Raw genomic sequence first — 72089 nt, forward strand, 5'->3', positions numbered from 1 at the left:
ACATGGAGTAAAACAAACATACAGTCAATAATACAGTATAAACAAGTCTACATACGATGTGAGCAAATGAGGTGAGAAGGGAGGTAAAGGCAAAAAAAAGGCCATGGTGGCGAAGTAAATACAATATAGCAAGTCAAACACTGGAATGGTAGTTTTGCAGTGGAAGAATGTGCAAAGTAGAAATAAAAATAATGGGGTGCAAAGGAGCAAAATTAATGAATTAATTAAATACAGTAGGGAAAGAGGTAGTTGTTTGGGCTAAATTATAGGTGGGCTATGTACAGGTGCAGTAATCTGTGAGCTGCTCTGACAGTCGGTGCTTAAAGCTAGTGAGGGAGATAAGTGTTTCCAGTTTCAGAGATTTTTGTAGTTTGTTTCACTCATTGGCAGCAGAGAACTGGAAGGAGAGGCGGCCAAAGAAAGAATTGGTTTTGGGGGTGACTAGAGAGATATACCTGCTGGAGCGTGTGCTACAGGTGGGAGATGCTATGGTGACCAGCGAGCTGAGATAAGGGGGGACTTTACCTAGCAGGGTCTTGTAGATGACATGGAGCCAGTGGGTTTGGCGACGAGTATGAAGCGAGGGCCAGCCAACGAGAGCGTACAGGTCGCAATGGTGGGTGGTATATGGGGCTTTGGTGACAAAACGGATTGCACTGTGATAGACTGCATCCAATTTGTTGAGTAGGGTATTGGAGGCTATTTTGTAAATGACATCGCCAAAGTCGAGGATTGGTAGGATGGTCAGTTTTACAAGGGTATGTTTGGCAGCATGAGTGAAGGATGCTTTGTTGCGAAATAGGAAGCCAATTCTAGATTTAACTTTCGATTGGAGACGTTTGATATGGGTCTGGAAGGAGAGTTTACAGTCTAACCAGACACCTAAGTATTTGTAGTTGTCCACGTATTCTAAGTCAGAGCCGTCCAGAGTAGTGATGTTGGACAGGCGGGCAGGTGCAGGTAGCGATCGGTTGAAGAGCATGCATTTAGTTTTACTTGTATTTAAGAGCAATTGGAGGCCACAGAAGGAGAGTTGTATGGCATTGAAGCTTATCTGGAGGGTTGTTAACACTGTACTCTCTCCAAAGAAGGGCCAGAAGTATACAGAATGGTGTCGTCTGCGTAGAGGTGGATCAGAGACTCACCAGCAGCAAGAGCGACATCATTGATGTATACAGAGAAGAGAGTCAGATACATACAGATATATGCTATACTATACAGATAGATGCTATACTATACAGATATATGCTATACTATACAGATAGATGCTATACTACTATACAGATAGATGCTATACTACTATACAGATAGATGCTATACTACTATACAGATATATGCTATACTATACAGATAGATGCTATACTACTATACAGATAGATGCTATACTACTATACAGATAGATGCTATACTACTATACAGATAGATGCTATACTACTATACAGATAGATGCTATACTATACAGATAGATGCTATACTATACAGATATATGCTATACTATACAGATAGATGCTATACTACTATACAGATAGATGCTATACTACTATACAGATAGATGCTATACTATACAGATAGATGCTATACTATACAGATAGATGCTATACTACTATACAGATAGATGCTATACTACTATACAGATAGATGCTATACTACTATACAGATAGATGCTATACTATACAGATAGATGCTATACTACTATACAGATAGATGCTATACTATACAGATAGATGCTATACTACTATACAGATAGATGCTATACTACTATACAGATAGATGCTATACTACTATACAGATAGATGCTATACTATACAGATAGATGCTATACTACTATACAGATATATGCTATACTATACAGATAGATGCTATACTACTACACAGATAGATGCTATACTATACAGATAGATGCTATACTACTATACAGATAGATGCTATACTATACAGATAGATATATGCTATACTACTACAGATATATGCTATACTACTATACAGATAGATGCTATACTACTATACAGATAGATGCTATACTACTATACAGATAGATGCTATACTACTATACAGATAGATGCTATACTACTATACAGATAGATGCTATACTACTATACAGATAGATGCTATACAGATACTATACTATACAGATAGATGCTATACTATACAGATAGATGCTATACTACTATACAGATAGATGCTATACTACTATACAGATATATGCTATACTACTATACAGATATATGCTATACTATACAGATATATGCTATACTATACAGATATATGCTATACTATACAGATAGATGCTATACTACTATACAGATAGATGCTATACTACTATACAGATAGATGCTATACTATACAGATAGATGCTATACTACTATACAGATATATGCTATACTACTATACAGATAGATGCTATACTACTATACAGATAGATGCTATACTATACAGATAGATGCTATACTACTATACAGATAGATGCTATACTACTATACAGACATGTTGATGCATAAATTCACACTCTGATTATGGCTGTCATTGTTGTTCAAATATCAATCAATTAAAAAATACAGTCAATGGAAAATCGGCATGTTTATTTTTTTCGGACTAGATTGGCTTGGTTGGTCTGGGATGGTGATTGACGGGAAAAGGAGATTGTCTCTCGCCGTAGGTAGTGAGGTAGTTCACCTGTTTACCACATCAGCGTGTTGTCATGGCCAACAGCCGAGCCGTGATGTCATGTTTTACCGATGAGTTTTTGTGTTGATGTCTCAGTTATTTGGCAGTCAATGCAAAACTTTATCTCTTGGAAAGTGATGGACAAAAACAAGGTATTTTATCAACCGCTCTTTCTCATTCCACCCCTCTCTCTCTCTCTCTCTCTCTCTCTCTCTCTCTACTCTATCTCTCTACTCTCTCTCTCTGTATTCTCTCTCTCTCTCTCTCTCTCTCTCTCTCTCTCTCTCTCTCTCTCTCTCTCTCTCTCTCTCTCTCTCTCTCTCCCTCCTCTCTCTCTCTCTCTCTCTCTCTCTCTCTCTCTCTCTCTCTCTCTCTCTCTCTCTCTCTCTCTCTCTCTCTCTCTCTCTCTTTCTCCCTCCCTCTCTCTGTCTCTCTCTCTCAAATTCCCTCTAATTTACAGCATAAAATACAAAACTTAGTAAAATGAGTCGAAGTTATCTTATCAAGGTATTTAAAAAAAAAACATATTTTATCTTCCCCCCAAAAGGAACACATTTTCTCTCTCTCTTTCTATCTTTCTTTTTGTCTCTCTCTCTCTCTCTCTCTCTCTCTCTCTCTCTCTCTCTCTGTCTCTCTCTGTCTCTTGCTCTCTCTCTCTCTATCGCTCTCTCTCTCTCTCGCTCACAAAAGTTTCAAAGAATCAGAGACATTCCAAACGTTATACTATGATCAGTGTTGTATTACTAGAGACCAGTCTTGAGACCACATATCGAGTGTCTCGGTCTTGTCTTGGTCACATACATATGTACTAGGTTTCGGGCAGTGGAGTACTAGGTTTCAGACCAGCGGAGTTTAAAAAAAACTATAATTATCAGCTTCCATTAAGTCATAAAACCTATGCGTGTGCATGTGTGTGTTTCCCGGGACTCCTGGCCCGTGACAGTTACTAAGCACCCCTGGAATGTGGTGACATGATGACATCACTGTAAAGCACCTGCCAGAAGGCCTGTCTGCTCTACCTACTGGCATGCTTCAAAATAACTACTACTCTACATTACTGTACTCTACTGTACTGTACTGCACTGCACTGCACTGTACTCTACTGCACTGCACTGCACTGCACTGTACTGTACTGTACTGTACTGTACTGTACCCTACTGTACTGTACTGTACACTACTGTACTATACTGTACTGCACTGCACTGCACTGCACTTTACTCTACTGTACTGTACTGTACTGTACTGTACTGTACCCTACTGTACTGTACTGTACTCTACTCTACTGTACTCTACTCTACTCTACTCTACTCTACTCTACTCTACTGTACTGTACTGTACTGTACTATACTCTACTGTACTCTACTCTACTGTACTGTACTGTACTAAACTGCACTGCACTGCACTGTACTCTAGTCTACTCTACTGTACTCTACTGTACTGTACTGTACTCTACTCTACTCTACTGTACTGTACTGTACTGTACTAAACTGCACTCTTCTGCACTGCACTGTACTCTACTCTACTCTACTGTCCTCTACTCTACTATACTGTACTCTACTGTATTCTACTGTAATGTACTGTCCTGTACTATACTGTACTATACTCTACTGTACTCTACTGTACTGTACTGTACTGTACTGTACTGTACTGTACTGTACTCTGTACCGTACTGTACTGTACTCTACTGTACTGTACTCTACTGTAATGTACTATACTGTACTATACTGTACTCTCTACTCTACTCTACTTACTGTACTGTACTGTACTCTACTCTACTGTACTATACTGTACTGTACTCTACTGTACTGTACTGTACTATACTGTACTGTACTCTACTGTACTATACTGTACTGTACTGTACTATACTATACTGTACTCTACTCTACTGTACTCTACTGCAATGCACTATACTGTACAGTACTGTACTCTACTGTACTCTACTCTACTCTACTGTACTCTACTGTACTGTACTCTACTCTACTGTACTATACTGTACTCTACTCTACTGTACTGTACTCTGCTGTACTATACTCTACTCTACTGTACTATACTGTACTGTACTCTACTCTACTCTACTGTACTCTACTGTACTCTACTGTACTGTACTCTACTGTACTCTACTGTACTCTACTCTACTGTACTCTACTCTACTGTACTCTACTGTAATGTACTCTACTGTACTGCACTGCACTGTACTGTACTATACTATACTGTACTCTACTGTACTGCACTGCACTGCACTGCACTTTACTCTACTGTACTGTACTGTACTGTACTGTACTGTACCCTACTGTACTGTACTGTACTCTACTCTACTGTACTCTACTCTACTCTACTCTACTCTACTCTACTCTACTGTACTGTACTGTACTGTACTGTACTGTACTGTACTGTACTCTACTCTACCGTACTGTACTGTACTGTACTGTACTCTACTCTACTCTACTCTACTGTACTGTACTGTACTAAACTGCACTGCACTGCACTGTACTCTAGTCTACTCTACTGTACTCTACTGTACTGTACTGTACTCTACTCTACTCTACCGTACTGTACTGTACTGTACTGTACTGTACTGTACTGTACTAAACTGCACTCTACTGCACTGCACTGTACTCTACTCTACTCTACTGTCCTCTACTCTACTATACTGTACTCTACTGTATTCTACTGTAATGTACTATCCTGTACTATACTGCACTATACTCTACTGTACTCTACTGTACTGTACTGTACTGTACTCTACTCTACCGTACTGTACTGTACTCTACTGTACTGTACTCTACTGTAATGTACTATACTGTACTATACTGTACTCTACTCTACTCTACTTTACTCTACTGTAATGTACTCTACTCTACTGTACTATACTGTACTGTACTCTACTCTACTGTACTCTACTCTACTGTACTGTACTGTACTATACTGCACTGTACTCTACTGTACTGTACTGTACTATACTGTACTGTACTCTACTGTACTATACTGTACTGTACTGTACTATACTATACTGTACTCTACTCTACTGTACTCTACTGCAATGCACTATACTGTACTGTACTCTACTGTACTGTACTGTACTGTACTGTACTGTACTGTACTGTACTGTACTCTACTCTACTGTACTCTACTGTACTGTACTCTACTACTGTACTCTACTGTACTACTGTACTGTACTCTACTGTACTCTACTCTACTGTACTCTACTGTACTGTACTCTACTCTACTGTACTATACTGTACTGTACTCTGTACTCTACTATACTGTACTCTACTGTACTCTACTGTACTGTACTGTACTGTACTGTAATGTGCTGTGCTTTACTCTACTCTACTCCACTGTACTGTACTTTCTACTGTACTCTACTCTACTCTACTCTGAGACTCTACTGTACTGTACTCTACTGTACTGTAATGTGCTGTGCTTTACTCTACTGTGCTACTCCACTGTACTGTACTTTACTGTACTCTACTATACTCTACTCTACTGCACTGTACTCTACTGTACTGTACTCTACTTACTGACTCTTGAGACTCTACTGTACTCTACTCTGAGACTCTACTGTACTCTACCCTACTCTACTGCACTCTACTCTACTCTACTCTACTCTACTACTATACTGTAATCTACTCTACTCTACTGTACTCTACTCTACTCTACTGCTGCACTTTACTCTACTCTACTGTACTCTACTTTACTGTAATGTGCTGTACTCTACCCTACTCTACTGCTGTACTCTACTGTACTGTACTCTACTGTACTCTACTGTACTGTACTCTACTGTACTGTACTGTACTCTACTGTACACTGTACTCTACTGTACTGCACTGTACTCTACTGTACTGTACTCTACTGTACTCTACTGCACTGTACTGAACTCTACACTACTGTACTGTGCTCTACTGTACTGTACTGTACTGTACTGTACTCTACTGCACTCTTCTCTGTACTGTCTGTCTACTGTTCTCTGTACTGTACTGTACTCTCTGCTCTACTGCACTGTACTGCTCTACTGTACTGTACTCTACTGCACTGAACTCTGAACTCTACTGTACTGTGCTCTACTGTACTGTACTGTACTCTACTGTACTGTACTGTACTCTACTGTACTCTACTCTACTGCACTGAACTCTACACTACTGTACTCTACTGTACTCTACTGTACTGTACTGTACTGTACTCTACTCTACTGTACTGTACTGTACTGTACTGTACTGTACTCTACAATACTATACTCTACTCTACTCTGAGACTCTACTGTACTGTACTGAACTCTACTGTACTGAACTCTACTCTACTCTACTGTACTCTACTGTACTCTACTCTACTGTACTCTACTCTACTGTACTCTACTGTACTGTACTGTACTGTACTGTACTCTACTCTACTGTACTCTACTGTACTCTACTCTACTGTACTCTACTGTACTCTACTGTACTCTACTCTACTGTACTCTACTGTACTCTACTGTACTCTACTCTGCTACACTGCACTGCACTTTACTCTACTCTACTCTACTGTACTCTACTTTACTGTAATGCACTGTACTCTACTGTACTCTACTTTACTGTAATGTACTGTACTCTACTGTACTCTACTCTACTGCACTGTACTCTACTCTACTGTACTCTACTCTACTGCACTGAACTGAACTACACTACTGTGCTCTACTGTACTGTACTGTGTACTGTACTGCACTGTACTCAACTCTACTGTACTATACTGTACTGTAATGTACTCTACTCTACTCTGAGACTCTTCCGTACTGTACTGAACTCTACTCTACTCTACTGTACTCTACTGTACTGTACTGTACTGTGCTACTGCTTTACTCTACTCTACTCCACTGTACTGTACTTTACTGTACTCTACTATACTCTACTCTACTGCACTGTACTCTACTGTACTGTACTCTACTTTGAGACTCTACTGTACTCTACTCTGCTCTGAGACTCTACTGTACTCTACCCTACTCTACTGCACTCTACTCTACTCTACTCTACTCTACTATACTGTAATCTACTCTACTCTACTGTACTCTACTCTACTCTACTGCACTGCACTTAACTCTACTCTACTCTACTGTACTCTACTTTACTGTAATGTGCTGTACTCTACCCTACTCTACTGCACTGTACTGTACTACTGTACTGTACTATACTGTACTCTACTGTACTCTACTCTACTGCACTGTACTCTACTCTACTGCACTGTACTGTACTCTACTGTACTCTACTCTACTGTACGACTCTACTGCACTGAACTCTACACTACTGTGCTCTACTGTACTGTACTGTACTGTACTCTACTGCTGCTCTTACTCTACTGTCCTCTGCTGTTCTCTACTGTACTGTACTCTACTCTACTGCACTGTACTCTACTCTACTGCACTGTACTCTACTCTACTGCACTGAACTCTACACTACTGTGCTCTACTGTACTGTACTGTACTCTACTGTACTGTACTGTACTCTACTGTACTCTACTCTACTGTACTGCACTGAACTCTACACTACTGTACTCTACTGTACTCTACTGTACTGTACTGTACTGTACTGTACTGTACTCTACTCTACTGTACTGTACTGTACTGTACTACAATACTATACTCTACTCTACTCTGAGACTCTACTGTACTGTACTGAACTCTACTGTACTGAACTCTACTCTACTCTACTGTACTCTACTGTACTGTACTCTACTGTACTCTACTCTACTCTACTCTACTCTACTGTACTCTACTCTACTGTACTCTACTGTACTCTACTCTACTGTACTCTACTGTACTACTCTACTGTACTCTACTGTACTCTACTGTACTGTACTGTACTGCACTGCACTGCACTTTACTCTACTCTACTCTACTGTACTCTACTTTACTGTAATGCACTGTACTCTACTGTACTCTACTTTACTGTAATGTACTGTACTCTACTGTACTCTACTCTACTGCACTGTACTCTACTCTACTGTACTCTACTCTACTGCACTGAACTCTACACTACTGTGCTCTACTGTACTGTACTGTACTGCACTGTACTCAACTCTACTGTACTCTACTGTACTGTACTGTAATGTACTCTACTCTACTCTACTCTGAGACTCTTCCGTACTGTACTGAACTCTACTCTACTCTACTGTACTCTACTGTACTGTACTATACTGTGCGGTACTATACTCTACTGTGCTCTACTGTACTCTACTCTATATTCTACTGTACTCTACTCTATTGTATGCTACTGTACTCTACTGTACTGTACTCTACTGTACTCTACTCTACTGTACTCTACTCTACTGTACTGTACTGTACTACTGTACTTTACTCTACTGTACTCTACTGTACTCTACTGTACTGTACACTACTGCACTCTACTCCACTGTACTCTACTGTACTCTACTCTACTGTACTCTACTCTACTGTACTCTACTGTACACTACTGCACTCTACTCCACTTTACTCTACTCTACTGTACTGTACTGTACTGTAATGCACTGTACTCTACTGTACTCTACTGTTACTGTAATGTACTGTACTCTACTGTACTCTACTGTACTCTACTCTACTGCACTGTACTCTACTCTACTGTACTCTACTCTACTGCACTGAACTCTACACTACTGTGCTCTACTGTACTGTACTGTACTGCACTGTACTCAACTCTACTGTACTCTACTGTACTGTACTGTAATGTACTCTACTCTACTCTACTCTGAGACTCTTCCGTACTGTACTGAACTCTACTCTACTCTACTGTACTGTACTGTACTGTACTATACTGTACTGGTACTATACTCTACTGTGCTCTACTGTACTGTACTGTATTCTACTGTACTCTACTCTATTGTATGCTGTACTGTACTGTACTCTACTCTACTGTACTGTACTGTACTCTACTCTACTGTACTGAACTCTACTCTACTGTACTGTACTCTACTGTACTTTACTCTACTGTACTCTACTGTACTCTACTCTACTGTACACTACTGCACTCTACTCCACTGTACTCTACTGTACTCTACTCTACTGTACTCTACTCTACTGTACTCTACTGTACACTACTGCACTCTACTCCACTTTACTCTACTCTACTGTACTCTACTTTACTGTAATGCACTGTACTCTACTGTACTCTACTTTACTGTAATGTACTGTACTGTACTCTACTGTACTCTACTGTACTCTACTCTACTGCACTGTACTCTACTCTACTGTACTCTACTCTACTGCACTGAACTCTACACTACTGTGCTCTACTGTACTGTACTCTACTGTACTCTACTGTACTCTACTGTACTGTACTGTTCTGTGCTGTACTGTACTCTACTGTACTGTCTCTACTCTACTCTACTCTATTGTATGCTACTGTACTGTACTCTACTCTACTCTACTGTACGCTACTGTACTCTACTGTACTGTACTCTACTGTACTGTTTTTTACTCTACTCTACTGTACTGAACTCTACTCTACTCCGAGACTCTACTGTACTGTACTGAACTCTACTCTACTGTACTGAACTCTACTCTACTGTACTCTACTCTACTGTACTGAACTCTACTCTACTGTACTGCACTGAACTCTACACTACTGTGCTCTACCCTACTGTACTGTACTGTACTCTACTGCACTGTACTGTACTGTACTCTACTATACTATACTATACTGTACTGTACTCTACTCTATTGTACTGAACTCTACTCTACTCTGCTCTGAGACTCTACTGTACTGTACTGAACTCTACTCTACTGTACTGAACTCTACTCTACTCTACTGTACTGTACTCTACTCTACTGTACTGTACTGTAATGCACTCTACTCTACTCTGAGACTCTACCGTACTGTACTGAACTCTACTCTACTCTACTGTACTATACTGTGCTGTACTGTACTGTACTCTACTGTACTGTACTCTACTGTATTATTCTGTACTCTACTGTACTGTACTGTACTCTACTGTACTGAACTCTACTCTACTCTACTGTACTCTACTGTACTGTACTATACTGTGCTGTACTGTACTGTACTCTACTCTACTGTACTGTACTCTACTGTACTCTTCTGTACTCTACTGTACTGTACTCTACTGTACTGTACTCTACTGGGCTGTACTGTACTCTACTGTACTCTTCTGTACTCTACTGTACTGTACTGTACTCCACACTCTACTCTACTCTATTGTACGCTACTGTACTGTACTCTACTGTGCTGTACTGTACTCTACTGTACTCTACTGTACTGTACTCTACTCTACTGTACTACTGTACTCTACTGTACTGTACTACTGTACTGTACTGTACTGTACTCTACTCTACTGTACTCTACTGTACTCTACTCTACTGTACTCTACTCTACTCTACTCTACTCTACTGTGTACTCTACTGTACTCTACTGTACTGTACTGTACTCTACTCTACTGTACTCTACTCTACTCTACTGTACTGTACTGTACTCTACTCTACTGTACTGTACTCTACTCTACTCTACTCTACTGTACTCTACTGTACTCTACTCTACTGTACTCTACTCTACTGTACTCTACTGTACTCTACTCTACTGTACTCTACTGTACTCTACTCTACTCTACTCTACTCTACTCTACTCTACTCTACTCTACTCTACTCTACTGTACTCTACTCTACTCTACTGTACTCTACTCTACTCTACTCTACTCTACTCTACTCTACTCTACTCTACTGTACGCTACTCTACTCTACTCTACTGTACTCTACTGTACTGAGCTCTGCTCCACTGTACTCTACTGTACACACAAAGACACCATAGCCTTCATAGCATTGTAGTATTATATTGTATTTTAACAATGACTGCACCATATATTAAGGAAATTACAACTGCATTAAATGATCTACTTTACAACCCTCTTCAGTACTCCTTTCAGAGAGAACAGACTAGATATCTGCTAGACCATTCAGAGGCTTTTATGTACCACGATGATGATGATGAGCCGAACACATGGACCTTTTGTCTGCTATCGTCTGTCTACCCTGGCCGCTGTCTGAGTGCTGATGCTCCTCTGATCCAGACAGCAGTAGACGACCACAGAGCCAGACTCCAAACAAACGCTTCACAATTGGAGCTTTACAGACAGTGTTTTTGTTTGTTAGTGAAAACATATACTTCCATGGAACTGTTGCCAGAGAGTATATTCCATACTCTATACACTTAACATTTTACAGCCTTATGTTGGGATGAGATTTTGGGCAAAGTTGAAGTGTCTGTAGTCTGTTGGACTACAGCACCCTCTGGTGGCTCGAAGGACAAAATTCGAAATGGATTACTACCTGCGATTGCATACAGATGCTGGGTGATGACGTCAGAGGTTTGGACCAAGAGTAGCACAGAGTTAAGATCAGTAAACTTTTTAAGTTTCTATATGAAAGATTTCCTCATGTAAAAAGATCTACCACCTGAGATATATATATATATTCACTTCATATATTATCTACCTCACTTGCTTTGGCAATGTTAACACATGTTTCCCATGCCAATAAAGCCCTTGAATTGAAGAGGTGGTGGCATTGAGCAGAAAGGTCCTTCTCGCCATTTCCCAGAGGCCTTTGCTTCACCAGCCCAATAGAGGATACATCATTTTCATTTCAAAGAGTATGATTGAGACACTTCTGATTTTGAAAAAATGTGGCTTGTTGGTTAGTACTGAATGGCGTGTTGGTTAGTACTGAATGGCTTGTTGGTTAGTACTGAAACACTTGTTGGTTAGTACTGAATGGCTTGTTGGTTAGTACTGAAACACTTGTTGGTTAGTACTGAATGGCTGGTTGGTAAGTACTGAATGGCTTGTTGGTTAGTACTGAATGGCTTGTTGGTTAGTACTGAAACACTTGTTGGTTAGTACTGAATGGCTTGTTGGTTAGTACTGAATGGCTTGTTGGTTAGTACTGAATGGCTTGTTGGTTAGTACTGAATGGCTTGTTGGTTAGTACTGAATGACTTGTTGGTTAGTACTGAATGGCTGGTTGGTTGAATGGCTTGTTGGTTAGTACTGAATGGCTTGTTGGTTAGTACTGAAACACTTGTTGGTTAGTACTGAATGGCTTGTTGGTTAGTACTGAATGGCTTGTTGGTTAGTACTGAATGGCTTGTTGGTTAGTACTGAATCACTTGTTGGTTAGTACTGAATGGCTTGTTGGTTAGTACTGAATCACTTGTTGGTTAGTACTGAATCGCTTGTTGGTTAGTACTGAATGGCTGGTTGGTTAGTACTGAATGGCTTGTTGGTTAGTACTGAATCACTTGTTGGTTAGTACTGAATGGCTGGTTGGTTAGTACTGAATGGCTGGTTGGTTAGTACTGAATGGCTTGTTGGTTAGTACTGGATGGCTTGTTGGTTAGTACTGAATGGCTTGTTGGTTAGTACTGAATGGCTTGTTGGTTAGTACTGAATCGCTTGTTGATTAGTACTGAATCGCTTGTTGGTTAGTACTGAATGGCTGGTTGGTTAGTACTGAATGGCTGGTTGGTTAGTACTGAATCACTTGTTGGTTAGTACTGAATGGCTTGTTGGTTCGTACTGAATCGCTTGTTGGTTAGTACTGAATCACTTGTTTGTTAGTAGTGAATCGTGTGATCTCAAGTCCAAAATGGTCTCTTTCTCTCTCTGATTCAAAACCAGACTATAAAACACAACTAATCAACTTTCACTTATAATCTAAACAGATGATGGGACATGTCTCTGATAGGACATACTGTACCTCTGATAGGACATACCTCTGACAGGACATAACTCTGATAGGACATACCTCTGATAGGACATACCTCTGATAGGACATACTGTACCTCTGATAGGACATACCTCTGATAGGACATACTGTACCTCTGATAGGACATACCTCTTGATAGGACATACCTCTCATTGGACATACCTCTGATAGGACATACCTCTTGATAGGACATACCTCTTGATAGGACATACCTCTGTGACGCTGACACTGTCTTCACAAGCTCTTCTGTGTGCGTGCATGCTCGCAATTACCCATTGAAGAAGGGAGGGAACATCATTGAGGGATGCCAGGGGCTGAGTTAACAACCTAAAATATCTCAGCATGAGGGGAAAAGACAAAGAGATCTCATTCCCTCTTCTCGTTTTTTTTTTAGCTTCTCAAAATAATTCCCAGGCCCATTTTGGGGCCATTTTCAGTTGTGATCATTCCAAACCAGCACAAAGCAAAGAGCCAAACGTATGAAAGAAGACTTTGCAGGGATCAAGCGGTTGGAGCAACTAGAAAGGAAGTGAATGTGGAAAATGATTTATACGGAATCAGGTGAGTGTTCCCATAACGTACATGGTGGGACAGCGGAGGTCCCAGATACCTAGATGGACGAAGACCACACAAGGAGGTCGTCGTATTTAATGTAGACGAATGATCATTTGCATAGACAACAACAACAAAAACATTGTAAGATCGTGCAGAGACTAGCTAAGGAGCTACAGTATGTCAACACAAAGACACTCCTTGAGAAATCACTGAGGTTTAACTTTCCTTTGCCAGATAGCTATGGTTTAACTCTCCTTTGCCAGATAGCTATGGTTTAACTTTCCTTTGCCAGATAACTGCAGAGATAAAGGAGACAACACTCTGTGCATGAGAAAGATGAGAGAAAGAGAAGGATAGCAGGAGACAATAGTCACAAAGTGGAAAGACGTAAAAAAATGTTTTTGCTAATATATTGAGAAAGAAAAATACTGAAATATCTAATTTTATAGCTAGTGAAATGCCATTCCTGCCCCATGATTGGGTCTAGACTAAAGTTAAATCTGACCTTTGACCTTAGAAGGGGGATCTGCGAAATGTAACCAGCCAGTGGATACAGTATATTCTAGGAATAAAGATGAAACGATGCTTGATGCTCTGTAAATACAACAACATAGAGGACCTTACAAAATAAACATGCCTGGAAAGAATGGATTTCATCAGGGATCATGGTTCGAGGTTCCTGAGTGTGCGGGAATCCTGACAGGACTCGGGGGTTGAAAGATGGACTCGTTTGGAAACTCTCTATTGGAGTAATGTCCCTGGAATCTCTAGTAAAGTGGATTTTTGTTATGCCTTCCAAATTGCACCCTATTCCCTATATAGTGCGTTACGTTTTGATCAGAGCCCTATGGGTGTCACTTGGGACTCAGACTTTGGCTTTGGTTCAGCTGATATGGAACAAGTCCAACTATCCTCGATGGTGCAAACGATGGTGTATCGTTTACTAATTTATCTAGAAATGAACTAAATGCTTCTCGGTGAAGTACTATTGTGAGCAGCGATAAGGATAAGACAGGGATGGGATAGCAGGCACTGCTTGGGGTCTGGTTTGTGTCAGACATGTTTCAATTTACAATACCTTTGATATTCCACTAGAGGGAGTACTGTCTATTTTAAAAGGACAGTAGCAGCAGTTGATCGCACCACCTTCGTTACCAAGTTAATTAATTACTGATGCCGATGTTCTATCATTTTCCTCTAACAACAGTGATTAATGCAATCAGATCAATAAAAATCACCTCAAGAGTAATTGTATGCTATCAAAATAGCCTACTAGCAACATTGTAGGCTATTTTGATCCTTAGATTTTGATCCTGAGATTACTCGTTGGTTATTTCTGCATTGCCGGAACTAGAAACACAAGCATTTCACTACACTCGCATTAACATCTGCTAACCATGTGTATGTGGCAAATAAAATTTGATTTGAAGTAATAATAAAGCCATACAACTCAAATGTATCACTTTAAACTATTAAAACAAATATAAAATATGATAAACGTTTAGAATTACATATGATATGACACATTGTATTGAACTGATAATAGGTTCTATTTTGAGATTTGAGAACTTCTACACAGAATAGAGTTATGGTCATATGGGATAGATAACCTGTGGTCCTTCCTCCATCAAAACGTCACAGCCGTCGGTATAAAACAAACGTGAGCCCGTGCTGGAGGGCGCACAGCTCTGCAAGGTGACGTTAGCCGGCCACTGTTCGGAGAAGGTGCGTGCGGGTCAGTGGCACGAAGTTGTTCATGACAAATACAAATAGAAAAAGGAAGGATGCGCAGGTGTGGGGCGAGTCAGACGACCTAAGTGAACGACAAGGGTTAAATAGAAGAATGAGAAAGAAAAGTCAATAGGCGGTATGCGTTCAGTTACTAGAATGATGATTGAGACCGTTAGATTTTAGTTTGGCCTGCGCTGGGGATTCTATTCATTTGGAACGGCGATAGATGTCTGATGGCTGAATACACACCTGGATTTCTATGGATCACAAACCAGCGAACGTGGATTTCCCCGGGAGAAAACATACGTGTATGAAGAAGCCAACTGAAAGTGCGAGAAAATAGTTTTTGTAAACTGCTATGAAGTTGATTTTGAAAGTTTAAACATACTCTTACGCTTAAGGAACCTTGGGAAATAGTCACCGGTGGGAATCCGTTATTAGACTAAATTTGTTTACCTAAAGTGGTTCACGAACCAAGTGCATCATTGAGCAACAGAAACATGTATCTCGGTAAAGCTCTTCTGTTGGTCCTTCTCCTAAACTACACGACTACCAGTCTTTCTCTGTCAACCTGCGCCACGGTGGATATCGATCATGTGAAGCGGAAGAGGTTCGAGGCGATACGGGGACAGATACTGAGTAAGCTCCGGCTGACCAGCCCGCCACACTCCCTGGGACCCAGTCAGGTCTCCTACCAGATCCAGTCGTTGTATAACAGTACCCGGGAGCTGCTTGAGGAGTTGGGGAGAGACGGGCAGCAAAGTTGTGGCCAAGACAACACGGAGACCGAATATTATGCCAAAGAGATATACAAATTCAACATGGTCCAGGGACCGCCAGAAAATAGTAGGCTAAGTCGTGTTATGTTATATTCATCTTAATGCTCTTTTGGTTGAAAAGCTATTTTCTATTGTTATTTTTTGTGAAACTCTTATTGACTGTAGTTGGGCGCTCCATTACGCACGAGATCAATGAATAGAGAACGTGCCAAATGCGTAATTTTGAAAACTTCCACGTGATCACAAGAGGGAGGGCTGTTACCTGAGTGAAGATCATACAATTAGTGGTTTATCTATTTGTCATGACAATGATTGGTCCTATCTGGGCTTTACATAGTTGATAGTTGACAACGGATATGAACCCATCAACTCTGTATATCACATATAGGGAGTGTGTGGATAGCATACAGTAGACCAGAGTTTCCAAAACTCGGTCCTCAGGACCCCAATGGGTGCACGTTTTTTTTTTCGTTTTTTTTCCCCATAACACTACACAGCTGATTTAAAATGATTAAAGCTTGATTAAAAGTTAATTATTTGAATCAGTTGTGTAGTGCTGGAGGAAAAATCAAAACGTGCACCTCATTGAGGTCATGAGGACTGAGTTTGGGAAACCCTGTGAGTACCCAGATGGAACCCTGTGAGTACCCAGATGGAACCCTGTGAGTACCCAGATGGAATGTGTCAGAAACGATCTGTTTAAGATCTCCTTAGATGTGTTAACTTCTGTTCACTTTATTGTCCGTATTCAGGAACGTGTCTAGGACTTCAGTGAGATGTGGGACTAGTAGAAGCTATGTTGTGGATGAACCTGGAAGTTGCCTCAGCTCTTTCCCCCAACCTATTTCACTCCAGAAGACTTGAGTTTTGTGTAGTCGTTCCTACTCCTCCTTCCTCACTCTTTCCCTCTTTTTCCCCATGGACCCAGTCCCTCTCACCAGATGTGTCCGTTTTAGTTTCAGCCAGGCCCAAATGAGAGGGACATCTGCCCAAGCTGATTGGAACAGGGCTGGGGAAGGGAAGGGGAAGCCTTGCTGAGGGGAGATAGGAAAAGTTAACATGGAGACAGGAAAACTTAGCTGAGGGAAGGACAGTGAAAGTTAACATGGAGAAAGAAACAGTTAGCAGATGGAAGGACCTCCTTCACTCCTTAGTCAGAGCGCCACTCCCCACGACACACTATCTCCCTTTCCCTATCTCACCTAATTATCACCTTTATAGACATCCACTCCCCACGACACACTATCTCCCTTTCCCTATCTCACCTAATTATCACCTTTATAGACATCCACTCCCCACGACACACTATCTCCCTTTCCCTATCTCACCTAATTATCACCTTTATAGACATCCACTCCCCACGACACACTATCTCCCTTTCCCTATCTCACCTAATTATCACCTTTATAGACATCCACTCCCCACCACACACTATCTCCCTTTCCCTATCTCACCTAATTATCACCTTTATAGACATCCACTCCCCACCACACACTATCTCCCTTTCCCTATCTCACCTAATTATCACCTTTATAGACATCCACTCCCCACCACACACTATCTCCCTTTCCCTATCTCACCTAATTATCACCTTTATAGACATCCACTCCCCACGACACACTATCTCCCTTTCCCTATCTCACCTAATTATCACCTTTATAGACATCCACTCCCCACCACACACTATCTCCCTTTCCCTATCTCACCTAATTATCACCTTTATAGACATCCACTCCCCACCACACACTATCTCCCTTTCCCTATCTCACCTAATTATCACCTTTATAGACATCCACTCCCCACCACACACTATCTCCCTTTCCCTATCTCACCTAATTATCACCTTTATAGACATCCACTCCCCACGACACACTATCTCCCTTTCCCTATCTCACCTAATTATCACCTTTATAGACATCCACTCCCCACCACACATTGTCTGTGAGGTCTGAGTAACAATTTCTGAGAAGAGAGGTGACATGGAAGGGGGGTAGAGAGGTGGGGGGGGTAGAGAGGTGGGGGGGGTAGAGAGAGGTGGGGGGGGTAGAGAGGTGACATGGAAGGGGGGTAGAGAGGTGGGGGGTAGAGAGGTGGGGGGGGGTAGAGAGGTGGGGGGGGAGAGAGGTGACATGGAAGGGGGGTAGAGAGGTGGGGGGGTAGAGAGGTGACATGGGGGGGGTAGAGAGGTGGGGGGGGTAGAGAGGTGACATGGAAGGGGGGTAGAGAGGTGGGGGGTAGAGAGGTGACATGGAAGGGGGTAGAGAGGTGGGGGGGGTAGAGAGGGAGAGGGAGGGTTAGTGTTTTTAAGTGTGGAAGAATTTGAAGGTCTTTTGGGTCGACGCAAAGCCCATTGCATCATGGTCCCTTTGAAATCAACAAGTGTTGTAGTAAAATGCCTCTCCCTCCCTCCATATAAAGTGCTCCTGACCAAAAAGCAACACAACATGGACAGATTGCTGCCTTTAGCTCCTACTACATCCTGAAGCCCAGTTAAAAACACAATGTAAACAAACATAATGAGTGATGCATATTGAGGAGGCTCCAGGGTGAAGGTTCCTCTAGGGACAAATCTAGGATCAGATTCCCATCCCTTAATCCTAACTTTAACAATTAGTTGGGGATGGGGTGGGACTAAAATGCTAAACTGACCCAAGATCGGTGTCTAGAGGTAACTACACCCTACTCCCATTTAGGATATTTCCTCTTGTTTACAAAAGCTCTATAGCGTTGAATTAAAAAATATATATATATAGATTCGTCAACAATAACGTTAGCATGTTTCAGAGATTTCTGTAAGTCTTTAGCTGACACTCTAGGATTCTTCTTAACCTCATTGAGCATTCAGCGCTGTGGTCTTGCAGCCATCTTTGCAGGACGGCCACTCCAAGGGAGAGTAGCAACAGTGCTGAACTTTCTCCATTTATAGACAATTTGTCTTACCGTGGACTGACTTTTAGAGATACTTTTGTAACCCTGTCCAGCTTTATGCAAGGCAACAATTCTTAATTGTATGTCTTCTGAGATCTCATTTGTTGAAGGCATGGTTCACATCAGACACTGCTTCTGGTGAATAGCAAACACACATTCTGTGAGTGTTTTTTTTATAGCGCAAGGCAGCTCTAATCAACATCTTCAATCTCATCCTATTGATTAGACTCCAGGCTAGTTGACTCCTGACTCCAATGAAAAATGTCATTAGCCTTTAGGGGTTCACATACATTTTTCCAACCTACATTTTGAATGTTTAAATGATGTATTCAATATAGACAAGAAAAATAAAATAATTTGTGTGTTATTAGTTTAAGCACATTGTGTTTGTCTATTGTGACTTAGATCAGATCAAATGTTATGTCAAATTTATGTAGAAATCCAGGTAATTCCAAAGGGTTCACATACTTTTTCTTGCCACTGTGGTGCTATTGGCCAATCTGGTACCCCTGATTGTGGAAATAAAGAGAGCACATATCATGATGACATTATATTAGTGTTAAGATGAACCTCCCTTTGCCAGATGAACTTCACCAGGTGCACAAACTTCCTCATATAAAGAGAATCTTTGAAGTTATATCCCTTGACCCTTGATGCTTTCTACCTGACGAGATCTGTTCAAAGCCTTTTCTACTTCAGACCAGACCCCTCCTACTTCTGACCAGACCCCTCCTACTTCAGACCAGACCCCTCCTACTTCAGACCAGACCCCTCCTACTTCACACTAGACCCCTCCAACTTCAGAGCAGACCCCTCCTACTTCAGACCAGACCACTCCTACTTCAGAGCAGACCCCTCCTACTTCAGACCAGACCTCAACTACTTCCTCAGACCAGAGTAACTGTGAGTCACACCAGAATAAGTGTTTTAGAGGGAGGTGAGAGACTGAGAGTACTGGCTTCCTGTGTTTGCAGAGAGGCGTATTTCCCATAAAGTACTGCGGTCAAGACCTAGCTGCTGAACAGATACAGCAAAAAGAACCCAAAACAGTGCACGACTAGACTCTCATCAAAGGTAGGGAATAGGGTGCCATTTGGGATGGAGCATAGGTCTCTCTCTCTGTCTCTCTTTCTCTCTGTCTCTCTATCTGTGTCTCTCATTCGGACTCCTCTCTGTCTCTCTCTTTCTCTTTCTGTCTTTTCTCTCTCTCTCTTTCTCTCTCTTTCTGAAGAAGTTTCGCTTTCGGTGGATCTGCTGTTGACATCCCGAGCCAGTGACGTCACTCCTTTCCTTTCCCACCTCTTTAGTGTGGTGTGAACAAACATGTTAGCTCCTGACAGCTCTGCTGAAAGGCTTTAGGTACACTGTTGACATTTGGCGGATCTAAGGCTAGTGTCTGCATCGCAGGGGAGGGGAGACTACAGGGCAGGGAGACTACAGGGCAGGGAGACTACAGGGTAGGGGAGACTACAGGGCAGGGTAGACTACAGGGCAGGGGAGGGAGACTACAGGGTAGGGGAGACTACAGGGCAGGGAGACTACAGGGTAGGGGAGACTACAGGGCAGGGGAGGGAGACTACAGGGCAGGGAGACTACAGGGCAGGGGAGGGGAGACTACAGGGCAGGGAGACTACAGGGCAGGGAGACTACAGGGCAGGGTAGACTACAGGGTAGGGGAGACTACAGGGCAGGGGAGGGGAGACTACAGGGCAGGGGAGACTACAGGGCAGGGAGACTACAATTACTGAGCTCGGTCCTCCCAATGCCTGTTTCTTGCAAATAAACTGCCCTACTGTCTGTCTCCTCTCTGTCTCCAACAACCTGCCCTACTGTCCGTCTGCCACAACCTGCCATACTGTCTGTCTCCAACAACCTGCCCTACTGTCTGTCTCCTCTCTGTCTCCAACAACCTGCCCTACTGTCTGTCTCCTCTCTGTCTCCAACAACCTGCCCTACTGTCTGTCTCCACTCTGTCTCCAACAACCTGCCCTACTGTCTGTCTCCTCTCTGTCTCCAACAAACCTGCCCTACTGCCTGTCTGCCACAACCTGCCCTACTGTCTGTCTCCTCTCTGTCTCCAACAACCCTGCCCTACTGTCTGTCTCCTCTCTGTCTCCAACAACCTGCCCTACTGTCTGTCTCCAACAACCTGCCCCACATGACCTTCTCTACTATCCTAAAGGTCTTTTCTCTCTGTCCTATAGATGAAATTCCCTACTGTCCTAAAGGTCTCTTCTCTCTGTCCTACAGATGACCTTCCCTACTGTCCTAAAGGTCTCTTCTCTCTGTCCTACAGATGACCTTCCCTACTGTCCTAAAGGTCTTTTCTCTCTGTCCTATAGATGACCTTCCCTACTGTCCTAAAGGTCTCTTCTCTCTGTCCTACAGATGACCTTCCCTACTGTCCTAAAGGTCTCTTCTCTCTGTCCTACAGATGACCTTCCCTACTGTCCTAAAGGTCTCTTCTCTCTGTCCTACAGATGACCTTCCCTACTGTCCTAAAGGTCTTTTCTCTCTGTCCTATAGATTACCTTCTCTACTATCCTAAAGGTCTTTTCTCTCTGTCCTATAGATGAAATTCCCTACTGTCCTAAAGGTCTTTTCTCTCTGTCCTATAGATGACCTTCCCTACTGTCCTAAAGGTCTCTTCTCTCTGTCCTACAGATGACCTTCCCTACTGTCCTAAAGGTCTTTTCTCTCTGTCCTATAGATGACCTTCCCTACTGTCCTAAAGGCATCACCTCCAAAGTTTTCCGTTTCAATGTGTCGGCCATGGAGAGGAACTCCACCAACCTGTTCCGAGCTGAGTTCCGTGCTCTCAGGGTTCCAAACTCTGCTGCCAATAGGAACGAACAGAGGGTCGAGCTCTACCAGGTGTGTAAAGGTACCCCTCCGTCTCTCCATGTCCTTCAGAGATCTTTAACTCCGCCTCACCCCCAAGAAATAACTGCATAGTTTTCTAAGGACCTGAAGCGAGGGGACCATCTCTGCCTGTGCCAACAAGATGGAGCCGGAAGAGATGGTCGCTTCCGAGCCTGTTCACCCGCTCTATCACCCAGAAGGCGAGGTCAGTACAGGTACATCAAAGCTGGGGCCGAGAGACTGAAAAACAGCTTCTATCTTAAGGCCATCAGATTGTTAAACAGCCATCACTACCATAGAGAGGCTGCTGCCAACATACAGACTCAAATCTCTGGCCACTTAAATAAATGGATTTAGTAAAGGTACAACCAGTCACTTTAAATAATGCCACTTTAATAATGTTTACATATCCTACATTACTCATCTCATATGTATATACTGTACTCTATACCATATACTGCATCGTGCCGCACGGCCATCGCTCATCCATATATTTATATGTACATATTCTTATTCATCCTTTTACGTTTGTGTGTATTAGGTAGTTGTTGTGAAATTGTTAGATTACTTGTTCGATATTACTGTACTGTCGGAACTAGAAGCACAAGCATTTGGCTACACTCGCATTAACATCTGCTAACCATGTGTATGTGACAAATAACATCTGCTAACCATGTGCATGTGACCAATAACATCTGCTAACCATGTGCATGTGACCAATAACATCTGCTAACCATGTGCATGTGACCAATAACATCTGCTAACCATGTGTATGTGACCAATAACATCTGCTAACCATGTGTATGTGACCAATAACATCTGCTAACCATGTGCATGTGACCATTAACATCTGCTAACCATGTGACCAATAACATCTGCTAACCATGTGACCAATAACATCTGCTAACCATGTGACCAATAACATCTGCTAACCACGTGACCAATAACATCTGCTAACCATGTGACCAATAACATCTGCTAACCATGTGACCAATAACATCTGCTAACCATGTGACCAATAACATCTGCTAACCATGTGACCAATAACATCTGCTAACCATGTGCATGTGACCAATAAGATTTGATTTTATAAGTCTTTCCTCCTAGTTTAATTTAGAGGCGGGAACACAAAGGCCTGCAAAGCAACATCCAGGTCATCAGGCATCAACATGGAATGTGTGTTCCAAATGACACCCTATTCCCTATATAGTGCACTACTTTAGACCAGATCCCTATGGCACCTTATTCCCTACATAGTGCACTACTTTAGACCAGATCCCTATGGCACCCTATTCCCAATATAGTGCACTACTTAAGACCAGATCCCTATTGGCCCTGATCAAAAGGTAGTGTACTGTAAAGGGACTAGGGTGCCATTTGGGATGTAACAGTTGTCTATTAATACTGCTAGAAGTCTTGTTCTTTAAGCAGGGGGCGAAAGAGTATGTGAGGGAGGGGCCTGGTAGAGGTGACACAGTGCTCTAAGATGTGAGGGAGGGGCCTGGTAGAGGTAACACAGTGCTCTAAGACATGAGGGAGGGGCCTGGTAGAGGTAACACAGTGCTCTAAGATGTGAGGGAGGGGCCTGGTAGAGGTAACACAGTGCTCTAAGATGTGAGGGAGGGGCCTGGTAGAGGTAACACAGTGCTCTAAGATGTGAGGGAGGGGCCTGGTAGAGGTAACACAGTGCTCTAAGATGTGAGGGAGGGGCCTGGTAGAGGTAACACAGTGCTCTAAGATGTGAGGGAGGGGCCTGGTAGAGGTAACACAGTGCTCTAAGATGTGAGGGAGGGGCCTGGTAGAGGTAACACAGTGCTCTAAGACATGAGGGAGGGGCCTGGTAGAGGTAACACAGTGCTCTAAGATGTGAGGGAGGGGCCTGGTAGAGGTAACACAGTGCTCTAAGATGTGAGGGAGGGGCCTGGTAGAGGTGACACAGTGCTCTAAGATGTGAGGGAGGGGCCTGGTAGAGAAAACACAGTGCTCTAAGATGTGAGGGAGGGGCCTGGTAGAGGTAACACAGTGCTCTAAGATGTGAGGGAGGGGCCTGGTAGAGGTAACACAGTGCTCTAAGATGTGAGGGAGGGGCCTGGTAGAGGTAACACAGTGCTCTAAGATGTGAGGGAGGGGCCTGGTAGAGGTAACACAGTGCTCTAAGATGTGAGGGAGGGGCCTGGTAGAGGTAACACAGTGCTCTAAGACATGAGGGAGGGGCCTGGTAGAGGTAACACAGTGCTCTAAGATGTGAGGGAGGGGCCTGGTAGAGGTAACACAGTGCTCTAAGATGTGAGGGAGGGGCCTGGTAGAGGTAACACAGTGCTCTAAGATGTGAGGGAGGGGCCTGGTAGAGGTAACACAGTGCTCTAAGATCCTTCACACACAGTAGCGTCACCTCCAAGACATTATTTAAAAAATATATATACAATTCAATAGCTTTTGTTTTGCTAAGGAGCATGATCGGTAGTGGACTTTTTTACATTTTCATATGGCCAGAAAGTTTAGTTTAGCATAGATAGGTTTACCATACTGACATCGACAATAAAAACAAGTTGCCTAGTATTCCACATCCCCATTTTTTCAAACTTCAGTTTCAACTGAAGAAGAGGAGAGAGAAGACGATATCCAGCTTGTGGTTTGGTGGTGGGCAGCCGCCAGACCCTAACTCCAGCTCGCCAGGCCCGGAGAATGTGTACAGGGTCTGGCTCGGGGCAGGGGAACGGGGCAGGGGAACGGGGCAGGGGAACGCTAGGATAAAAGGAGACTCTTTTTCAATGTTTTACTATTTGTATGAAATTCACTGAGGAAGATGGTCCTCCTCTTCCTCCTCTGATGAGCCTCCACTGTTTGAGTGTTTTAATTGAGTCTGTTTTTTGGATGCCGATTCCCTTTTTACATTTTTTTATTAAACTGAATGTACCGCAAACATTCTAGAAGCATCTCTCTCTAAAGCCTCTGCTCTAGAAGATGCCATACGGTGTCATGGCAGTAATGAAGTCCTTATTGTCGAGCTTCTTTATGTTTCCTCTCACAAAGTTGCTTAAAAACGTCTCCACTAGTGGCAACAGCATCAGTGTAGTGACTCTGTATCGTTCGTATACAGTAAATCCCCTTTTTTGATTTTCAGATCCTGAGACCAGACGAGCACATAGCTAAGCAGCGCTACATCGGAGCCAAGAACGTGCTGACCAAGGGAACGCCAGAATGGGTCTCCTTCGACGTGACAGAGACGGTACGGGAGTGGTTGATGTACAGAGGTGAGGGTTTGATTCATTAATTGATTGTAGTGTTGAGCAATTTAGTGCATTTTGAGGTCGGTTTGGGGTTTCAGAGAGAGAGAAAAAAAAATATACAAAAAATGATAATACATGAAATGCATTATGGGTTGAATGTTGTAACACAGAATAAAACCATGAATAAAAGTCCCATGATGCTAGTGACTGTCCGTTACTGCTGATCACTCATTAACCATCATTTATTCACATTACTTTAATATAAAATGTCAGCCGTTGTGTTTATGACATTCGTTTTATTTGATGACTTTACTATTTAGTTCCCAAGTCATCATCTCATCTCTATAGAGCTGCTGTCTGTCAAAATCACTATTTTTTTAGTAGTTCTTCAAAGTAAATAAGGCGTACTTTTATGACTGCTGAGTACCACTTGTCAATCTCTTCATGTATTTTCAGGCTCGTAATCCAACTGTTTTCTATCCCATCTTCTCCCTGTCTCCATGTCAAGTTTATTAAGCTCCCATGCAATGGATTCTGGTCATGGTAGATAATGAACACATTTTCTGCACTAAACAATGAATACTGAACAAAATATAAATGCAACATGTAACAATTTCAAACCATTTTATTGAGTTACAGTTCATATAAGGAAATCAGTCAATTGAAAATAGATTCATTTGGCCCTAATCTATAGATTTCACATGACTGGGCACATGACTGGGAAGTCATGGGTGGGCCTGGCTCCCAAGTGGGTGGGCCTGGCTCCCAAGTGGGTGGGCCTGGCTCCCAAGTAGGTGGGCCTGGCTCCCAAGTAGGTGGGCCTGGCTCCCAAGTGGGTGGGCCTGGCTCCCAAGTGGGTGGGCCTGGCTCCCAAGTGGTGGGCCTGGCTCCCAAGTGGGTGGGCCTGGCTCCCAAGTAGGTGGGCCTGGCTCCCAAGTAGGTGGGCTGTGCTCCCGAGTAGGTGGGCCTGGCTCCCAAGTGGGTGGGCCTGGCTCCCAAGTGGGTGGGCCTGGCTCCCAAGTGGGTGGGCCTGGCTCCCAAGTAGGTGGGCCTGGCTCCCAAGTGGGTGGGCCTGGCTCCCAAGTGGGTATGCCTGGCTCCCAAGTGGGTGGGCCTGGCTCCCAAGTAGGTGGGCCTGGCTCCCAAGTGGGTGGGCCTGGCTCCAAAGTAGGTGGGCCTGGCTCCCAAGTGGGTGGGCCTGGCTCCCAAGTAGGTGGGCCTGGCTCCCAAGTGGGTGGGCCTGGCTCCCAAGTAGGTGGGCCTGGCTCCCAAGTGTGGGGGCCTGGCTCCCAAGTAGGTGGGCCTGGCTCCCAAGTAGGTGGGCCTGGCTCCTGAGTAGGTGGGCCTGGCTCCCAGTGGGTGGGCCTGGCTCCCAAGTGGGTGGGCCTGGCTCCCAATTGGGTGGGCCTGGCTCCCAAGTGGGTGGGCCTGGCTCCCAAGTAGGTGGGCCTGGCTCCCAAGTGGGTGGGCCTGGCTCCCAAGTAGGTGGGCCTGGCTCCCAAGTGGGTGGGTCTGGCTCCCAAGTGGGTGGGCCTGGCTCCCAAGTAGGTGGGCCTGGCTCCCAAGTAGGTGGCCTGGCTCCCAAGTGGGTGGGCCTGGCTCCCAAGTAGGTGGCCTGGCTCCCAAGTGGGTGGGCCTGGCTCCCAAGTAGGTGGGCCTGGCTCCCAAGTAGGTGGGCCTGGCTCCCAAGTGGGTGGGCCTGGCTCCCAATTGGGTGGGCCTGGCTCCCAAGTGGGTGGGCCTGGCTCCCAAGTGGGTGGGCCTAATCAGAATACGTTTTTACCCGCAAAAGGGCTTTATAACAATGGTTATCCTTCAATGTGACAGAAATACTCCTCACTTTCATCAGATTTCTGGGTGGCTGGTCTCAGACGATCCTGCAGGTGAAGAAGCTGGATGTGGAGGTCCTGGGCTGGCGTGGTTACACTTGGTCTGCTGTTGTGAGGCCAGTTGAATATACTGCCAAATTCTCTAAAACAACGTTGGTGGAGGCTAATGTTAGAGAAATTGACATTAAATTCTCTGGCAACTGCTCTGGTGGACATTCCTACAGTCAGCATGTCAATTGCTCGCTCCCTCAAACTTGAGACGTCTGTGGCGTTTTGATGTGTGACAAAACTGCACATTTTAGAGTGGCCTTTTATTATCCCCAGCACAAGGTGAACCCGTGTAATGATTATGCTGTTTAATCAGCTTCTTGATATGCCACACCTGTCAGGTAGATAGATTATCTTGGCAAAGGAGAAATGCTCACGAACAGGGATGTAAACAAATGTGTTCATAAAATTGTAGAGAATTAATTACTTTTTGTGCATATGGAACATTTCTGGGATCTTTTATTTCAGCTCATGAAACATGGAACCAAAACTTTACATGGTTGCCTTTATATTTTTGTTCAGTGTAGAATATTGGCCTGTTGGAAACTACAACTCCCTACTACATTGCACAGTTCAGGCTGGAACTGATTTATTCCTAGAGAAACTACCACTCCCTACTACATCACACAGTTCAGGCTGGATCTGATTTATTCCTAGAGAAACTACAACTCCCTACTACATCGCACAGTTCAGGCTGGATCTGATTTATTCCTAGAGAAACTACAACTCCCTACTACATCGCACAGTTCAGGCTGGATCTGATTTATTCCTAGAGAAACTACAACTCCCTACTACATCACACAGTTCAGGCTGGATCTGATTTATTCCTAGAGAAACTACAACTCCCTACTACATCACACAGTTCAGGCTGGATCTGATTTATTCCTAGAGAAACTACAACTCCCTACTACATCACACAGTTCAGGCTGAATCTGATTTATTCCTAGAGAAACTACAACTCCCTACTACATCACACAGTTCAGGCTGGATCTGATTTATTCCTAGAGAAACTACAACTCCCTACTACATCACACAGTTCAGGCTGGATCTGATTTATTCCTAGAGAAACTACAACTCCCTACTACATCACACAGTTCAGGCTGGATCTGATTTCTCTCTACGGAAACTACACATTGAGCTCACAGAAGAAGAAAAAACTAACTAAATGGAATTCAAATAATTGAACCGACTTCTGTCAATTCGTTTAATTCAAAAATCACTCAACACTAATTGATTGACATGATGAAACTACTTATCTTTCCCATGATGCCTCTCTCCTGTCAGCGACCAACCTGGGTCTGGAGATCAGCGTACACTGCCCCTGCCACACCTTCAACCCCAACGGCGACATCATCGACAATGTGAACGAAGTGCTGGAGGTCAAGTTCAAAGGTCAGCAGGCATAACATTATCTTCTTCGTGTGGTCCTTTTTGTTGTTGTTACACCACCCAATAACTTGCAATGAACTGCAAGTCTCGCTCTATGCCTCCACATACTGATAGCTTCTTGAGCTGCATCTGTGTTCCTTTTGACAAAGTGAACATTGAACTGACATCCCCCCCCCAAAAAAAACACTATAAACATTTTTAAAACGGCTTTATAAGACACAAAGTCACAAGTGAGGAGGCCTATGACGTCCTGGGGTACAGCACCCGTTGTCCTCAACCCGTAGTTCAAACTGCTCCCCCTTGACAGACGTCGCATGCCCTGTCTGCAATGCTCCACCAATAGGAGCAGGGCCTCGTTGAGCCCGAGGCCATCCACCTGGTTAACAGGACCATCAAGGAATATATAAGGAACTATTCTAGAGATAGTTTAGCCCTGACGTTAATTAACAACTGTGGCTTCCGTGAACTTGTAGTTTCTTAAATTGCACATTTTAATTGATGCCTTAAATTGTATTTCTTATATTGTCTACGGTTGTCCTAATTTGAAAGCATCCTGTCAGTCCTGAACAAATCGCCCCTCTGGGATTAATAAAGTTGTAATTGTAATGAATGACCTTTTGACCTCTCTCTCTCTGCTGCAGCGGAGAAACATACAAAATGTCTGCCCTGTAACATGTACTGGCTGATATGTAACGTCTCTCTGCTACAGGTATGGAAGGGGAGTATGAGGAGCTGGGTCGTTGGGACCTGGGTCGTCTGAAGAAGAAGAAGAAGAAGAAGAAGGAGCAGAAGGAGCCGTACCTGCCTCACCTCATCCTCATGATGATCCCTCCTCACCGCCTCGACTCACAGCCACGCAGACGCAAACGGGCCCTGGACACCAACTACTGCTTCTCGTAAGGACCCTTACGGAAACTGTTAGCACTTCTGTTTCCACCTATCGGTTGTCATGTCCTGAAAGGCGCCTTAGAAGTGGTTTATGGTAAAAATCTGTTGTAACATAAAACAACAATAGCAGATGAAGGATCAATGAGCCAGCTAACCTTTCCCATACGTGCAATCTGAAACCATTCATGTGTTGGTTGATCAAGACGAGAAACTTTAATAAATTGCAACTTCAACTGAGTCTAACTAAAGTTTTGTGTTGTTATTAACAAGAAAATCGTTCAGTTGTAACTGAACAGTTATCACAGTTGACTACCTAGCTCATTGTTGTATAAGTGAGTGATGAGTGATTCACCGTAGTTTGTTGTGCCCCCCTCCCTCCCAGCACTGTTGAGGAGAACTGCTGTGTCCGTCGTCTCTACATCGACTTCCGTCGGGACCTGGACTGGAAGTGGATCCACGAGCCTAAAGGATACTTCGCTAACTACTGCTCTGGACCCTGCCCTTACCTGAGGAGCTCCGATACCACGCACACACAGGTGAGGGCATTCTGACACCACACACACACACACACACACACACACACACACACACACACACACACACATTCACACCACACACACACACCCACAGGTGAGGGCATTCTGACACCACACACACACACACACACACACACACACACAGGGCATTCACACCACACACACACACACACACACACACACACACACACACACACACACACACGGGTGAGGACATTCTGACACCACACACACACACCCACAGGTGAGGGCATTCTGACACCACACACACACACACACACACACACACACACACAGGTGAGGGCATTCTGACACCACACAAACACACACACACACAGACACACACATACAGACACACACAGACCAGGTAGCTGCTCAATAGCCCATGTAAGGTAACTGAGGGGAGACTCAGCAAAATTACATCATACACAAGACTCAACCAGAATAAAATTCAGATCTGCCAGGATGTATTTATTTACGCAGATTAGTAGTAGACCGGGACAGTTGCACCTTAATCCACATTTCAGCTTCCACATCAGATACACCAAAATGTCTAGTTCACAGCCTAAAATGAACACCTGTCCCCTGTGGGTATATTTTGGCGGGTAAGATGTCTATTTCACCAGCCTTGTTGGTGGGAAGTCAGGGCTCCACTGTGCGAGCGTTTCACTTGTGTTTGTGAATAAAAATAGTGAAATATGATCACATTTATAGTAAAAAAAAAATAGACGCTGCAGTAACTGTTTTCAAAGTATTTCCGCCATTTTGTTTCATAGCTGGTAAATTTAATCGCACAAAATCGAAATTACAAATGCTATATAGCCTATCCCACCTCATGCTGCAACACTGTCTGGCTGGGAGCTGTGCGCACCTGAAGAGCTGAGTGAAAGATTTGTTTTTAGAAGCGTTGCGCACAGGCATAAAAATGTGTTTAACTTGAAACTAAAGTCTACTGAAGTGAGACTTTGTCCTTGTTTTTTTTAGCTATTTACATTTATTTTTGTTCACAAGCAAGGTTGTTTTTCTCTGCTTAAGTTTCAACTGCTAGAGAAGAGAAGCCAGTGTTTCTACTAGTCAATCTCACAGGTACACACATGACTGGAGTCACATTACCACGGTAACCTCCCGCTCTTAAAGGGGCAAGTGAACATTTAGTCTCCTCTGTGATATTTTAGTTAAGCCTCAGGTCTCAAAAAAATGGAATTATTCAATAGACCACATTTACTTCTTACTGGTAATACATTTATGATAGAAACATTAGAAAGAATGTTCATCTGTTTTTTTGTTGTGTGCTTTGTTGAAAAAATGTAAATGCCCCAAAAATATTTTGGCTGGTAAAAAATCTGAATGGCTGGTAGACCAAAAAAAGTATATTTTATACCCTCATCTCTTTCTTGTTCCTTTATAGCTGCTGAGCCTGTATAACACTCTGAACCCAGAGGCTTCAGCCTCTCCCTGCTGCGTTCCCCAGGACCTGGAGCCTCTTACCATTCTCTACTACTCTGGACGCACCCCTAAAGTAGAGCAGCTGTCCAACATGATCGTCAAATCCTGCAAATGCAGCTGAGGAGGCCAGGAGTAGGCCTGAAGCCTGGGAGTAGAGTAGAGGGGAATGGCCCACGTAGGTGATCTGTATTGGGACACTAGAGCCAGCCGGCCTGCCTACCTGTGGAGGACTAGACTACTACCGTCCAGGCTATTTGTATTAATCAACAAACTACGTGGCCTAGCGCCTAACACCACTTGAACTGAAGGGCCCCATCCTTGTGTAAGGAGGACATACTATGCTAGACTTTGGGATCTGAACTTCGTCATTCTTTTGATTTGTTCAGTTTAGAGTTAGTAGTTTCCTTTTACAGTTTTCCAACTGGGTTTCCTTTCCTTCCTACAAACAAACTGAGTTTCCTTCCTACAAACAAACTGGGTTTCCTTCCTTCCTACAAACAATCTGAGTTTCCTTTCCTTCCTACAAACAAACTGAGTTTCCTTTCCTTCCTACAAACAAACTGAGTTTCCTTCCTTCCTACAAACAAACTGAGTTTCCTTCCTTCCTTCCCTTCCTACAAACAAAGTGTTTCCTTTCCTTCCTTCCTTCCTACAAACAAACTGTGTTTCCTTTCCTTCCTTCCCTTCCTACAAACAAACTGTGTTTCCTTCCTTCCTTCCCACAAACAAACTGTTTTTCATTTCCTTCCTTCCTACAAACAAACTGTGTTTCCTTCCTTCCTTCCCACAAACAAACCGTTTTTCATTTCCTTCCTTCCTACAAACAAACTGGCTTCCCTTCCCTTCCTACAAACAGTGGGCATTATTATCATAACACAAAGGAGAAAGGACAGACTACCGTTCAAAAGTTTGGGGTCACATTGAAATGTCCTTGTTTTTTAAAGAAAAAAACTCTTTTTGTTCATTTAAAATAACATCAAATCGATCAGATACACAGTGTAGACATTATTGTAGCTGGAAACGGCAGATTTTTTCAAAGGGAATATCCACATAGGCGTACAGAGGCCCATTATTCTCAACCATCACTCCTGTGTTCCAATGGCACGTTGTGTTAGCTAATCCAACTTCATCATTTTAAAAGACTAATTGATCATTAGAAAACCCTTTTGCAATTATGTTAGCAAGCACAGCTTAAAAATGTTGTCCTGATTTAAAGAAGCAATAAAACTGGCCTTCTTTAGACTAGTTGATTATCTGGAGCATCAGCATTTGTGGGATCGATTACAGGCTGAACATGGCCAGAAACAAGGCACGTTCTTCTGAAACTCGTCTGTCTAGTCTTGTTCTGAGAAATGAAGGCTATTCCATGCGAGAAATTGCCAAGAAACTGAAGATCGTGTACAACGCTGTGCACTACTCCCTTCATAGAACAGAGCAAACTGGCCCTAACCAGAATAGAAAGAGGAGTGGGAGACCCCGGGGTACAACTGAGCTTGAGGACAAATACATTGGTGTCTAGTTTGAGAAACAGACGCCTCACAAGTCCTCAACTGGCAGCTTCATTAAATAGTGCCCGCAAAACACCAGTCTCCACGTCAACAGTGAAGAGGCGACTCAGGGATGCTGGCCTTCTAGGCAGAGTTCCTCTGTCCAGTGTCAACGTCAACAGTGAAGAGGCGACTCAGGGATGCTGGCCTTCTAGGCAGAGTTCCTCTGTCCAGTCTCAACGAACAGTGAAGAGGCGACTCAGGGATGCAGTGAAGAGGCGACTCAGGGATGCTGGCCTTCTAGGCAGAGTTCCTCTGTCCAGTCTCAACGTCAACAGTGAAGAGGCGACTCAGGGATGCTGGCCTTCTAGGCAGAGTTCCTCTGTCCAGTCTCAACGTCAACAGTGAAGAGGCGACTCAGGGATGCTGGCCTTCTAGGCAGAGTTCCTCTGTCCAGTCTCAACGTCAACAGTGAAGAGGCGACTCAGGGATGCTGGCCTTCTAGGCAGAGTTCCTCTGTCCAGTCTCAACGTCAACAGTGAAGAGGCGACTCAGGGATGCTGGCCTTCTAGGCAGAGTTCCTCTGTCAAGTGTCTGTGTTCTTTTGCCCATCTTCATCTTTTCTTTTTATTGGCCAGTCTGAGAGATGGCCTTTTCTTTGCAATTCTGGAGTCGCCACTTCACTGTTGACGTTGAGGGTTTTCTAATGATCAATTAGCCATTTATAATGATAAACTTGAATTAGCTAACACAACGTGCCATTGGAACACAGGAGTGATGGTTGCTGATAATGGGCCTCTGTACGCCTATGTAGATATTCCATAAAAAAATCTGCCGTTTCCAGCTACAATAGTCATTTACAACATTAACAATGTCAACATTGTATTTCTGATCAATTTGATGTTATTTTAATGGACAGAAAAAAAGAGAGAAAGAGAAAGACAGACTGTGACAAAGCGATAGAAAAGACGGGCTTCTTTTTTTGGGGTGGTGGGTGGGGGATGACACAGCAGTGACCATTTTTTTTGTTTGTTTCTATGGCAACTGGAGTGGAAGGAGAAGGGACCTTTTTAAAAACAAACCTCAAACAACAACAAGCTGCTCTCTTTGAAGACTTTCTCGACAGGTTTGAATAAATAAAATAAATAAAAGATAAAAAGGGACCCAAACACAATATGCTGGAAGACATTGATCTGAAAAACTATTTACGTAACAGATTTTGTGAGATATATATTTTTTCTTTAAAATGGCAAATATTCTCTGGTGGTGTCATATGATTGATGTCATGTTAATGTGTATCTGTCTATTATATTACACCATGATCCTCATAATATTGTTTTGCTGGTGATTTTGAATACCTACTCTATGGTCATGCCAGGTTTGCTATTTATGAGAAGATGAAACAATAAGCAAAGGCATGATAGCTGGCACAGTTGATCGTCTTGTATTTTTTTAAATATTTAAAAACAAATAAATTCCATCAGAGTAGTCAGCACATCAGAGTTATTATCTCCCCTGTAGCGAAGCCTCAACACCAAACCAAATTACAAGCCATGTTTGGGTTTGTTAAAAGTGCCTAGAGGTTACCACCCACAATGCAACAGTCACATGACAACTTAGAGAAAGAGGACTTCCAGGACCCAAAAGCACATGTATAAGCATGTGCCAGTGCCATTGAGGAATTTCACAATTTTAAAGTAGTCAACTGGGTGGGACTTCCTATGCAAACATTGACTTTGTAACTGTTTAAACAGCACACTCCATGTGGCAGTATGCACCCTTTCAGTTTGTTTACCAACTCGTAGACGTAGTAGAAGAATACAATGTACTATTTCAAAATGGAGATGGCCTCAATGGCCGTACATAATGTCACAGACAGATACAATGTCGCGTCCTCTAAATATCTCTATGCATTATGACACTTCGACCTCCTCCGTTTTGAACACGTGTTCCAAAGCTGAAGGAGTGAAATTGATCGATGGAGTTGGGGCTAATTAGCCTGCAACGCTGACGGATTCATAGCAAGCTGGAATCCCATAAGGCACTGTGTTATTTTTCAGTTTAATTATATGGCATGTAGATTTGTTTATGTCTGATGTTGAGACTTGACACATGTAAATCAATCTTTAACTGTTACTGAGGTTTATATTTTGTAGACGACAGGGGATTCGTTCATTTTAATTTCATGCTCATTTTATTATTTACAAGTGGAACATGAATTGCATCATTCAAGTCACTAGTGTGTCCCGAAGTTGATGGGTTTATTGATTCCCCCCGTCGCCACTCTCTGGAAGTCAGCAACACGTGACAACAGAGGGGCCTGTTGTCTCCTCCCCACTCCTCCCAACAGAGGGAGGAGTTGGGAGGAGAGGGAGGAGTGGGGAGGAGAGGGAGGAGTGGAAGGAAAGGGGAGGAGTGGGAGGAGTGGAAGGAAAGGGGAGGAGTGGAAGGAAAGGGTAGGAATGGGAGGAGAGGGAGGGGGAGGAGAGGGAGGAGTGGAAGGAAAGGGGAGGAGAGGGAGGAGAGGGGAGGAGAGGGAGGATTGGGGAGGAGAGGGAGGAGTTGGGAGGAGATGGGAGGAGTAGGGGGGAGAGGGGAGGAGTGGGGGGATGGGGAGGAGAGGGAGGAGTGGGGAGGATTGGGTAGGAGAAGGAGGATTGGGGAGGAGATGGGAGGAGTGGGGGGGGAGTGGGGAGGAGAGGGAGGATTGGGTAGGAGAGGGAGGAGTGGGGAGGAGAGGGAGGAGGGGGAGGATTGGGGAGGAGAGGGAGGATGGGGAGGAGTAGGGAGGAGAGGGAGGGAGGGGGAGGAGTGGGGAGGAGAGGGAGGAGGAGGAGGATTGGGGAGGAGAGGGAGGAGTGGGGGGAGGAGAGGGAGGAGTGGGGAGGAGAGAAGGAGTGGGAGGAGAGGGAGGAGTGGGGAGGAAAGGGGAGGATTGGGTAGGAGAGGGAAGAGTGGGGAGGAGAGGGAGGAGGGGGAGGAGGGGGAGGAGAGGGAGGAGGGGGAGGAGTGGGGAGGAGAGAAGGAGTGGGAGGAGAGGGAGGAGGGGGAGGAAAGGGGAGGATTGGGTAGGAGAGGGAAGAGTGGGGAGGAGAGGGAGGAGTGGGAGGAGTGGGGAGGAGTGGGAGGAGAGGGAGGAGTGACATGGCAGCAGCTAGACAGTGTTTCTCCAAGTCAGCAGTAAGAGTGGTGTGAAGGCCAACCATCCCTCACTCCGTCTCCCCTTTCTCTCTTATTGGCTCCCCTGTCGTCTCTCTCCACCCAAGCGCTGGCCCAGCCATAGTGAGGAGGTATGTTATCTAGCCTTGAGATGACAGGAGAAGGAACCGTACAGCAACACTTGTTCCAATGGAACATTAGAAGGTCGATGGGCTAGATATGAAGGTATGGGATGTTTTTAATAATAAATGGTCACACTTTATTAAACAACAGAAAGGCCTACAATAGCCTAGGTGAAAATGTTTGTTTAAGTCTCACGCTCCTCTTTCCCAGGGTCTCTCCTCCTCCACCTGACTTTCCTCTCAACACATAATACAAACCCAGATGCCATTTTCTACTTTCTTTCTCTCCCCAATAAATTCCCCCTTTGGCTGGTTTTCTCCCTAACAGCTTTCCCAGACCAGACCATTCCTAGCTCTACTACATTTAAAAAATATATATAATACACAAGGTGTTTTAAAATCATGTATCTTATCTTCAGTGAACTGCTCAGAGAACAGTTTAGATAGGTTGTAATGCCATCAGTGGGGCAGCTTCAACAAACAGGAGAGTTTAGCGCCGTCAGACTTATGGCAACCCTAATGCCTATATAGTGCACTACTTTTAACCAGAGACCTATGGGGACTATATAGGGAATAGGGTGCCATTTGGGATAATAAGTTCAGGGAATGAGAATAGCCCTTAGCATTAGGGGTGAATGGGAATGGCTCTTAGCATTAGTAGTGAATGGGAATGGCCCTTGGCATTAGTGGTGAATGGGAATGGCCCATAGCAATAGTAGTGAATGGGAATGGCTCTTAGCATTAGTAGTGAATGGGAATGGCCCTTAGCATTAGTAGTGAATGGGAATGGCCCATAGCATTAGTAGTGAATGGGAATGGCCCTTAGCATTAGTAGTGAATGGGAATGGCCCTTAGCATTAGTGGTGAATGGGAATGGCCCATAGCAATAGTAGTGAATGGGAATGGCCCTTAGCATTAGTAGTGAATGGGAATGGCCCTTAGCATTAGTAGTGAATGGGAATTGCCCATACCGTTAGCTACGTAGCTGTGAATGGGGCTAATGTGTACTGACAAGTGATCAGGGAGAATGTGATCTCTGTTGGGCTCTGCCATCACTCCCTGTCAGAGCCTATCAGAGAGTGGAGTCGTGATGACAAAGGAAAAAGGCCACAAATAACACAAAGGCCAGTCATCTGGGTCTCAGGAGATGAAAACGTGATGGCGTCCAATGGCTTTGCAGACAGCTGAGAACGTTTGGCGTCCAATCGATTTGCAGACAGCTGAGAACGTTTGGCGTCCAATGGATTTGCAGACAGCTGAGAACGTTTGGCGTCCAATCGATTTGCAGACAGCTGAGAACGTTTGGCGTCCAATCGATTTGCAGACAGCTGAGAACGTTTGGCATCCAATCGATTTGCAGACAGCTGAGAACGTTTGGCGTCCAATGGATTTGCAGACAGCTGAGAACGTTTGGCGTCCAATGGATTTGCAGACAGCTGAGAACGTTTGGCGTCCAATGGATTTGCAGACAGCTGAGAACGTTTGGCGTCCAATGGATTTGCAGACAGCTGAGAACGTTTGGCGTCCAATGGATTTGCAGACAGCCCCAGTGCTGTTGGATAAAATAAGACGGGTGGTGGTGCTCCATGGTTTCACAGCCAGACAAAACATCCCAGCCCTGACCTGACAGCCCCTGTTGAAGAATAGCCATGCCCCAGACATGCATGGTTGGTCCTGAAACTCATGGTAAGAACCCCAAATAGCACCCCAAGGAACGCCTGATAAAACCCCAAATAGAACCCTATAGAACTCCAAATAGAACCCTATAGAACTCCAAATAGAACCCTATAGAACTCCAAATAGAACTCCTAATAGAACGGCAGGTAGCCTAGCGGTTAGAGCGTTGGACTAGTAACCGAGAGGTAGCAAAATATAATCCCTGAGCTGACAAGGTAAATATTTGTCGTTCTACCTCTGAACAAGGCAGTTAACCCACTGTTCCTAGGCTGTCATTGTAAATAGGAATTTGTTCTTAACTGACATGCCTAGTTAAATAAAGGTTAAAACAAAATAGAACTCTAAATAGAACCCTATAAAACTCTAAATATAAACCTAAATATAGAACCCTATAGAACCCTACAGAACTCCAAATAGAACTCTAAATAGAACCCCAGATAGAACTCTAAATATAACCCTATAGAACTCTAAATACAACCCTATAGAACCCTATAGAACTCCAAATAGAACCCTGTTATAAAAAGACAGCTAGTGCCTGAAACCAACTCCTCTCCCCACAACTCTCCTGTTCCTTTCTTCCTTTTTAATACTAAACCAAAATAATCCAAGAGCCAAAAACACCCCCCTCCATCCCATTAACCCACCCAAGGCCTACACCCCCTTTTACCGTGAAACAAGAAAACACATTTATGAAATTCAGAAGCTGTCTGGTAAGATGTATGCACCCTTTGTTCACACAAACTATCCTGGGGAGAAAGGAGGAAGAAAATAAATGAAAAAATAAATCCCCCCCCTCAGAATCCCTCTCTTATTCTGCTACTCAGCTTTGTGAGAATATGATGCCTGCTCCCTTTGGGCTTCAATCTGACCACGCACGCACGCACACGCGCACGCTCACTTCTGGGGAGGCAGCATAGCATAGTGGTTAGAGCATTGGACTAATAACCGAAAGGTTGAAAGTTCGAATCCCGGAGCTGACAAGGTACAAATCTGTTGTTCTGCCCCTGAACAAGGCAGTTTAACCCACTGTTCCTAGGCTGTCATTGAAAATAAGAATGTGTTCTTAACTGACATGTCTAGTTAAATAAAGGTTTAAAAAAACAAACACCCCCAACCCTCCCGCTACTGAATGAGGAAGTTATGATCCAGATCTGTTTCGGCTTCTAAGAAGCTCAACTTTTCCAAGACTCAACTCAACGATGATGAATTACGTGACATGTAAAACGAACCAAGGTTTGGAAAAGTCTGTCTGCAGAAATCACACTAACCACATTAACAGATGGTGAGAGGAGAGAGTGAGCGAGATGGAAGTAGAGAGACAAGGAGTGGGAGAGAAAGAGAGACAAACTGCTCAATATGACTGTTGCATATACAATCATCAGGTGCTTTCAGCCCGGTTCTCAGGCTCCAGGGTGGAAAGAGTTGTGTAATTTACACACAGCACCTGCATCTCGCAGCATGCTCTGTACAGTATGTAACGTAGCGACTCAGAACCACCAGGCCAGCTGGCTTGGAGCATCCCCAAGGGAACAACCAAATGACACCCTATAACATCTATACTGCCCTATGGGTCCTATGTGTACTATATAGGGAATAGGGTGTCATTTGGGAAGCAGACATTTATACATGGGAGGCTAAGCATTACTGTCTAACCTTTAGGCAATGGAGTCAGTGTTCACTACTAAACATAGACAAAATGGCGGCTGGAGAGAAGGAAGAGGTAAACCTAAACCAACTGTTGGCAGAGAAATGGGCCTTGGAGGACAATGGCGTTACATAACTGACCAAACCCATGAAGAACTCAAGCCAGTCTATTGCATCACATTCAAGGACACAAACACCCCCAAAACAAGTTAGCTAATTATTGCAATAAAATTATTATTAACAATTATGTGCTTTCGAAACCATTCTGATTTAACCAAATACAATAACACAGAAGTGCCATATCCAGAGTGGGTATGGCTCTTCTGAGGTGATCTCCTGAGGCCGTCTCTTCTATGTAGAGGTACAACAGATACACTACAGATAGAAAATATATCAACATGTAACACACACACACACACACAGGGCCTCCACCATAAAACTATAGAAACGGCTTCCATTGTCCTCCGACGCCTATTACTCTGCCAACAGTTGGTTTAGGTTTACCTCTTCCTTCTCTTCAGCCGCCATTTTGTCTATGTTTAGTAGTGAACACTGACTCCATTGCCTAAAGGTTAGACAGTAATGCTTAGCCTCCCATGTATAAATGTACAGTGAACAGGGGAATATAGTGAATGGGGTAAGGGAAGAACTCCAACTAAGTGAAGCATGCTGCAAATGATCCTGTGGAGTATATGTTTGTGTGTGTGCTCATTCACACTCCTGCATACGTATGTACAATGTTTCAGCGACAGAGAGCATGTGCTAAAATCAAGCAGACGTGAACATTAATCTTCTCGGCAAGGGCTCCTCTTGGTAAGAGTCGTCCTGGTAATGATCCTCTTGGTAATGACGCTCTTGGTAATGATACCACTGGTTGTGAACTTTAACCCTCTTGGCAATGAGCCTCTTGTTTTTGATTTTCTTGGTAATGAGTCTCTTGGTAATGGTTATCTTGGTAAGGGTTCTCTTGGTAAGGGTCTCTTGGTAACGGTTCTCTTGGTAAGGGTCTCTTGGTAACGGTTCTCTTGGTAATGAGCCTCTTGGTAATGGTTCTCTTGGTAATGAGCCTCTTGGTAATGGTTCACTTGGTAATGAGCCTCTTGGTATTGAGCCTCCTGGTAATGAGTCTCTTGGTAATGGTTATCTTGGTAAGGCTCCTCTTGGTAATGAGGCTCTTGGTAATGAGCCTCTGGTAATGATGTCATGGTAATGAGCCTATTGGTAATGGTTATTTTAGTAATGAGCCTCTTGCTAATTAGCCTCTTGCTAATGAGCCTCTTGGTAATGAGCCTTTGGTAATGGTTATCTTGGTAACGAGCCTCTTGGTAATGAGCCTCCTGGTAATGAGTCTCTTGGTAATCGTTCTTTTAGTAATGAGCCTCTTGCTAATGAGCCTCTTGATAATGAGTCTCTTGGTAATGGTTCTCTTGGTAATGAGCCTCTTAGTAATGGTTATCTTGGTAATGGTTCTCTTGGTAATGAGCCTCTTGGTAATGAGTCTCTTGGTAATGGTATCTTGGTAATGAGCCTCTTGGTATTGAATCTCTTGGTAATGAGCCTCTTGTTAAAGAGTTTCTTGGCAATGCTTCTCTTGGTAATGGTTATCTTGGTAATGAGGCTCTTGGTAATGACCCTCTTGGTAATGAGCCTCTTGGTAATGATAACACTGGTTGCTACTCCTAAACACTGCACAGACCTACTGCACAGACACTATAAGCAGGGAGTTGTCTTCAGAGCTGTGTGTGTGTGTGTGTGTGTGTGTGTGTGTGTGTGTGTGTGTGTGTGTGTGTGTGTGTGTGTGTGTGTGTGTGTGTTGTGTAGAGAGAGGACTCCATGACAGGCAGGGTATAAACAGGTATTTGTCCTTGTATCCTGAAGGATGCTCTACCATTACAAATCTAGGATGGAAATCAAAAATGTAATCACAGGAAGAGGCTGGAGCCTGCCAACATCATTGTATTTGTTATAATAACAACAGGACAAACACACACACAGAGAAACACACACAGACACAATTTAAAAGCGAGACCTCTTGACTGCTTCAGTTGGCAGCAGTACGGGCCATTGACTGCTGTAGGTCCTATTGTGTACCAGCGGAGGCTGGTGGGAGGAGCTATAGGAGGACCGACTCATTTTAATGGCTGAAATTGAATCTATAGAATGGAGTAAATGGTTTCCATTGGTTTGATACTGTTCCATTTAGTCCGCATCAGCCATTACAATGAGCCCGTCCTCCTATAGCTCCTCCCACCAGCCTCCATTGCTGTGTATATGTAATCACTCGAGTTGGAATGTGGATCAAAAGCTGACAACCCTCATTGACCTTCCCAGAAAGTCTTTATGGCTCACTGACCTTCCCCAATCAGAAAGTCTTTATGGCTTGTTGACCTTCCCCAATCAGAAAGTCTTTATGGCACGTTGACCTTCCCCAATCAGAAAGTCTTTATGGCTCGTTGACCTTCCCCAATCAGAAACTCTTTATGGCTCGTTGACCTTCCCCAATCAGAAAGTCTTTATGGCTCGTTGACCTTCCCCAATCAGAAAGTCTTTATGGCATGTTGACCTTCCCCAATCAGAAAGTCTTTATGGCACGTTGACCTTCCCCAATCAGAAAGTCTTTCTGGCACGTTGACCTTCCCCAATCAGAAAGTCTTTATGGCTCTTGTTGACCTTCCCCAATCAGAAAGTCTTTATGGCTCACCTTCCCCAATCAGAAAGTCTTTATGGCACGTTGACCTTCCCCAATCAGAAAGTCTTTATGGCTCGTTGACCTTCCCCAATCAGAAAGTCTTTATGGCACGTTGACCTTCCCCAATCAGAAAGTCTTTATGGCTCAACCTTCCCCAATCAGAAAGTCTTTAGAATTCCCCAATCAGAAAGTCTTTATGGCTAAATGGACCTTCCCCAATCAGAAAGTCTTTATGGCTGTTGACCTTCCCCAATCAGAAAGTCTTTATGGCACGTTGACCTTCCCCAATCAGAAAGTCTTTATGGCTCGTTGTTCTTCCCCAATCAGAAAGTCTTTATGGCTCGTGACCTTCCCCAATCAGAAAGTCTTTATGGCTCGTTGACCTTCCCCAATCAGAAAGTCTTTATGGCTCGTTGACCTTCCCCAATCAGAAAGTCTTTATGGCTAACCTTCCCCAATCAGAAAGTCTTTATGGCTCACTGACTTTCCCCAATCAGAAAGTCTTTATGGCATGTTGACCTTCCCCAATCAGAAAGTCTTTATGGCATGTTGACCTTCCCAATCAGAAAGTCTTTATGGCTCACTTGACCTTCCCCAATCAGAAAGTCTTTATGGCTTGTTGACCTTCCCCAATCAGAAAGTCTTTATGGCTCGTTGACCTTCCCCAATCAGAAAGTCTTTATGGCACGTTGACCTTCCCCAATCAGAAAGTCTTTATGGCTCGTTGACCTTCCCCAATCAGAAAGTCTTTATGGCTCGTTGACCTTCCCCAATCAGAAAGTCTTTATGGCTCATTGACCTTCCCCAATCAGAAAGTCTTTATGGCTCGTTGACCTTCCCCAATCAGAAAGTCTTTATGGCTCGTTGACCTTCCCCAATCAGAAAGTCTTTATGGCTCACTGACCTTCCCCAATCAGAAAGTCTTTATGGCTCGTTGACCTTCCCCAATCAGAAAGTCTTTATGGCACGTTGACCTTCCCCAATCAGAAAGTCTTTATGGCTCACTGACCTTCCCCAATCAGAAAGTCTTTATGGCTCACTGACCTTCCCCAATCAGAAAGTCTTTATGGCTCGTTGACCTTCCCCAATCAGAAAGTCTTTATGGCTCGTTGACCTTCCCCAATCAGAAAGTCTTTATGGCACGTTGACCTTCCCCAATCAGAAAGTCTTTATGGCTCGTTGACCTTCCCCAATCAGAAAGTCTTTATGGCTCCCTATTCCCTACAGTGTACTACTTTAGAACAGAGAACAATGGGCCCTGATCAAAGGTAGTGATTAGATTGTTGTTGCGATTAGATTGATTAGGATCCCATTAGCGACGCCAATGACAACAGCTAGTCTTACTGGTGTCAGACTTACAACGAAAAAGACACTACGGACATACATTTAAAAACATGGACCGATATCTGTGTGTGCGTCTATTAGTTACACATACTGTACATGTCAGTACATACACACAGAAAGTAGGTCACATGAGGGAGAGGTGTTGTTCTGTTTCTTAATTTGTTTTTGAAACCAGGTTTGCTGTTCACTTGCGCTATATGAGATGGAAGGGAGTTCCATGTGTAACAGTATAACTTTAGTCTGTCCCTCTCCTCGCCCCAACCCGGGCTCGAACCAGGGACCCTCTGCACACATCAACAGTCACCCTCGAAACATCGTTACCCATCGCTCCACAAAAGCAGCGGCCCTTGCAGAGCAAGGGGAACCACTACTTCAAGGTCTCAGAGCAAGTGACGTCACCGATAGAAACGCTATTAGCGCGCCCCACCACTATCTAGCTAGCCATTTCACATCTGTTACACATGCACTCATGGCTCAGTATAATACTTTATGTTTCCTTGAATTTGTTCTGGACCTGTGAAAAGACCCCTGGTGGCATGTCTGGTGGGATATGTTTGTGTGTCAGTGCTGTGTGTGAATTGACTATGCAAATAATTAGGAATGTCCAACAGATTCATGTCCATGCATGATATTATAAAAACAAAAAGTGACGCAGTCAGTCTTTACTCAACTCTTAACCAAGAGAGACTGGCATGCATAGTATTAATATTAGCCCTCTTACAATGAAGAGCAAGACGTGCTGCTCTGCTCTGTTCTCAGCTCAACTAGGTCTTTCTTTGCAGCACTTGACCATATGACTGGACAATAATCAACATAAGATATAACTAGAGGCTGCAGGACTTGCTTTGTGGAGTGTGGTGTCAAAAATGCAGAGCATCTCTTTATTACAGACAGACCTCTCCCCATCTTTACAACCATTTAATCGATATGTTTTGACCATGACAGTTTACAATCTACGGCAGGCCTGGGCAACTCCAGTCCTCGGGGGCCTGATTGTTGTCACACTTTTACCCCCAGTTCAAGCTAACACACCTGACTCCAATAATCAACTAATCATGATCTTGGAAAATGGCGCCGGAGGAGATGGCCGTATTTTTACGGTGTCCAAACCAATTGAACCAACTAATCATGATCTTCAGTTTAGAATGCAATTAGTTTAAATCAGGTGTGTTTGCTAGGGATGATGGGGGAAGTGTGTGACACCAATCAGACCCCAGAAGACTGGAATTGCACCTGCCTGATCTAATGTAACAAGTAATTTAGTCTCCTCAAAATGTTTGACAGCCACTCCATTCATTACCAGATTCAGCTGAGGTCTAGAACTTGGGGAATGATTTGTACCAAATATAATGCTCTTAGTTTTAGAGATGTTCAGGACCAGGTTATTACTTGCCACCCATTCCAAAACAGACTGCAACTCTTCGTTAAAGGTTTCAGTGACTTCATTAGCTATCCTTACCGATGTGTATGTGGTTGAATCATCCGCATACGTGGACACACATGATTTGTTAAATGCCAGTGGCAGGTCATTTGGTAAAAAATAGAAAACAGTAGAGGGCCTAGAGAGCTGCCCTGTGGTACACCACATTTTTACATGTTTGACATTAGAGAAGCTTCCATTAAAGAAAACACTGAGTTCTGTTGGATAGAATGAATCCACAATATGGCAGAGATGGAAAAGACAAGACAGATATGTTTTTTCAACAACAGGTTATGGTCAATAATATCAAAGGCTGACATCTAACAGTACAGTGCCCACAAACTTCTTATTATCAATTTATTTCAACCAATTATCAGTCATTTATGTCAGCGCAGTACATGTTGAGTGCCCTTCTTTATAAGCATGCTGAAAGTTTGTTGTTAATTTGTTTACAGAGAAGTAGCATTGTATTTGGTCAAACACTATTTTTTTCAAACAGTTTGCTAAGAACTAGCAGCAAGCTGATAGGTCTGCTGTTAGAACCAGCAAAGACCGGTTTACCACTCTTGGGTAGCGGAATGACTTTGGCTTCCTTCCAGGCCTGATGACAAAGATTTTATTCCAGGTTCAGATTAAAGATATGACAGATAGGAGTGGCTATAGTCAACTACCATCCTCAGGAGCTTTCCATCTAATTTGTCAATGCCAGGAGATGTGTCATTATTGATCGATAAGCTTTCCCACACTAACTTTACAAAATTCTAACTTGCAATGGTTTTCTTTCATTATTTGTTTTTTAATGAATTAATACGATGGCTCACTATTTATTGTTGGCATTTCCTGCCTAAATTTGCCTACTTTTCCAATGAAGTAATTATAAAAAATAATTGCCAGTATCAAATGGTTTTGTGATGAATAAAGCATCTGATTTGATGGAAGATGGAGTTGAATTTGTCTCTAACCATAATTTCACTTAAAATACTCCAAATGTTTTTTTCCATCATTCCTTATATCATTGATTTTGGCTTTATAATGCAATTTATTCTTCTTTTAGTTGAGTTTAGTCACATAATTTCTCACTTTGCAGTCAGTAAGCCAGTCAGATGTGCAGCCAGACTTATTAGCCACTCTTTTTGCCCCATCTCGTTCAACCATACAGTTTTTCAATTCCTCATCAATCCACGGAGCCTTAACAGTTCTAACAGTCAGTTTCTTAATTAACAGCTTCTTAACAGTTGCATGCTTATCAATATAGCAATTTCATAAATTCATCAAGTGCAGCATCTGGACCAACACATATGTTTAACATCATCCACAAGAGTCACAACAAAATATTTTGTATGATCTCTAATACAGTTGAAGTCCGAAGTTTACATACACCTTAGCCAACTACATTTAAACTCAGTTTTTCACAATTCCTGACATTTAATCCTAGTAAAATTCCCTGTCTTAGGTCAGTTAGGATCACCACTTGATTCTAATAATGTGAAATGTCAAAATAATAGTGGAGAGAATGATTTATGTCAGCCTTTATTTCATTCTTCACATTTCCAGTGGGTGAGAAGTTGATAAACACTCATTTTGTATTTGGTAGCATTGCCCTTAAATTGTTGAACTTGGGTCAAATGTTTTGTGTAGACTTCCACAAGCTTCCCACAATAAGTTGGGTGAATTTTGTCCCATTCCTCCTGACAGAGCTGGTGTAACTGAATCATGTTTGTAGGCCTCCTTGCTCACAAACGCTTTTCAGTTTTGCCCACAAATTTTCTATAGGATTGAGGTCAGGGCTTTGTGATGGGCACTCCAATACCTTGACTTTGTTGTCCTTAAGCCATTTTGCATCAACTTTGGAAGTATGCTTGGGGTCATTGTCCATTTGGAAGACCCATTTGCGACCAAGCTTAATCTTCCCGACTGATGTCTTAAGATGTTGCTTTAATATAACCACCAAATTTTCAATAGTCATGATGTCATCTATTTTGTGAAGTGCACCAGTTCCTCCTGCAGCAAAGCACCCCCACAACATGATGCTGCCACCCCCGTGCTTCACGGTCGGGATGGTGTTCTTCGGCTTGTAAGCCTCCCCCTTTTCCTCCAAACAAAACGATGGTCATTATGGCCAAACTGTTCTATTTTTGTTTCATCAGACCAGAGGACATTTCTCCAAAAAGTATGATCTTTGTCCCCATGTGCAGTTGCAAACCGTAGTCTTGCTTTTTTTATGGCGGTTTTGGAGCAGTGGCTTCTTCCTTGCTGTGCGGCCTTTCAAATTATGTCGATATAGGACTCGTTTTACTGTGGATATAGATATTTTTGTACCTGTTTCCTCCAGCATCTTCACAAGGTCTATTGCTGTTGTTCTGGGATTGATTTGCACTTTTCACACCCCAAAGTACGATCATCTCTAGGAGACCGAATGTGTCTCCTTCCTGAGATGTATGACGGCTGCGTGGTCCCATAGTGTTTATACTTGCATACTATTGATTGTACAGATGAACGTGCATTTGGAAATTGCTCCGAAGGATTAACCAGATTTGTGGAGGTTTACCATTTTTTTTCTGAGGTTTTGGCCTGATTTTCCCAAGCAAAGAGGCACTGAGTTTGAAGGTAGGCCTTGAAATACATCTACAGGTACACCTCCAATTGACTTAAATGATGTCAATTAGCCTATCAGAAGCTTCTAAAGCCATGGCATACTTTTCTGGAATTTTCCAAGCTGTTTAAAGGCACAGTTAACTTAATGCATGTAAACTTCTGACCCACTGGAATTGTGATACAGTGAAATAATCTGTCTGTAAACAATTGTTGGAAAAATTACTTGTGTCATGCACCAAGTAGATGTCCTAACCGACTTGCCAAAGTTGTAGTTTGTTAACAAGAAATGTGTGGAGTGGTTGAAAAACGAGTTTTAATGACTCCAACCTATGTAAACTTCTGACTTCAACTGTACATTATTTTAGGCCCAGCTGTTGTAACTTTTTGCTTTCCTGGATATAGCCACTGATGTGATCACTGCATACAGATTTAGAACAAAGTTCTATAGTACAAATGTGATGAACACATAGATGATATATATATATATACTCCTGCTCCTGTAGTGTTTGTAAACACCCTGGTAGGTTGATGAAAAACCTGAACCAGCCTCCCGGGTGGCGCAGTGGTTAAGGGCACTGTACTGCAGCACCAGCTGTGCCATCAGAGACTCTGGGTTCGCGCCCAGGCTCTGTCGTAACCGGCCGCGACCGGGAGGTCCGTGGGGCGACGCACAATTGGCCTAGCGTCGCCTGGGTTAGGGAGGGGTTGGCCGGTAGGGATGTCCTTGTCTCCTTGCGCACCAGTGACTCCTGTGGCGGGCCGGGTGCAGTGCGCGCTAACCAAGGTTGCCAGGTGCATGGTGTTTCCTCCGACACATTGGTGCGGCTGGCTTCTGGGTTGGATGCAGTGTGGCTTGGTTGGGTTGTGTATCGGAGGACGCATGACTTTCAACCTTCGTCTCTCCCGAGCCCGTACGGGAGTTGTAGCGATGAGACAAGATAGTAGCTACTAAAAACAATTGGACACCATGAAATTGGGGTGTCCAAGCCACACTGCTTTGAGGTGTCCAAGCCACACTGCTTCTTAACACAGCGCGCATCCAACCCGGAAGCCAGCCGCACCAATGTGTCGGCAACCTTGGTTAGCATGCACTGCGCCCGGCCCGCCACAGGAGTCGCTGGTGCCTCCCGGCCAACCCCTCCCTAACCCGGGCGACATTGCTACTATCGTCAAATTATTTATCTAGGTGAGTCTCAGAAATGGCTAATATATTAATGTTATCTGATGTTAGCAATTAATATGGACTATTTCCAGCTTCCTGGGAAGCTGATCAGAGATGGACATACCATGGAAAAGAGAAAACAAAGCAAGAGGAGAAAATATACATTCAGCAGTCCATTAATCAGTTGGTGTGTGTAAGTGTATGTGCTGTGCTGTGGAGTTGAAGCTATGAGCCCATAGGCTTGGCTCTCTCATCCCTTCCAATCTTTTTGGAGGGAGAGTGGAAAATGAGCGTGTCATAGCGGATGTAAGCAATGTCACCATGCTCTCCGACAGCTTTCATGGCTGGGATAAGTTCTTTCCTCTTCTGGCACACAGCTTCAGGATAGTTCTCATTGAGGAAGATATACGTCCCTCTCGAGTTCTTGGCTCTTTCCAGAACTTTGTCCTTGAACATCAGGAGCATGACCACTGTTGGCCTGGGCCTGTCACCCTAATTGTTTTCTTTACTAAAGTAGGGGTGTATTATTATTATTGCTAAAGGTACTGCATAGGTGTAAAAACATTTTAAAGCAAGAGATAGCATTTGTATAGCCTAAGAAGTAGCAGAAATGTGCAGAAAGTAGTTTTGAATACATTTTATTGAAGGAGAACAATAACAGTCTTGAACTTTTTTGGCAACATAGTGATATATTCTTATATATTGTGCAATGAGGAATTCAACTACAAAATACTAGTCTTCTCCCATGTTTGTAACCATTGCCACCACCCACAAGGTGTACAAACAACAACAATAAATAAGATTAAAATAAGATAATAGATCCAAACAAAAATGTGAAGAATATAAATCAATCCACTCTAATTAGCACATGTAGGACAGTATGCAAGTGTGTGCGCATGGCCTTTGCTGATGTATTTCTCACATGTGCAGCACATAGTATTTGATTTACAGTCCTTTGGGGGGCAGAATTGGCATCTCCTCCTCTTGCCTGCCCCAGCTCCAGCCTCAGGTGGATCAGGACAAGATTCAGCCCCCTGAACAGCTTTCACAAGCGCTGCAGAGGCTGCTGTGCAGTGGAGGCGCTCCCTTCTTTGGATGTGTGGGGTTACAAGTGCCTTTCCCAGCTGCTCCAGGAACACCCTCCTCTTGTTCCGCTTATCAGGCATCCAGGTAGGACTTGATCTTGTTCCGTATCACAAAGGCATTGTATGAGGGCATATTAATGATATTATGGAAGATGATCAGGGGCCAGCGGACAGTCATCCTCCTGCAGCTGTAAGCGGACAGTCATCCTCCTGCAGCTGTAAGTTCCAATCACCTTGTCCAGGTTGTCCACACCTCCTTTGTTGTGGTTGTCGTCCAGGATGATGGCTGGCTTCCTGTCCTCACCATCACTGATCTCAGCCGTTTTGTGCGGTTTGCTCAGGAGGATTCTTGTTCCTCGTTGGGAGGTTTTCCCTGTTGTTGAACTTGTTTTTTTGTTCATCCTCAACGGCTGCTTTGGTCTTGTCATGGTAACAACGTAGGTAATGCTGATACTCCTCGCAGTTCCAGACAGGGCAGGTCGCAGGGAAGATTGGAAACAACGACAACAAACAGCAAGGATCTAGACCGCCACAAGCACGGGACAATACGCGATCCCAGCCACAATGGCTAACCGCGTCGTGGGCTTTGTTCAATTCCTCAAGAAAACCCTGATAGCTTTATATGCAGCTAGCTAGCGGCTAGGCTAGCTGCTACGCCAAACAGCTCCTCAGACCCGGCCTTGGTCAGCAGGATCACGTGACAGATAGTAATGGTCCCAGTAACTGATGTCAACTTTCCAAAACAACAAACTTTCCAAATAAACTATCCGAGCTCTTCCTCGTTCAACAGGAAGTGCACTATACAGGGAAGGGGGGCATTTGAAATGCAGTCAGAACGACTTTAGCTGTATGAAATCAAACGTTTACCATTAGTCTTAATCTTACAATGGACATTTCCATTTCTATAGTGATGTTGTTTTAGCAATAGTGGTCAGTGGACACCACTCGTTTTATTACAACACACCTGTCATAAAACAACTAAGTAAATAGTGCTTTACATTCAACTATACAATACCACCCATTCCCAACTTAATCAGGACAAAAATCATATAGTCAGATAGCTGGTTGCTCCCACACTGTGTTTTGCCACACTGTAAACTGAAAGAAGCCTTTATTTGGGGAACCACCCTATGACAAACATGCACACACACACACACACACACACACACACACACACACCCACCCACCCACCCACCCACCCACCCACACACACACACACACACACACACACACACACACACACACACACACACACACACACACACACACACACACACACACACACACCCAGAGAGGATGATTTACTGTAGTGCATAATAACTGTAACCAACATGGGTGGTCCCCTCTAGTTCCCCTCTAGAGTTCCCACTACACACACATACACACACACACACACATATACACATACATACACAGATACAAACAGCCATACACTACGCACACACACACACACACTATACACACACCACAAATATGGGACAGCAAGTGGGACCTTGTAGAGAGAGGATAAGGAAAAGAGGCATAACATATAGACTAGATTAAAAAGACTAGGATATAGAGACTAGGATATAGAGACTAGATTAAAAAGACTGGGATATAGAGACTAGGATATAGAGACTAGGATACAGACTAGGATATAGAGACTAGGATATAGAGACTAGGATATAGAGACTAGGATACAGACTAGGATATAGAGACTAGGATATAGAGATTAAAAAGACTAGGATATAGAGACTAGGATATAGAGACTAGGAAATAGAGATTAGGATATAGAGACTAGGAAATAGAGACTAGATTAAAAAGACTAGGATATAGAGACTAGGATATAGAGATTAAAAAGACTAGGATATAGAGAGTAGCATATAGAGACTAGGAAATAGAGACTAGGATATAGAGACAAGGATATAGAGATTAAAAAGACTAGGATATAGAGACTAGCATATAGAGACTTGCATATAGAGACTAGCATATAGAGACTGGGATATAGAGATTAAAAAGACTAGGATATAGAGACTAGCATATAGAGACTAGGATATAGAGACTAGATTAAAAGACTAGGATATAGAGACTGGGATATAGAGATTAGGATATAGAGACTAGATGAAAAAGACTAAGATAGGGAGACTATATTTAAAAGACTAGGATATAGAGACTACGATATAGAGATTAAAAAGACTAGGATTTTAGAGACTGTGATATAGAGACTAGGATATAGAAACTAGATTAAAAAGACTAGGATATAGAGACCAGATTAAAAAGACTAGGATATAGAGAGTAAGATATAGAGACTAGATTTAAAAGACGAGGATATAGAGACTAGGATATAGAGACTAGATTCAAGAGACTAGATTAAAGAGACTAGGATAAAGAGACTAGGATAAAGAGACTAGATTAAAGAGACTAGATTAAAAAGACTAGGATATAGAGACTAGAATATAGAGACAAATATATAGAGACTAGGATATAGAAAATATGTAGACTAGGACATAGATGATATAGAGACTAGGATATAGAGACTAGGGTATAGAGACTAAGATACAGAGACTAGGATGCAGAGACTATGATATAGAGACTAGGATATTGATGATATAGAGACTAGGATATAGATAATATAGAGACTGAAATATAGAGACTAGGATATAGAGGAAATAGAGACTAGGGTATAGAGACTAGGATTTAGAAACTAGGATATAGAGACTAGAATATAGAGACTATTATACAGAGGATATAGAGCCTAGGATATAGAGACTAGGATATTGTTAGGATATATAGTCTAGGATATAGAGACTAGGATATTGTTAGGATATAGAGTCTAGGATATAGTAGCTAGGATATAAAGTCTATGATATAGAGACTAGGATATAGTTAGGATATAGAGTCTTGGATATAGAAGCTAGGATATAGAAGCTAGGATATAGTCTATGTGATACGCCCTGACCATAGTTTGCTTTGTATGTTTCTATGTTTTGTTTGGTCAGGGTGTGATCTGAGTGGGCATTCTATGTTGGATGTCTAGTTTGTCTGTTTCTGTGTTTGGCCTGATGTGGTTCTCAATTAGAGGCAGGTGTTAGTCGTTGTCTCTGATTGAGAACCATATTTAGGTAGCCTGTTTTGTCATTGTGGGTTGTGGGTGATTGTCTATGTTATGTTGCTTGTTAGCACAGTGTTTCAGTAGCGTCACGGTTGTCACGTTGTTGTTTTGTTTTTGAAAGTGTTCAGTTTTTCCATTAACATGACGAACACTTACCACGCCGCATCTTGGTCCAATCCTTACTCTTCTTCAGACGAAGAGGAGGACATCTGCCGTGACAGAATCACCCACCAACCAAGGACCAAGCGGCGTAGTAACGGGCAGCAGCAGCGGCCAGCATCACAAGACTCATGGACATGGGAGGACGAGTTGGACGGAAAAGGACCCTGGGCAGAGCCAGGGGAATATTGCCGCCCCAAAGCAGAGCTGGATGCAGCGAAAGCAGAGATGCGGCATTACGAGGAGCTGGCACGGCAGCGCGGCTGGAAGCCCTATAGGCAGCCCCAAAAATGTATTGGGGGGGCACAGGGAGAGTGTGGCAGAGTCAGGAGTCAGACCTGAGCCAACTCCCCCTGTTTACAGTAAGGAGCCAAGGAGGAAACCAGAGCCGGTCAGGGCGGTGTTGGAGGTGAGCGAAGCAGAGACAGTGTAGGAGTTAATGGGGAAATTGGAGGAGAGAGTTATGAGGGAGGTGCTGTGTTGGTGCATGAGGCACGACATCCGCCCGACGGACTGTGTCGGGGAGTTGATGTCACCTGGGTCAGCTCTCCATACTCGTCCTGAGGTGCGTGCTAGTCGTCTGGTGAAGACTATGCCAGCATCACGCAACAGGCATCCTGTGCACCACTCTAGCCCTGCACGTCCTGTGCCAGCTCAGCGCTACAGCGCTCCTAGCCGTGCTAACTGTGGCGGGCGTTGCACTGTCAGGCACCGTGTTATACTGTGTCCCCAGTATGCGTGCTTAGACCGGTGCGCTACATCCAAGCTCCCCACATCTGCCGGGCTAGGGTGAAGATCCAACCAGGGCGGATGGTGCCAGCCCTGCTCTCAAGATATACAGTGCGCCTTCACGGTCCGGTCTATCCAGTGCCACCTCCACGCACCAGCTCTCCGGTGGCAGCCCCCCGCACCAGGCTGTCTCTCCGTCTTTTGCCTACAGGTGCTCCCGCCTGTCCAGCGCTGCTAGAGCCTTCCACCTCTCCAGCGCCGCCAGAGTCTCCCGTCTCTCTAGAGCTGCCAGAGTCTCCTGTCTGTCCAGAGCTGCTAGAGTCTCCCGTCTGTCCTGAGCCGCCAGAGTCTCCCGTCTGTCCAGAGCCGCCAGCCAGCCAGGAGCTGCCAGAGACGCCAGCCAGCCAGGAGCTGCCAGAGCCGCCAGCCAGCCAGGAGCTGCCAGAGCCACCAGCCAGCCAGGAGCTGCCAGAGCCGTCAGCCAGCCAGGAGCTGCCAGGCTGTCAGCCAGCCAGGAGCTGCCAGAGCCGTCAGCCAGCCAGGAGCTGCCAGAGCCGTCAGCCAGCCAGGAGCTGCCAGAGCCATCAGCCAGCCAGGAGCTGCCAGAGCCGTCAGCCAGCCAGGAGCTGCCAGAGCCGTCAGCCAGCCAGGAGCTGCCAGAGCCCTTCAGTCCGGAGCTTCCCCTCAATCCGGAGCTGCCCCTCAGTCCGGAGCTGCCCCTCAGTCCGGAGCTGCCCTTCAGTCCGGAGCTGCCCCTCAGTCCGGAGCTGACCCTCAGTCCAGTGGGGCTCTTTAGTAGGGTTACCAGTCCTAGGTCGGCGGTGAGGGTCGCCGCTTAAAGGACGCTACTAAGGTGGACTAAGACTATGGTGAAGTGGGGGCCACGTCCAGCGCCAGAGCCGCCACCGCAGACAGATGCCCACCCAGGCCCTCCCCTCCCTATTGTCACACCCTGACCATAGTTTGCTTTGTATGTTTCTATGTTTTGTTTGGTCAGGGTGTGATCTGAGTGGGCATTCTATGTTGGATGTCTAGTTTGTCTGTTTCTGTGTTTGGCCTGATATGGTTCTCAATCAGAGGCAGGTGTTAGTCGTTGTCTCTGATTGGGAACCATATTTAGGTAGCCTGTTTTGTCATTGTGGGTTGTGGGTGATTGTCTATGTTATGTTGCTTGTTAGCACAGTGTTAGCACAGTGTTTCAGTAGCATCACGGTTGTCACTTTGTTGTTTTGTAAGTGTTCCGTTTTTCCATTAACATGACGAAAACTTACCACGCCGCATCTTGGTCCGATCCTTACTCCTCTTCAGACGAAGAGGAGGACATCTGCCGTGACACTATGATATAGAGACTAGGATATAGAAGCTAGGATATAGAGTCTATGATATAGAGACTAGGATATGGAGTCTAGGATATAGAGACTATGATATAGAGACTAGGATATAGAAGCTAGGATATAGAGTATATGATATAGAGACTAGGATATAGAGACTATAATATAGAGACTAGGATATAGAGACTATGATATAGAAGCTAGGATATAGAGACTATGATATGGAGTCTAGGATATAGAGACTATAATATGGAGTCTAGGATATAGAGACTATGATAGAGACTATGATATGGAGTCTAGGATATAGAAGCTATGATATAGAGTCTATGATATAGAGACTAGGATATAGTTAGGATATAGAGTCTTGGATATAGAAGCTAGGATATAGAAGTTAGGATATAGAGTCTATGATATAGAGACTATAATATGGAGTCTAGGATATAGAAGCTAGGATATAGAGTCTATGATATAGAGACTAGGATATAGAGACTATGATAGAGTCTATGATATAGAGACTAGGATATAGAGACTATAATATGGAGTCTAGGATATAGAAGCTAGGATATAGAGTCTATGATATAGAGACTAGGATATAGTTAGGATATAGAAGGTAAGATATAGAAGCTAGGATATAGAGTCTATGATATAGAGACTAGGATATAGAGACTATGATATAGAAGCTAGGATATAGAGACTATGATATGGAGTCTAGGATATAGAGACTATAATATGGAGTCTAGGATATAGAGACTAGGATATAGACTAGGATATGGAGACTAGGATATAGAAGATAAGATAAAAGCTTGGTTATTGACAGTAAATGGAATGACCCAGAACATACTTTCGTACACACACTCCGTCTTTCTCCCCACCCTCTCTTCCTCCCTGACTGGGAAATGGGAATTAGGAGGCGTCGGGCCCTTCCATTGAAGCCACATGCTTTAAAGAAACAGCCTTGTTTCTGTCACAGAAAGAGGTTTGGGCAATTCCCCTGTGTAATCTGGCCAGATGTTCACTTATAAAGTCATAACCTAGTGTGGGAAACCGACTCTCTCTCTCTCTCTCTCTCTCTCTCTCTCTCTCTCTCTCTCTCTGTCTCTCTGTCTCTGTCTCTCTCTCTCTCTCTCTCTCTCTCTCTCTCTCTCTCTCTCTCTCTCTCTCTCTCTCTCTCTCTCTCTCTCTCTCATACACAATAAACATTCAAACAAAACAAGCAAATATATCAATGTAAAAATCCCTAGCCTTTCTCCTTAACTGACCCAGAGACAACAACATACACAAATGAAACGTTACTTGGAGATTATTCCACATGACCGTGGCCTGGTAGAAAAATGTAGCTTTAACCAACTCTGTGGGTACACGTGGTGTCTCCATCATTAACCAACCTTGTGATCATGTGTGGAGGGAGAGAGGGAGGGAGAGGGTTCCTTCTCTCCTGTAACCAGTACTGTCCAGCTCCACAGTATTGTGTTAACTGAACACAAACAGCAAAAATCCCTGTGGTCTGATTGGTCGATTTGTTGAGTGATTGACACTGTACATTTTAAAAACATTTTAAAAACATTACAATGATTTCACACAAAAGAATGTCTCAGAATTATTTTCGTTATGGTCCCTAAATTCCTTTACATGTGTTTTTTTCTTTCTGACTGGTCCTGACAACAAAACAGTCGGGGGAGGTTCTCTTCTGCACTGTTCAACCAATCCAGTCAACGTGGAGGAGGAGTTAAGGTGAAGCGTCGTCTTGTTAAAGTCCGTAAAGGGTGAAGTTGCGTCCAATGCATCTGGTATCACAGTTCAGACTAAGATCCAGATACAGACACAGGAGACAGATAGTACGAGTCTCCGAGTTTATTATAGTTCAAGGTGCAGGCATAAGGTAAGTCAAGACAGGTAAAGATGTCGTAATCCAAATCAGAGTCAGGCAGGTTCAGGGTGGCGGTCAGGACCAGGGTCAGGACCAGGGTCAGGACCAGGGTCAGGACCAGGGTCATGACAGGCAGAAAGGTCAGAACTGGGAAGACTAAGAAAAACCTTTAACTAGAGGAAACACGGGGAACACGCTGGTAGGACTTGACGTAGGTTTAATCCTAGACACATGAAAAGTGGGATGTATACGGAGAGTGAGGGGCAACAGAAGGCGAACAGCAGAGGGGCTATTGACCTTAGAGATGGGGAAAAAGTCTGATGAAATGGGTGCGAAAGTTTGCGGGACTCCATGCTGCCATTCATGCTGCCCAAGATGGTAGCGGGGAGCAGGGGTCCGGTGGCAGTCCGCCTGTTGTCGTGACCTAGAGGTGGTCTTGAGAAGAGCGGCCCGGGCTCTCTTTCGGGTAAGGCAACAGCGACGGACAAACATCTGGGCAGAAGGTATGCTGACCTCTTCCTCTTGCTCTGGGAAGAGCGGGGTCTGATATCCCAGGGAACACTCAAATGGCAAGAGACCCGTAGCAGAACAGGGAAGGGTGTTGCGGGTATATTCCACCCACATGTTGCTGACTCCAGGTGGTGGGATTGGTGGAGAAGAGGCATTGAAGAGTCGTCTCCAGGTCCTGATTGGCTCGCTCCGACTGGCCGTTAGACTGGGGATGAAAACCAGAGGACAGGCTTGCCGATGACCCAATGAGGATGCAGAACACCTTCCAGAACCAGTGCGAGAACTGAGGACCGCGATCGGAAACCATGTCGACCGACAGTCCATGGATCCGGAAGACGTGCTGCACCATGAGCTGGGCTCCTTAGCTGAGGGCCATTTAGGAAGGGGAATATAATGGGCGGAAAATGTTTTTTTTTGTTTGTGTGTTGATTGTGGTGTTGCCATCTGACGAAGGGAGGCCCGTAGCGATGTCCAAGGATACTGTAGATACAGACACATTAAATACAGATTGTCCCAGGTGATCAGTTCTGCACTCTGGCACATACAGATGAGAGTACTCTGAAATCAGAGTAGATAGGCAGATTACATTTGCAAACACAAGAGATATGCTAACTGTATAACAGACTGTTTAATTCGCTGCCGTCCAGGCGTGTGGCATGCTACTAATTTCTCAGATACGTCATCATACTTGTTATCTTTTTGTAAAACAACTGGTTACAGTAAAAAGCCAACCTGGATACTAAGGAGATCCTGAGGTAAGTCAACGAGTACCAACAGCTGTACGTTATGGAGGAACAAAATACTCCTTCATGGAAAGATCCGACTACCTTCAAAAAATAAATTTAACCCGAAAAAAAAGACAGATTAATCTACAGACAAGGACGATTTACTTACCGTTAAAGTAGAGGCTCTGGCTGGAATCCATGCAACACTGGAGAAGTTGTGTGAGGAGGTAGCAGGGCTGAGGGGGAGTTTGGAGTTCAACCAGAGTGAAATTCTCACACTCCAAGGAGATAACAAGTCACTCACAGCCAAGGTAAAAATCCCACGATTCCAACATTGATTATCTGCTCAGGGAAAACAGGGTGATGATGAGGTCGCTACTAGACATACAAAGTCATAGCATGCGTGAATTTTTTTTTTCTGTTATTCCTGAAGACGTATACAATAATCCAGAGGTCGCGATCAGAGAAGTCATGAAATCCGCCTTGAATCTTCCTCTGGAGACTGTAAACAACATGGCTTTCCACCGAGTACTCAGACTTGGAGCTCGGAGCGACAAGACCAAGGGTCCCAAAAATTTGAACACAACCAACAAAAGGAGCTGATCAAAATCAGGGGATAGGAGCTTAAAAGGGGCCAAATTCTATCACAATTACCAATTTCCAAGGGTGATAAACGAACGTCGTAAGAGACCGTATCCGGTACAAAGACAACAAAGGAAGAAGGGTAAGCGTGCCTTTATCATTGTGGACAAACTCTTTGTAGATGGACAGCTATTCCGAGGCAGCTCCATAACACCTTGGTTGTACTAAATTCTACAGGGACTTCAGGTTACGAGAAAAAGAAAGTATGGGAATGGTTTAAAATATCTGAACATTATGAAGTGGATATGAACACACACGTACTCAATTACATGTTTGCTTACACATGCGGACTTATACACACAAACACACACCTGATCTTTCTCTCTTTTCTCTTCTCTTCTCTCCCTCTATTGTACTGTTTCATAACTGAACTTGTTTATTGTTTGTCTATCTTTTGTATGTATTTGTCTACAAGTTATTATATGTTTACAACCAGCAAGGGGAAGATATCAGAATAGGGGCATTGGGGAATAGTAACATATTGTACGGAATACATTTGTACTGTAGCGAAGTCGTCTCTAGAGTAATGCAAGGTCTCTTTTATGATCATGTAAAGCATCAGTTGCTATGGAAACACTGGGATGTGTTTTTTCAATGACGTTAAAGGTAATTATGGTGCAACTATGATGGATGATACGATATGGATTACAATTATCATCATGGATTTATTATTTATTTCAGTTATTATTTATTTGGACATCAGACATTATAGTCTTACTCTTATACAGACATCATACACATCAACTTACTAAGATTTGTTACGCACATAATATCGTTTCTCAATTTTCTAACATCTGTGGCATTGGCTCACAGGCAAGGGACTAAAACAATATTTCTTGAATTCTAAATATCAGACATTTGAAAGCTCTAGTTTTTGTTAGATTACTTGCTAGATATTACTGCATGGTTGGAACTAGAAGCACAAGCATTTTGCTACACTCACATTAACATGTGCTAACCATGTGTATGTGGCCAATCAAATTTGATTTGATTTGAGATATACATGGAGGAGACTTAATCAAGCTAGTCGTCTTGACTACTTTCTTGTCTCTTTCTCTCTTGAATCAAAGGTTATAAAAGTTTTAATAGGAGTCAGAATGCGATCGGATCATCATCTAATTGGCATTCACATAACTCTTACAGATTTTCCACGTGGACGGGGACATTGGAAATTTGATCAAAGTGGAGCACAACTTATTTTTAACTAAGACAAAAGAATTCATAACTGAATTTTTCCAGTATAATACAGGTTCAGCAAATCCCCTTATTGTTTGGGATACCTTTAAATGTACCTTCAGAGGTCATTCAATTTAATATTTATCAATAATTTTTTAAAAGCTGTTTCTGGCTAAAGAGACAAGACTAACAAGGGAAATTCACAAACTAATAGTACAGGTAGATAGCAATAAAAACGATACTACAGAGACACAAAACAAGTTAGAGGAAAAATAAAAGGAACTTGAGGAACTTATCCAAGAACGATCTAATGTAATCTGTTACAAAAATAAAGCAAACTGGATGGTGAAAAATGCACAAAATTCTTCCTGAATCTCCAATACAGCAACGCTAACAAAAATAATTTGCAGGAACTTGTTACTGAAGAAGGAGTCATCTATGATTCTCAGAATTATATTTTAAAAGAGGAAGCTAATTATTTTAGGCAGATGTTCTCTTTTCCATCTCAACCTCTCCCATTGAATGAAGATCACGGTAAGGAATTCTTTCCAAATAATATATTTTTTTAAATGGAAAATTAACAAATGTACAGAAAAATTAGTGCGAAGGCCAAATTAGGAAGAACTTTTTAAATCCTTTCATTCTGGACAACTCCCAGGGCTTGATGGCATACCTGTAGAGGTATATCAAGCCTTTTTTGATATACTAAAAGCTCCATTGTTATATTGTTTTAACTACTCCTATAGAAATGGTAGTCTGTCAGGTACTCAGCAGGAAGGTCTGATTTCTCTATTTTTAAAACAAGACCTAGATGGCAACTATAAAGACCCAGTTTATCTATAAAAAAAACTGGAGGCCCCTTACACTTCAATGATGTGATGCAAAAATACTAGCAAAATGCATAGCACTCAGAATTCAAAGGGTTTTACCAGGTATTGTTCATCCTGATCAGATAGGTTTTTTACATGGACGATACATTGGAGATAATATAAAACAATTACTAGAAACAATAGAACATCATGAAACATCTAAGAAGCCAGGCCTGGTATTTATAGTGGATTTTGAAAAGGCATTTGATGAAGACTGGATTTTATTTATAAATGCCTGGATTTTTTCAAATTCGGTAATTCTCCTATAAAATGGGTAAAACAATGATGCATAGCAACCCCAGGTGTAAAATAGTAAATAACAGCAACTTCTCAGAGAGTTTTGAATTGTCAAGAGGAGTTAAACAAGGGTGCCCGCTGTCACCATATCTCTTCGTTATGGCCATCGAACTGCTAGCTATTAAAATCAGTTCCAATAACAACATTAGAGGATTAGAAATCCAATGCTTAAAAACAAAGGTGTCCATGTATGCCGATGACTCAAGTTTTATGTTAAGTCCACAAGCTAGATCCCTGCAATGTCTCATTAACCGATGACTCAAGTTTTATGTTAAGTCCACAAGCTAGATCCCTGCAATGTCTCATTAAAGATCTAGATAACTTTTCTGTACTCTCTGGACTAAAACCTAATTATGATAAGTGTACAATATTACGTAACTTTTACATTACCCTGTAGTTTACCTATAAAATGGGCTGATGGTGAAGTAGACATACTTGGTATTCAAATCACAAAATATATAAATATGCTCTCCACAATGAATTTCAATAGAAAACTTGTAAAAATAGACAAGATCCTGCAACCATAGAGAGGTAAATACCTGTCTATTTATGGAAAAATTGCCCTGATTAACTCCTTAGTCATATCTCCGTTTACTCACTTACGGCGCTGCCTACTCCTGATGATTTGTTTTTCAAATCATTTGAGCAAAAAATATTTAGGTTTATCTGGGACAATAAACCAGACAAAGTAAAACGTGCCTATCTATATATTGGGTGGGTTGAGATTATTAAATATAAATGCACTAAACCTCTCTCTAAAAGCTTTACTTATTCAAATATTACTTGAACCCTAAATGGTTCTCAAGTAGATTACTAAGAAAAGCTCATCCATTGTTTAAAAATTGCCTTTTTTCCTTTGTGCAGACTGCCATGTCTCATTTTTGTTTAATTGAAAATTATACTTTCTTCAAAGTATCTCTCTTTTTCAAGCAAGCATTGCAGAGCTGGCTACAATTTAAATTTCATTCTGTAACGGTTTTCTTCCTGGGGAGGAGAGGAGGACCAAAACGCAGCGTTGTTATTTATAAACATATTTAATGAAAGATGAAAACGTGAACACTATACACAATAAGAAACCGTGGAAAACCGAAACAGTCCTAACTGGTGCAAAACACAGAGACAGGAATAGTCACCCACAAGATACCTAAAGAATATGGCTGCCTAAATATGGTTCCCAATCAGAGACAACGATAAACACCTGCCTCTGATTGACAACCACTCCAGGCAACCATAGACTTACCTAGAACACTCAACTGAACACAACCCCATAGACTACAAAACCCCTAGACAAAACAAGACACATAAATCACCCATGTCACACCCTGGCCTAACCAACATAATAAAGAAAACACAGAATACTAAGGCCAGGGCATGACACATTCCCTTGAAAAGATTCCCTTGAAAAGACATTCCCACTCAAATGTGTTGGTTGATAAAATACCTGTATTTATGGGAAAGATGTTTGAAAAGGGTATTTTGTTCTTAAATTATATTGTAAATTGTAATGGTAGAGTTATGTCCTTCGCGGAGTTATCAGAATTGTATGGGAAGGTCTGCTCAATCCAAGAGTACAACCAATTGATTACAGCATTACCTCAAAAATGGAGGAGGCAGGTGGCAGCGGGAGGAGGTAGGGAACTGGTCTGTCTGCCCAATATAAAGGATCAAAACTGGAGGAGGCAGGTGGCAGCGAGAGGAGGTAGGGAACTGGTCTGTCTGCCCAATATAAAGGATCAAAATTGTCTGAGGAATAAAAATAGTATAAATAGGAAAGTATACCCGTTTCATTTGAGGACCAGGATGTTGACAACTGTGTCATACAGATTGCAAAATAGTTGGGAAGATATTTGTGATGTACCGATTCCATGGTACAGGGTGTATGAGTTGGGGAAGTTGATATATAAAACAACGCAAGATTCAAGACTTCGTGCTTTTCAGCTAAAATGATTATATATAATTCTTGCCACTGACAAAATGTTGAATATTTGGGGCATAAAATCATTTTGGATATTCAATAAAACATTTTTTTAAACAAATGTTTAAAAGATTGTAGCAGGTGTGTTCAGCCAGGTGGCCAGTACTTACTGTAGGTCTGATTGTATGGGTCTCCACATGGGTCACATCTATACAGAAAGATAGAGGACTCTACCCACTGGGCACAGATATGGAAACAACATTGATTCAACCAGTGTGTGTGCAGTGGGTAGTGCCAAAAAGCCCATTTTAACATGAGCAGCGCCATTGAGCTCTTTCACCATTTTGAAGTAGTCAACTGGGTGGGACTTCCTATGGTTTCAAGGAATGACCACACTAATTATACTCGTGATCTAACATTCCATAACTGCAGGTGACAGTAAATCGCCAAATCTTGGCTTTACACCTGTTCAAACAACACCCTCCAGGTGGCAGTATGCACCTTTTCAGTTAGTTTGCCAACTCGTAGACGTAGTAGAAGAAGAACAGTGACCAGTTCAAATAGAGATGGCCTTAATGCGCCGCCCATGCTTTAGAACTATTGTATTGCATTTGTTTATATTAAGGATGCCCAGTAGTTCCTACCAAGGCAGCAGCTACTCTTCCTGGGGTTTATTATACATCCCCAGTAGTTCCTACCAAGGCAGCAGCTACTCTTCCTGGGGTTTATTATAGATCCCCATTAGTTCCTGCCAAGGCAGCAGTTACTCTTCCTGGGGTTTATTAAGGATCCCCATTAGTTCCTACCAAGGCAGCAGCTACTCTTCCTGGGGTTTATTATAGATCCCCATTACTTCCTGCCAAGGCAGCAGTTACTCTTCCTGGGGTTTATTAAGGATGTCCAGTAGTTCCTACCAAGGCAGCAGCTACTCTTCCTGGGGTTTATTATAGATCCCCATTGGTTCCTACCAAGGCAGCAGCTACTCTTCCTGGGGTTTATTATAGATCCCCATTAGTTCCTACCAAGGCAGCAGCTATTCTTCCTGGGGTTTATTAAGGATCCCCAGGGGTTCCTGCCAAGGCAGCAGCTACTCTTCCTGGTGTTTATTAAGGATGCCCAGTAGTTCCTGCCAAGGCAGCAGCTACTCTTCCTGGGTTCCAGCAACATTAAGTTAGTTATATACAATTACAAATATTACATAACATTATATTTCATAACACTTTTCACAACACATTAAGTGTGTTCCCTCAGGCCACTATTCTAATATTCTAATACAGTACTACATACAGTTATTTCATAGAAGCCACTCCTCTGTAGGTATAATTCTAATTCATAAGTCTATTTCAGATAATGATGTCATAACAACATACCCAGCTCTCTCTTCACCTGCAAAATTTCTATCGCACCCTACACTGTCTAATGCATGTATATACACTGTAACTTGCCTGCTCTATCCATTGCACGTCATAACAACAAGTTTCCCAGTGCTTAATAATGCCCAACGCTCTCCTCAACTCTAAATAATGTAAATCGCATGTCACATCCTACACTCCACTTGTCTGTCCAATGCATGAGAGTGTGCAAAGCTGTCATCAAGGCAAAGGGTGGCAACTTTGAAGAATATAAAATATAACATATATTTTGATTTGTTTAGCACTTTTTTGGTTACTACATGATTCCATATGTGTTATTTCATAATTGTGATATATTCACTATTATTCTACAATGTGGAAAATAGTTTAAAAAACTAAGAAGAACCCTTGAATGAGTAGGTGTGTCTAAACTTTTGACAGGTACTATAAGTATTCAGACCCTTTGTCACGTGACTCAAAATTGACCTCAGGTGCATCCTGTTTCCATTGATCAACCATTGATCAACAACTTGATTGGAGTACACCTGTGGTGAATTCAATTGATTGGACATGATTTGGAAAGGCACACACCTGTCTATATAAGGTCCCACAGTTGACAGTGCATATCAGAGCATAAACCAAGCTATGAGGTCGACTGAATTGTCCATAGAGCTCAGAGACAGGATTGTGTCGAGGCACAGATCTGGGGAAGGGAACCAAAACATTTCCGCAGCATTGAAGGTCCCCAAAAAAACAATTGTCTCCATCTTTCTTAAACGTAAGAAGTTTGGAACCACCAAGACTCTTCCTAGAGCTGGCCGCCCAGCCAAACTGAGCCATCTGGGGAGAAGGGCTTTGGTCAGGGAGGTGACCAAGAACCCGATGGTCACTCTGACAGAGTATATCTATGGAGAACCTTCCAGAAGGACAACCATCTCTGTAGCGCCACACCAATCAGGCCTTTATGGTAGAGTGGCCAGATGGAAACCACTCCTCAGTAAAAGGAACATGACAGCCCGCTTGGAGTTCGCCAAAACACAACTTAAGGACTCTCAGACCATGAGAAGCAAGGTTCTCTGGTCTGATGAAACCAATATTGATCTCTTTGGCCTGAATGCAAAGCAGGACATCTGGAGGAAACATGGCACCATCCCTACGGGAAACATGGTGGTGGCAGAATCATGCTGTGGGGATGTTTTTCAGGGACTGGGAGACTAGTCAGGTTTGAGGGAAAGTTGAACAGAGCAAAGTACAGAGAGATCCTTGATGAAAGCCTGCTCCAGAGCGCTCAGAATCTCAGACGGGGGCAAAGGTTCACTTCCAACAGGACAACGACCATAAGCACACAGCCAAAACAACTTAGGAGTGGCTTCGGGACAAGTATCTGAGTGTCCTTAAGTAGCCCAGCCAGAGCCCGCACTTGAACCCGATCGAACAACTGGAGAGAACTGAAAAAAGGTGTGCAGCGACGCTCCCCATTCAACCTGACAGAGTTTGAGAGGATCTGCAGAGACGAATGGGAGAAACTCCCCAAATACAGGTGTGCCAAGCTTATAGCGTCATACCCAAGAAGATTCCAGGCTGTAATCACTGCCAAAGGTGCTTCAAAGTACTGAGTAAAGGGTCTGAATACTTTAAATCTGATATTTCTGGTTTTTATTGTTAATAAATTTGCAAAACAATTCTTAACCTGTTTTTGCTTCATCATTATGGGGTATTGTGTGTAGATTTATGAGGGTGGGAAAAATGATTTAATCAATTTTAGAATAATGCTGTAACATAACAAAACATGGAAAAAGTTAAGGGGTCTGAATACTTTCCGAATGTACTGTAGTGCCTATTTTTGTAAGGATCGACGCTGGAGATAAGAAGCAGGTACCGGGAGTGAACATTTAATTAACAACTGACAAGGAACAGGACAGGACCGCGTCTGGACAGGAACACACAACAACATTAATGCAGACACAGGGAACAAACAGAGGAAACAGATAGATAATCGGGAGGCAATCAAACAACAATAGAGTTCAGGTCTAATGAGGTGCAGGTGTGCGTAAGGAAGGGGACAGGTGTGTGTAATGAAGGGGACAGGTGTATGTAATGAAGGGGACAGGTGTATGTAATGAAGGGGACATGTGTGTGTAATGAAGGGGACAGGTGTATGTAATGAAGGGGACATGTGTGTGTAATGAAGGGGACAGGTGTACGTAATGAAGGGGACAGGTGTAATGAAGGGGACAGGTGTAATGAAGGGGACAGGTGTGTCTAATGAAGGGGACAGGTGTACGTAATGAAGGGGACAGGTGTGTGTAATGAAGGGGACATCTGTGTAATGAAGGGGACAGGTGTGTAAGGGGACAGGTGCGTAATGAAGGGGACAGGTGTGTGTAATGAAGGGGACAGGTGTGTGTAAGGGGACAGGTGTGTGTAATGAAGGGGACAGGTGTACGTAATGAAGGGGACATGTGTGTGTAATGAACAGGACAGGTGTGTGTAATGAAGGGGACAGGTGTATGTAATGAAGGGGACATGTGTGTGTAATGAAGGGGACAGTTGTAATGAAGGAACAGGTGTGTGTAATGAAGGGGACAGGTAAATGAAGGGGACAGGTGTGTGTAATGAAGGGGACAGGTGTATGTAATGAAGGGGACAGGTGTGTGTAATGAAGGGGACAGGTGTGTGTAATGAAGGGGACAGGTGTATGTAATGAAGGGGACAGGTCTGTGTAATGAAGGGGACAGGTATGTGTAATGAAGGGGACAGGGGACAGTGTGTAATGAAGGGGACATGTGTAATGAAGGGGACAGGTCTGTGTAATGAAGGGGACAGGTGAAGGGGGACAGGTGTATGTAATGAAGGGGACAGCAGGTGTATGTAATGAAGGGGACAGGTGTGTGTAATGAAGGGGACAGGTGTGTGTAATGAAGGGGACAGGTGTGTGTAATGAAGGGGACAGGTCTGTGTAATGAAGGGGACAGGTGTGCGTAATGAAGGGGACAGGTGTGCGTAATGAAGGGGACAGGTGTGTGTAATGAAGGGGACAGCTGTGCGTAATGAAGGGGACAGGTGTGTGTAATGAAGGGGACAGCTGAATGCGTAATGAAGGGGACAGGTGTGTGTAATGAAGGGGACAGGTGTGTGGAATGAAGGGGACAGGTGTGTGTAATGAAGGGGACAGGTCTGTGTAATGATGGGGACAGGTGTGTGTAATGAAGGGAACAGGTGTGTGTAATGAAGGGGACAGGTCTGTGTAATGAAGGGGACAGGTGTGTGTAATGAAGGGGACAGGTCTGAAGGGGACAGGTGTAACAGGTGTGTGTAAGGGGACAGGTCTGTGTAATGAAGGGGACAGGTGTGTGTAATGTAATGAAGGGGACACCTGTGCGTGTGTGTAATGAAGGGAAGGGGACAGGTCTGTGTAATGAAGGGGACAGGTGTGTGTAATGAAGGGGACAGTTGTGTAATGTAATGAAGGGGACAGTTGTGTGTAATGAAGGGGACAGTTGTGTGTAATGAAGGGGACAGGTCTGTGTAATGAAGGGGACAGGTGTGCTTAATGAAGGGGACAGGTCTGTGTAATGAAGGGGACAGCAGTGTGTAATGAAGGGGACAGGTGTGCGTAATGAAGGGGACAGGTGTGCGTAATGAAGGGGACAGGTGTACGTAATGAAGGGGACAGGTGTGCGTAATGAAGGGGACAGGTGTGTGTAATGAAGGGGACAGGTGTTTGTAATGAAGGGGACAGGTGTGTGTAATGAAGGGGACAGGTGTGTACAGTAATGAAGGGGACATGTGTGTGTAATGAAGGGACGGGAAGGGGACAGGTGTGTGTAATGAAGGGGACAGGTGTATGTAATGAAGGGGACATGTGTGTGTAATGAAGGGGACAGGTGTACGTAATGAAGGGGACAGGTGTGTGTAATGAAGGGGACAGGTGTATGTAATGAAGGGGACAGGTGTGTGTAATGAAGGGGACAGGTGTGTGTAATGAAGGGGACAGGTGTATGTAATGAAGGGGACAGGTCTGTGTAATGAAGGGGACAGGTGTGTGTAATGAAGGGGACAGCTGTGTGTAATGAAGGGGACATGTGTATGTAATGAAGGGGACAGGTGTATGTAATGAAGGGGACAGGTCTGTGTAATGAAGGGGACAGGTGTGTGTAATGAAGGGGACAGGTGTGTGTAATGAAGGGGACAGGTCTGTGTAATGAAGGGGACAGGTCTGTGTAATGAAGGGGACAGGTGTGTGTAATGAAGGGGACACCTGTGCAGTAATGAAGGGGACAGGTGTGTGTAATGAAGGGGGACAGGTGTGTGTAATGAAGGGGACAGGTGTGTAATGAAAGGGGACAGGTCTGTGTAATGAAGGGGACAGGTGTGTGTAATGAAGGGGACAGGTGTGTGTAATGAAGGGGACAGGTCTGTGTAATGAAGGGGACAGGTCTGTGTAATGAAGGGGACAGGTGTGTGTAATGAAGGGGACAGAAGGGGACACCTGTGCGTAATGAAGGGGACAGGTGTGTAATGAAGGGGACAGGTGTGTAATGAAGGGACAGGTCTGTGTGTGTAATGAAGGGGACAGGTGTGTGTAATGAAGGTGTGACAGCTGTGCGTAATGAAGGGGACAGGTGTGTAATGAAGGGGACAGGTGTGTGTAATGAAGGGGACAGGTGTGTGTAATGAAGGGGAATGAAGGGACAGGTGTGTGTAATGAAGGGGACAGGTCTGTGTAATGAAAGGGACAGCTGTGTGTAATGAAGGGGACAGCTGTGTGTAATGAAGGGACAGGTCTGTGTAATGAAGGGGACAGGTGTGTGTAATGAAGGGGACAGCTGTGTGTAATGAAGGGGACATGTGTATGTAATGAAGGGGACAGGTGTATGTAATGAAGGGGACAGGTGTATGTAATGAAGGGGACAGCTGTGCGTAATGAAGGGGACAGGTGTGTGTAATGAAGGGGACAGGTCTGTGTAATGAAGGGGACAGCTGTGCGTAATGAAGGGGACAGGTGTGTGTACAGGTGTGTGTAATGAAGGGGACAGGTGTGTGTAATGAAGGGGACAGGTGTGTGTAATGAAGGGGACAGGTCTGTGTAATGAAGGGGACAGGTGTTTGTAATGAAGGGGACAGGTGTGTGTAATGAAGGGGACAGCTGTGCGTAATGAAGGAGACAGGTGTGTGTAATGAAGGGGACAGGTGTGTGTAATGAAGGGGACAGGTGTGTGTAATGAAGGGGACAGCTGTGTGTAATGAAGGGGACAGGTCTGTGTAATGAAGGGGACAGGAGTGTAATGAAGGGGACAGGTCTGTGTAATGAAGGGGACAGGTGTGTGTAATGAAGGGGACAGCTGTGTGTAATGAAGGGGACAGGGCTGTGTAATGAAGGGGACAGGTGTGTGTAATGATAGGCAGTCTTGGCACACAGGAGAGCGGGAGCAGGCATGACAAATATTTTTGTTTAATTGAAACAATAGCTGTCGATGACTTTATAAGGTAAAGGCCGACATAGTCTCCGTTTATGATATGTCTTATAAAGTATGGTTACATTTGCTCTGTTAATTTTATTTAACTAGGCAAGTCAGTTAAGAACTAATTCTTATTTACAATGACGGCCTAGGAACAGTGGGTTAACTGGTCTAGGAACAGTGGGTTAACTGGTCTAGGAACAGTGGGTTAACTGGTCTAGGAACAGTGGGTTAACTGGTCTAGGAACAGTGGGTTAACTGGTCTAGGAACAGTGGGTTAACTGGTCTAGGAACAGTGGGTTAACTGGTCTAGGAACAGTGGGTTAACTGGTCTAGGAACAGTGGGTTAACTGGTCTAGGAACAGTGGGTTAACTGGTCTAGGAACAGTGGGTTAACTGCCTGTTCAGTGTCAGAATTACAGATTTTTTACCTTGTCAGTTTAGGGATTCAATCTAGCAACCTTTCGGTTACTAGTCCAACGCTCTAACCACCTGCCGCCCTGTTAAACCATTTGGAATGACTTCCATAACAACAGTGTATCAATTTAGTTGATAACCTTTAACTGCAGTGGGCTAAATCAGGGTCGCACAGAGTGATTCTGGGTAGTCTTAAAAAAAAAGACTTTAAAACAAAAGTATACACTTCACACACATGGTTATTGCCTTCTTATTGTATTCAATTTTGAGTTTGCATCCCACTATTACATTTCCTATACATCACAGAAGCCTGAAATACAACAAAACATTTCGACATTGAAACACTAATGGTCATTGACTGCAGGAAAGGGCTGTGAGATTCTCTCAAAAATCCTTAAACTCTAGAAGCTAAGCAGGGCTTGGTTATAAACCTGGATGGGAGACCAATGGATAGATCAACTCTCCAGGAGGTGCTGCCCAGCCTATTATGTTTTTTTTATTTTTATAGTGGATACAACGTTGAAGATCTGACGTTGTTTCAAAGCTACAAAAAAAACAATGTTTATCTACGTTGAAAATTGGTTACAACGATAACATAATCCTTGTGGTTGAAATGTCACCCTCAAAAACAACAGTTGAAATGTCACCCTCAAAAACAACAGATTTTTCAAATGCAATGAATTTTTTCCACATCACAATCCATTTATAAATTAGGTTGAAATAGCGTTGATTCAACACGTTTGTGCCCAGTAGGATGTGTTGGTTTCATGTGGCTGTGTTTTGATTTTTTTGTTTTGTATAATATATGTGTATATACAGTACCAGTCAAAAGTTTGAAAAGGGGGGATACCTAGTCAATTCACAACTGAACGCAATGAACTGAAATGTGTCTCCCGCATTTAACCCAACCCCTCTGAATCAGAGAGGTGCTGTGGGGGCTGCCATAATCGACCTTCCACGTCTTCGGCGCCCGGGGAACAGTGGGTTAACTGCCAGTGGAGAACGACAGATCTCCATGCTTTCTTTTTTTAGTGCTGCTTCACTGATACGTGGCAGGTGAAGGGTTAAGGCCATCCGGAGACCCAGCTCTGGACCCTCCAGGCTTCCCAGTATACCTGGATATGGTGTGTGTGTGTGTATGTGTGTGTGTGTGTGTGTGTGTGTGTGTGTGTGTGTGTGTGTGTGTGTGTGTGTGTGTGTGTGTGTGTGTGTGTGTGTGTGTGTGTGTGTGTGTGTGTGTGTGTGTGTGTGCGCTGTCATTAGCACATTGCCACTCACTGTGAATTAGTCCAACTAAATGGGGACGTACTCCTACAGTTGTACCTTGGGGGCTGGCTGAGGTACCTCATCTGGTTCTGCTTTAGTTGATGAAAAAAACAGTTTTATTAAAAGGAGTGGGCAGAAAAGGAATGGAGTGTCCTTTTCATTGTTGCACTCCTCCTGCTGGAGAAGGTAGATCTCGCTCTCTTTCTCTCTCTGTCCTGATTCTCTCTCTCTCTCTCTCTCTCTCTCTCTCTCTCTCTCTCTCTCTCTCTCTCTCTCT

General features: G+C 43.5%; 1 protein-coding gene across 2 annotated transcripts; it reads left to right on the forward strand.

The window, feature by feature from the left end:
• Nucleotides 1-15645: 15645 nt before the first annotated feature.
• LOC112217963 (transforming growth factor beta-3 proprotein) lies at nucleotides 15646-32405 on the forward strand. Of its 2 annotated transcripts, XM_042301068.1 has the most exons (8): nucleotides 16347-16531; nucleotides 22103-22266; nucleotides 22366-22459; nucleotides 25379-25508; nucleotides 28646-28753; nucleotides 29460-29646; nucleotides 30021-30174; nucleotides 31583-32405. In XM_042301068.1, exons 1-8 carry the CDS (start codon nucleotides 16481-16483, stop codon nucleotides 31739-31741), a joined length of 1047 nt encoding a protein of 348 aa, XP_042157002.1. In that variant the 5' UTR covers nucleotides 16347-16480; the 3' UTR covers nucleotides 31742-32405. The 2 variants fall into 2 exon arrangements, with proteins under 2 accessions (XP_042157001.1, XP_042157002.1); XM_042301067.1 differs by lacking the exon at nucleotides 22366-22459 and having other exon boundaries at nucleotides 15646-16531.
• Nucleotides 32406-72089: the final 39684 nt, after the last annotated feature.

This window comes from Oncorhynchus tshawytscha, linkage group LG18 (assembly GCF_018296145.1).
Source record: "Oncorhynchus tshawytscha isolate Ot180627B linkage group LG18, Otsh_v2.0, whole genome shotgun sequence".
Taxonomy (NCBI): Eukaryota; Metazoa; Chordata; class Actinopteri; order Salmoniformes; family Salmonidae; genus Oncorhynchus; species Oncorhynchus tshawytscha.

Coding starts and splice junctions, on each gene's coding strand:
- LOC112217963 (XM_042301067.1), top strand. CDS start 16,186: ATGTATCTCGGTAAAGCTCTTCTGTTGGTCCTTCTCCTAAACTACACG. Junction 16,532..22,102: donor CCAGGGACCGCCAGAAAATA/GTAGGCTAAGTC, acceptor TCTGTCCTATAG/ATGACCTTCCCTACTGTCCT. Junction 25,509..28,645: donor GGAGTGGTTGATGTACAGAG/GTGAGGGTTTGA, acceptor CTCTCCTGTCAG/CGACCAACCTGGGTCTGGAG.